Source organism: Chiloscyllium punctatum, chromosome 31 (genome assembly GCF_047496795.1).
Source record: "Chiloscyllium punctatum isolate Juve2018m chromosome 31, sChiPun1.3, whole genome shotgun sequence".
Classification (NCBI taxonomy): domain Eukaryota; kingdom Metazoa; phylum Chordata; class Chondrichthyes; order Orectolobiformes; family Hemiscylliidae; genus Chiloscyllium; species Chiloscyllium punctatum.
In genome coordinates, this window is record NC_092769.1 from 77,621,623 (window position 1) to 77,693,711 (window position 72,089).

A 72,089-nucleotide genomic window follows, 5' to 3' on the forward strand; every position below is an offset into this window, starting at 1 on the left:
CTCCCAGCACTGATATCTCACTCCCAGCACTGATATCCCACCCCTAGCACTGATATCCCACTCCCAGCACTGATATCCCACTCGCAGCACTGATATCCCACTCCCAGCACTGATATCCCACTCCCAGCACTGATATCTCACTCCCAGCACTGATATCCCACCCCCAGCACTGATATCCCACTCCCAGCACTGATATACCACCCCGAGCACTGATATCCCACACCCAGCACTGATATCCCACTCCCAGCACTGATATCCCACTCCCAGCACTGATATCTCACTCCCAGCACTGATATCCCACCCCTAGCACTGATATCCCACTCCCAGCACTGATATCCCACTCCCATCACTGATATCCCACTCCCAGCACTGATATCCCACTCCCAGCACTGATATCTCACTCCCAGCACTGATATCCCACCCCCAGCACTGATATCCCACTCCCAGCACTGATATCCCACTCCCAGCACTGATATCCCACTCCCAGCACTGATATCTCACTCCCAGCAGTGATATCTCACTCCCAGCACTGATATCTCACTCCCAGCTCTGATATCCCACTCCCAGCACTGATATCTCACTCCCAGCACTGATATCTCACTCCCAGCACTGATATCTCACTCCCAGCACTGATATCCCACTCCCAGCACTGATATCCCACTCCCAGCACTCATATCTCACTCCCAGCACTGATATCTCACTCCCAGCACTGATATCTCACTCGCAGTACTGATACCCCACCCCTAGCACTGATATCCCACTCCCAGCACTGATATCCCACTCCCAGCACTGATATCTCATCCCCAGCACTGATATCTCACTCCCAGCACTGATATCTCACTCCCAGCACTGATATCCCACTCCCAGCACTGATATCCCACTCCCAGCACTGATATGCAACCCCTAGCACTGATATCCCACTCCCAGCACTGATATCTCACCCCTAGCACTGATATCTCACTCCCAGCACTGACATCTCACTCCCAGCACTGATATCTCACCCCTAGCACTGATATCCCACTCCCAGCACTGATATCTCACTCCCAGCACTGATATCTCACTCCCAGCACTGATATCCCACCCCAGCACTGATATCTCACCCCCAGCACTGATATCTCACTCCCAGCACTGATATCTCACTCCCAGCACTGATATCTCACTCCCAGCACTGATATCCCACCCCCAGCACTGATATCACACTCCCAGCACTGATATCCCACACCCAGCACTGATATCTCACTCCCAGCACTGATATCTCACTCCCAGCACTGATATCACTCTCCTAGCACTGATATCCCACCCCCAGCACCGATTCCCCACCCAGAGGAGTGATATCTCACCCCCAGCACTGAAATCCCAACCCAGCACTGATCTACCACCCCAGCACCGATATCCCACCCAGAGGAGCGATATCTCATCCCCAGCACTGATATCCCACCCCCAGCACTGATATCTCACTCCCAGCACTGATATCTCATCCCCAGCACTGATATCTCATCCCCAGCACTGATATCCCATCCCAGCACCGATATCCCACCCAGAGGAGCGATATCTCATCCCCAGCACTGATATACCACCCCCAGCACTGATATCTCATCCCCAGCACTGATATCTCATCCCCAGCACTGATATCCCATCCCAGCACTGATATCTCACCCTGAGCACTGATATCTCACCCCTAGTACTGATATCTCACTCCCAGCATTGATTTCCCACCTGCAGCACTGATATCTAAATCACCAGCACTGATATCCCACACCAGCACTGATAACCCAACCCCAGCACTGATACCCCAAACCCAGCACTGATATCCCACTCCCAGCTATGATATCTCACCCCTAGCAGTGATATCCCACCCAGAGGAGTGATATCTCATCCCCAGCACTGATGTCCCAGCCCAGCACTGATATCTCATCCATAGCACTGATACCCCACCTCCAGCATGGATATCCCACCTCCAGCACTTAGATCCCACCCCCGTACTGATATCGCCAACCCCAGTATTGATATTCCCACCCCAGCACTGATATCTCACTCCCAGCAATGAAATCTCACCCATAGCAGTGATATCTCATCACCAGCACCGATGTCTCACTCCCAGCATTGATATCCCACCCAGAGGAGTTGATATCTCATCCCCAGCACTGATATCCCACCTCGAGCACTGATGTCCCAGCCCAGCACTGATATCTCATCCACAGCACTCATATCCCACTCCCAGCATGGATATCCCACCTCCAGCACTGGGATCCCAACCCAGTACTGATATCCCCACCCCCAGTACTGATATCCCCACCCCCAGTACTGATATCCCCACCCCCAGTACTGATATCCCACTCCCAGCACTGATATCCCACCCCCGCACTGACATCCCAACCCCGGCACCGATATCCCACCGTGGCACCGATATCCTGCCCCCAGCACTGATACCCCACTGCCAGCAGTGATACCTCACGCCCAGCACTGATATCCCACCCCAGCACTGATATCCCACCCCAGCACTGATATCTCACTCCCAGTACAGATATCACATCCCCAACACTGATATCTCACTCCCAGCAGTGATATCTCACTCCCAGCACTGATATCTCATCCCCAGCACTGATATCTCACTCCCAGCACTGATATCCCAACACCAGCCCTGATATCCCACCCCCAGCACTGATATCCCAACACCAGCCCTGATATCCCACCCCCAGCCCTGATATCCCACACCCAGCACTGCAAACTCATCCCAAGCACAGATTTCCCAACCCCAGCACTGATATCTCACTCCCAGCACTAATAGCCCACTGCCAGCATGACATCTGACCCCTAACAGTGATATCTCATCCCCAGCACTGATATCACACTCCCAGCACTGATATCCCACCCACAGCATCGATATCCCACCCAGAGGAGTGATATCCCACTCCCAGCACTGATATCCCACCCCAAGCACTGATATCTCACTCCCAGCACTGATATCCCACTCCCAGCACTGATATCCCACTCCCAGCACTGATATCCCACTCCCAGCACTGATATCTCACTCCCAGCACTGATATCCCACCCCTAGCACTGATATCCCACTCCCAGCACTGATATCCCACTCCCAGCACTAATATCCCACTCCCAGCACTGATATCCCACTCCCAGCACTGATATCCCACCCCAAGCACTGATATCTCACTCCCAGCACTGATATCCCACTCCCAGCACTGATATGCCACCCCTAGCACTGATATCCCACTCCCAGCACTGATATCTCACCCCTAGCACTGATATCTCACTCCCAGCACTGACATCTCACTCCCAGCACTGATATCTCACCCCTAGCACTGATATCCCACTCCCAGCACTGATATCTCACTCCCAGCACTGATATCTCACTCCCAGCACTGATATCCCACCCCTAGCACTGATATCTCACTCCCAGCACTGATATCTCACTCCCAGCACTGATATCTCACTCCCAGTACTGATATCCCACCCCTAGCACTGATATCCCACTCCCAGCACTGATATCCCACTCCCAGCACTGATATCTCACTCCCAGTACTGATATCTCACTCCCAGCACTGATATCTCACTCCCAGTACTGATACCCCACCCCGAGCACTGATATCCCACTCCCAGCACTGATATCCCACTCCCAGCACTGATATCTCATCCCCAGCACTGATATCTCACTCCCAGCACTGATATCTCACTCCCAGCACTGATATCCCACTCCCAGCACTGATATCCCACTCCCAGCACTGATATGCAACCCCTAGCACTGATATCCCACTCCCGGCACTGATATCTCACCCCTAGCACTGATATCTCACTCCCAGCACTGACATCTCACTCCCAGCACTGATATCTCACCCCTAGCACTGATATCCCACTCCCAGCACTGATATCTCACCCCTAGCACTGATATCCCACTCCCAGCACTGATATCTCACTCCCAGCACTGATATCTCACCCCTAGCACTGATACCCCACCCCTAGCACTGATATCTCACTCCCAGCACTGATATCTCACTCCCAGCACTGATATCCCACCCCTAGCACTGATATCTCACTCCCAGCACTGATATCTCACTCCCAGCACTGATATCTCACTCCCAGTGCTGATATCCCACCCCTAGCACTGATATCCCACTCCCAGCACTGATATCCCACTCCTAGCACTGATATCTCACTCCCAGCACTGATATCCCACTCCCAGCACTGATATCCCATTCCCAGCACTGATATCCCACTCCCAGCACTGATATCTCACTCCCACTACTGATATCCCACCCCTAGCACTGATAACCCACTCCCAGCACTGATATCCCACTCCCAGCACTGATATCCCACTCCCAGCACTGATATCCCACTCCCAGCACTGATATCTCACTCCCAGCACTGATATCTCACTCCCAGCACTGATATCCCACTCCCAGCACTGATATCCCACCCCTAGCACTGATATCCCACACCCAGCACTGATATCCCACTCCCAGCACTGATATCCCACTCCCAGCACTGATATCTCACTCCCAGCACTGATATCCCACCCCTAGCACTGATATCCCACTCCCAGCACTGATATCCCACTCGCAGCACTGATATCCCACTCCCAGCACTGATATCCCACTCCCAGCACTGATATCTCACTCCCAGCACTGATATCCCACCCCCAGCACTGATATCCCACTCCCAGCACTGATATACCACCCCGAGCACTGATATCCCACACCCAGCACTGATATCCCACTCCCAGCACTGATATCCCACTCCCAGCACTGATATCTCACTCCCAGCACTGATATCCCACCCCTAGCACTGATATCCCACTCCCAGCACTGATATCCCACTCCCATCACTGATATCCCACTCCCAGCACTGATATCCCACTCCCAGCACTGATATCTCACTCCCAGCACTGATATCCCACCCCCAGCACTGATATCCCACTCCCAGCACTGATATCCCACTCCCAGCACTGATATCCCACTCCCAGCACTGATATCTCACTCCCAGCAGTGATATCTCACTCCCAGCACTGATATCTCACTCCCAGCTCTGATATCCCACTCCCAGCACTGATATCTCACTCCCAGCACTGATATCTCACTCCCAGCACTGATATCTCACTCCCAGCACTGATATCCCACTCCCAGCACTGATATCCCACTCCCAGCACTCATATCTCACTCCCAGCACTGATATCTCACTCCCAGCACTGATATCTCACTCGCAGTACTGATACCCCACCCCTAGCACTGATATCCCACTCCCAGCACTGATATCCCACTCCCAGCACTGATATCTCATCCCCAGCACTGATATCTCACTCCCAGCACTGATATCTCACTCCCAGCACTGATATCCCACTCCCAGCACTGATATCCCACTCCCAGCACTGATATGCAACCCCTAGCACTGATATCCCACTCCCAGCACTGATATCTCACCCCTAGCACTGATATCTCACTCCCAGCACTGACATCTCACTCCCAGCACTGATATCTCACCCCTAGCACTGATATCCCACTCCCAGCACTGATATCTCACTCCCAGCACTGATATCTCACTCCCAGCACTGATATCCCACCCCAGCACTGATATCTCACCCCCAGCACTGATATCTCACTCCCAGCACTGATATCTCACTCCCAGCACTGATATCTCACTCCCAGCACTGATATCCCACCCCCAGCACTGATATCACACTCCCAGCACTGATATCCCACACCCAGCACTGATATCTCACTCCCAGCACTGATATCTCACTCCCAGCACTGATATCACTCTCCTAGCACTGATATCCCACCCCCAGCACCGATTCCCCACCCAGAGGAGTGATATCTCACCCCCAGCACTGAAATCCCAACCCAGCACTGATCTACCACCCCAGCACCGATATCCCACCCAGAGGAGCGATATCTCATCCCCAGCACTGATATCCCACCCCCAGCACTGATATCTCACTCCCAGCACTGATATCTCATCCCCAGCACTGATATCTCATCCCCAGCACTGATATCCCATCCCAGCACCGATATCCCACCCAGAGGAGCGATATCTCATCCCCAGCACTGATATACCACCCCCAGCACTGATATCTCATCCCCAGCACTGATATCTCATCCCCAGCACTGATATCCCATCCCAGCACTGATATCTCACCCTGAGCACTGATATCTCACCCCTAGTACTGATATCTCACTCCCAGCATTGATTTCCCACCTGCAGCACTGATATCTAAATCACCAGCACTGATATCCCACACCAGCACTGATAACCCAACCCCAGCACTGATACCCCAAACCCAGCACTGATATCCCACTCCCAGCTATGATATCTCACCCCTAGCAGTGATATCCCACCCAGAGGAGTGATATCTCATCCCCAGCACTGATGTCCCAGCCCAGCACTGATATCTCATCCATAGCACTGATACCCCACCCCCAGCATGGATATCCCACCTCCAGCACTTAGATCCCACCCCCGTACTGATATCGCCAACCCCAGTATTGATATTCCCACCCCAGCACTGATATCTCACTCCCAGCAATGAAATCTCACCCATAGCAGTGATATCTCATCACCAGCACCGATGTCTCACTCCCAGCATTGATATCCCACCCAGAGGAGTTGATATCTCATCCCCAGCACTGATATCCCACCTCGAGCACTGATGTCCCAGCCCAGCACTGATATCTCATCCACAGCACTCATATCCCACTCCCAGCATGGATATCCCACCTCCAGCACTGGGATCCCAACCCAGTACTGATATCCCCACCCCAGTACTGATATCCCCACCCCCAGTACTGATATCCCCACCCCCAGTACTGATATCCCACTCCCAGCACTGATATCCCACCCCCGCACTGACATCCCAACCCCGGCACCGATATCCCACCGTGGCACCGATATCCTGCCCCCAGCACTGATACCCCACTGCCAGCAGTGATACCTCACGCCCAGCACTGATATCCCACCCCAGCACTGATATCCCACCCCAGCACTGATATCTCACTCCCAGTACAGATATCACATCCCCAACACTGATATCTCACTCCCAGCAGTGATATCTCACTCCCAGCACTGATATCTCATCCCCAGCACTGATATCTCACTCCCAGCACTGATATCCCAACACCAGCCCTGATATCCCACCCCCAGCACTGATATCCCAACACCAGCCCTGATATCCCACCCCCAGCCCTGATATCCCACCCCCAGCCCTGATATCCCACACCCAGCACTGCAAACTCATCCCAAGCACAGATTTCCCAACCCCAGCACTGATATCTCACTCCCAGCACTAATAGCCCACTGCCAGCATGACATCTGACCCCTAACAGTGATATCTCATCCCCAGCACTGATATCACACTCCCAGCACTGATATCCCACCCACAGCATCGATATCCCACCCAGAGGAGTGATATCCCACTCCCAGCACTGATATCCCACCCCAAGCACTGATATCTCACTCCCAGCACTGATATCCCACTCCCAGCACTGATATCCCACTCCCAGCACTGATATCCCACTCCCAGCACTGATATCTCACTCCCAGCACTGATATCCCACCCCTAGCACTGATATCCCACTCCCAGCACTGATATCCCACTCCCAGCACTGATATCCCACTCCCAGCACTGATATCCCACCCCAAGCACTGATATCTCACTCCCAGCACTGATATCCCACTCCCAGCACTGATATCCCACTCCCAGCACTGATATCCCACTCCCAGCACTGATATCTCACTCCCAGCACTGATATCCCACCCCTAGCACTGATATCCCACTCCCAGCACTGATATCCCTCTCCCAGCACTGATATCCCACTCCCAGCACTGATATCCCACTCCCAGCACTGATATCTCACTCCCAGCACTGATATCTCACTCCCAGCACTGTTATCCCACTCCCAGCACTGATATCCCACCCCGAGCACTGATATCCCACACCCAGCACTGATATCCCACTCCCAGCACGGATATCCCACTCCCAGCACTGATATCTCACTCCCAGCACTGATATCCCACCCCTAGCACTGATATCACACTCCCAGCACTGATATCCCACTCACAGCACTGATATCACACTCCCAGCACTGATATCCACTCCCAGCACTGATATCTCACTCCCAGCACTGATATCCCACCCCTAGCACTGATATCCCACTCCCAGCACTGATATCTCACTCCCAGCACTGATATCCCACTCCCAGCATTGATATCCCACTCCCAGCACTGATATCCCACTCCCAGCACTGATATCCCACTCCCAGCACTGATATCCCACTCCCAGCACTGATATCCCTCTCCCAGCACTGATATCTCACTCCCAGCACTGATATCTCACTCCCAGCACTGATATCCCACTCCCAGCACTGATATCCCACCCCGAGCACTGATATCCCACACCCAGCACTGATATCCCACTCCCAGCACTGATATCCCTCTCCCAGCACTGATATCTCACTCCCAGCACTGATATCCCACCCCTAGCACTGATATCACACTCCCAGCACTGATATCCCACTCCCAGCACTGATATCACACTCCCAGCACTGATATCCACTCCCAGCACTGATATCTCACTCCCAGCACTGATATCCCACCCCTAGCACTGATATCCCACTCCCAGCACTGATATCTCATCCCCAGCACTGATATCCCACTCCCAGCACTGATATCCCACTCCCAGCACTGATACCTCACTCCCACCACTGATACCTCACTCCCAGCACTGATACCTCACTCCCAGCACTGATATCTCACTCCCAGCACTGATATCCCACTCCCAGCACTGATATCCCACTCCCAGCACTGATATCTCACTCCCAGCACGGATATCTCACTCCCAGCACTGATATCACACTCCCAGCACTGATATCTCACTCCCAGCACTGATATCCCACTCCCAGTACTGATATCCCACCCCTAGCACTGATAACTCACTCCCAGCACTGATATCTCATCCCCAGCACTGATATCTCACTCCCAGCACTGATATCTCACTCCCAGCACTGATATCCCACCCCTAGCACTGATATCTCACTCCCAGCACTGATATCTCACTCCCAGCACTGATATCTCACTCCCAGCACTGATATCCCACTCCTAGCATTGATATCCCACTCCCAGCACTAATATCCCACTCCCAGCACTGATATCTCATCCCCAGCACTGATATCTCACTCCCAGCACTGATATCTCATTCCCAGCACTGATATCTCACTCCCAGTACTGATATCCCACCCCTAGCACTGATATCTCACTCCCAGCACTGATATCTCACTCCCAGCACTGATATCTCACTCCCAGCACTGATATCCCACTCCTAGCATTGATATCCCACTCCCAGCACTAATATCCCACTCCCAGCACTGATATCTCATCCCCAGCACTGATATCTCACTCCCAGCACTGATATCTCATTCCCAGCACTGATATCTCACTCCCAGTACTGATATCCCACCCCTAGCACTGATATCCCACTCCCAGCACTGATATCCCACTCCCAGCACTGATATCTCATCCCCAGCAGTGATATCTCACTCCCAGCACTGATATCCCACTCCCAGCACTGATATCCCACTCCCAGCACTGATATCCCACCCCTAGCACTGATATCCCACTCCCAGCACTGATATTTCATTCCCAGCACTGATATCTCACTCACAGCACTGATATCTCACCCCTAGCACTGATATCCCACTCCCAGCACTGATATCCCACTCCCAGCACTGATATCTCACTCCCAGCACTGATATCTCACTCCCACCCCTGATATCTCACTCCCAGCACTGATATCTCACTCCCAGCACTGATATCCCACCCACAGCATCGATATCCCACCCAGAGGAGTGATATCCCACTCCCAGCACTGATATCTCACTCCCAGCACTGATATCTCACTCCCACCCCTGATATCTCACTCCCAGCACTGATATCACACTCCCAGCACTGATATCCCACCCACAGCATCGATATCCCACCCAGAGGAGTGATATCCCACTCCCAGCACTGATATCCCACCACAAGCACTGATATCTCACTCCCAGCATTGATATCCCACTCCCAGCACTGATATCCCACTCCCAGCACTGATATCCCACTCCCAGCACTGAAATCTCACTCCCAGCACTGATATCCCACCCCTAGCACTGATATCCCACTCCCAGCACTGATATCCCACTCCCAGCACTGATATCCCACTCCCAGCACTGATATCCCACTCCCAGCACTGATATCCCACCCCAAGCACTGATATCTCACTCCCAGCACTGATATCCCACTCCCAGCACTGATATCCCACTCCCAGCACTGATATCCCACTCCCAGCACTGATATCTCACTCGCAGCACTGATATCCCACCCCTAGCACTGATAGCCCACTCCCAGCAGTGATATCCCTCTCCCAGCACTGATATCCCACTCCCAGCACTGATATCCCACTCCCAGCACTGATATCTCACTCCCAGCACTGATATCTCACTCCCAGCACTGTTATCCCACTCCCAGCACTGATATCCCACCCCGAGCACTGATATCCCACACCCAGCACTGATATCCCACTCCCAGCACGGATATCCCACTCCCAGCACTGATATCTCACTCCCAGCACTGATATCCCACCCCTAGCACTGATATCACACTCCCAGCACTGATATCCCACTCCCAGCACTGATATCACACTCCCAGCACTGATATCCACTCCCAGCACTGATATCTCACTCCCAGCACTGATATCCCACCCCTAGCACTGATATCCCACTCCCAGCACTGATATCTCACTCCCAGCACTGATATCCCACTCCCAGCATTGATATCCCACTCCCAGCACTGATATCCCACTCCCAGCACTGATATCCAACTCCCAGCACTGATATCCCACTCCCAGCACTGATATCCCACTCCCAGCACTGATATCTCACTCCCAGCACTGATATCTCACTCCCAGCACTGATATCCCACTCCCAGCACTGATATCCCACCCCGAGCACTGATATCCCACACCCAGCACTGATATCCCACTCCCAGCACTGATATCCCTCTCCCAGCACTGATATCTCACTCCCAGCACTGATATCCCACCCCTAGCACTGATATCACACTCCCAGCACTGATATCCCACTCCCAGCACTGATATCACACTCCCAGCACTGATATCCACCCCCAGCACTGATATCTCACTCCCAGCACTGATATCCCACCCCTAGCACTGATATCCCACTCCCAGCACTGATATCTCACTCCCAGCACTGATATCCCACTCCCAGCACTGATATCCCACTCCCAGCACTGATACCTCACTCCCACCACTGATACCTCACTCCCAGCACTGATACCTCACTCCCAGCACTGATATCTCACTCCCAGCACTGATATCCCACTCCCAGCACTGATATCCCACTCCCAGCACTGATATCCCACTCCCAGCACTGATATCTCACTCCCAGCACGGATATCTCACTCCCAGCACTGATATCTCACTCCCAGCACTGATATCTCACTCCCAGCACTGATATCCCACTCCCAGTACTGATATCCCACCCCTAGCACTGATAACTCACTCCCAGCACTGATATCTCACTCCCAGCACTGATATCTCACTCCCAGCACTGATATCTCACTCCCAGCACTGATATCCCACCCCTAGCACTGATATCTCACTCCCAGCACGGATATCTCATTCCCAGCACTGATATCTCACTCCCAGTACTGATATCCCACCCCTAGCACTGATATCTCACTCCCAGCACTGATATCTCACTCCCAGCACTGATATCTCACTCCCAGCACTGATATCCCACTCCTAGCATTGATATCCCACTCCCAGCACTAATATCCCACTCCCAGCACTGATATCTCATCCCCAGCACTGATATCTCACTCCCAGCACTGATATCTCATTCCCAGCACTGATATCTCACTCCCAGTACTGATATCCCACCCCTAGCACTGATATCCCACTCCCAGCACTGATATCCCACTCCCAGCACTGATATCTCATCCCCAGCAGTGATATCTCACTCCCAGCACTGATATCCCACTCCCAGCACTGATATCCCACTCCCAGCACTGATATCCCACCCCTAGCACTGATATCCCACTCCCAGCACTGATATTTCATTCCCAGCACTGATATCTCACTCACAGCACTGATATCTCACCCCTAGCACTGATATCCCACTCCCAGCACTGATATCCCACTCCCAGCACTGATATCTCACTCCCAGCACTGATATCTCACTCCCACCCCTGATATCTCACTCCCAGCACTGATATCTCACTCCCAGCACTGATATCCCACCCACAGCATCGATATCCCACCCAGAGGAGTGATATCCCACTCCCAGCACTGATATCTCACTCCCAGCACTGATATCTCACTCCCACCCCTGATATCTCACTCCCAGCACTGATATCACACTCCCAGCACTGATATCCCACCCACAGCATCGATATCCCACCCAGAGGAGTGATATCCCACTCCCAGCACTGATATCCCACCACAAGCACTGATATCTCACTCCCAGCATTGATATCCCACTCCCAGCACTGATATCCCACTCCCAGCACTGATATCCCACTCCCAGCACTGAAATCTCACTCCCAGCACTGATATCCCACCCCTAGCACTGATATCCCACTCCCAGCACTGATATCCCACTCCCAGCACTGATATCCCACTCCCAGCACTGATATCCCACTCCCAGCACTGATATCCCACCCCAAGCACTGATATCTCACTCCCAGCACTGATATCCCACTCCCAGCACTGATATCCCACTCCCAGCACTGATATCCCACTCCCAGCACTGATATCTCACTCGCAGCACTGATATCCCACCCCTAGCACTGATAGCCCACTCCCAGCAGTGATATCCCTCTCCCAGCACTGATATCCCACTCCCAGCACTGATATCCCACTCCCAGCACTGATATCTCACTCCCAGCACTGATATCTCACTCCCAGCACTGTTATCCCACTCCCAGCACTGATATCCCACCCCGAGCACTGATATCCCACACCCAGCACTGATATCCCACTCCCAGCACGGATATCCCACTCCCAGCACTGATATCTCACTCCCAGCACTGATATCCCACCCCTAGCACTGATATCACACTCCCAGCACTGATATCCCACTCCCAGCACTGATATCACACTCCCAGCACTGATATCCACTCCCAGCACTGATATCTCACTCCCAGCACTGATATCCCACCCCTAGCACTGATATCCCACTCCCAGCACTGATATCTCACTCCCAGCACTGATATCCCACTCCCAGCATTGATATCCCACTCCCAGCACTGATATCCCACTCCCAGCACTGATATCCAACTCCCAGCACTGATATCCCACTCCCAGCACTGATATCCCACTCCCAGCACTGATATCTCACTCCCAGCACTGATATCTCACTCCCAGCACTGATATCCCACTCCCAGCACTGATATCCCACCCCGAGCACTGATATCCCACACCCAGCACTGATATCCCACTCCCAGCACTGATATCCCTCTCCCAGCACTGATATCTCACTCCCAGCACTGATATCCCACCCCTAGCACTGATATCACACTCCCAGCACTGATATCCCACTCCCAGCACTGATATCACACTCCCAGCACTGATATCCACCCCCAGCACTGATATCTCACTCCCAGCACTGATATCCCACCCCTAGCACTGATATCCCACTCCCAGCACTGATATCTCACTCCCAGCACTGATATCCCACTCCCAGCACTGATATCCCACTCCCAGCACTGATACCTCACTCCCACCACTGATACCTCACTCCCAGCACTGATACCTCACTCCCAGCACTGATATCTCACTCCCAGCACTGATATCCCACTCCCAGCACTGATATCCCACTCCCAGCACTGATATCCCACTCCCAGCACTGATATCTCACTCCCAGCACGGATATCTCACTCCCAGCACTGATATCTCACTCCCAGCACTGATATCTCACTCCCAGCACTGATATCCCACTCCCAGTACTGATATCCCACCCCTAGCACTGATAACTCACTCCCAGCACTGATATCTCACTCCCAGCACTGATATCTCACTCCCAGCACTGATATCTCACTCCCAGCACTGATATCCCACCCCTAGCACTGATATCTCACTCCCAGCACGGATATCTCACTCCCAGCACTGATATCTCACTCCCAGCACTGATATCCCACCCCTAGCATTGATATCCCACTCCCAGCACTAATATCCCACTCCCAGCACTGATATCTCATCCCCAGCACTGATATCTCACTCCCAGCACTGATATCTCACTCCCAGCACTGATATCTCACTCCCAGTACTGATATCCCAACCCTAGCACTGATATCCCACTCCCAGCACTGATATCCCACTCCCAGCACTGATATCTCATCCCCAGCAGTGATATCTCACTCCCAGCACTGATATCCCACTCCCAGCACTGATATCCCACTCCCAGCACTGATATCCCACCCCTAGCACTGATATCCCACTCCCAGCACTGATATCTCATTCCCAGCACTGATATCTCACTCACAGCACTGATATCCCACCCCTAGCACTGATATCCCACTCCCAGCACTGATATCTCACTCCCAGCACTGATATCCCACTCCCAGCACTGATATCCCACTCCCAGCACTGATACCTCACTCCCACCACTGATACCTCACTCCCAGCACTGATACCTCACTCCCAGCACTGATATCTCACTCCCAGCACTGATATCCCACTCCCAGCACTGATATCCCACTCCCAGCACTGATATCTCACTCCCAGCACGGATATCTCACTCCCAGCACTGATATCTCACTCCCAGCACTGATATCTCACTCCCAGCACTGATATCCCACTCCCAGTACTGATATCCCACCCCTAGCACTGATAACTCACTCCCAGCACTGATATCTCACTCCCAGCACTGATATCTCACTCCCAGCACTGATATCTCACTCCCAGCACTGATATCCCACCCCTAGCACTGATATCTCACTCCCAGCACGGATATCTCACTCCCAGCACTGATATCTCACTCCCAGCACTGATATCCCACCCCTAGCATTGATATCCCACTCCCAGCACTAATATCCCACTCCCAGCACTGATATCTCATCCCCAGCACTGATATCTCACTCCCAGCACTGATATCTCACTCCCAGCACTGATATCTCACTCCCAGTACTGATATCCCACCCCTAGCACTGATATCCCACTCCCAGCACTGATATCCCACTCCCAGCACTGATATCTCATCCCCAGCAGTGATATCTCACTCCCAGCACTGATATCCCACTCCCAGCACTGATATCCCACTCCCAGCACTGATATCCCACCCCTAGCACTGATATCCCACTCCCAGCACTGATATCTCATCCCCAGCACTGATATCTCACTCACAGCACTGATATCTCACCCCTAGCACTGATATCCCACTCCCAGCACTGATATCCCACTCCCAGCACTGATATCTCACTCCCAGCACTGATATCTCACTCCCACCTCTGATATCTCACTCCCAGCACTGATATCTCACTCCCAGCACTGATATCTCACTCCCAGCACTGATATCTCACTTCCAGCACTGATATCTCACTCCCAGCACTGATATCCCACTCCCAGCACTGATATCTCACTCCCAGCACTGTTATCCCACCCCTAGCACTGATAAACCACCCCAAGCACTGATATCTCACTCCCAGCACTGATATCTCACTCCCAGCACTGATATCTCACTCCCAGTACTGATACCCCACCCCTAGCACTGATATCCCACCCCCCAGCACTGATATCTCACTCCCACCCCTGATATCTCACTCCCAGCACTGATATCTCACTCCCAGCACTGATATCTCACTTCCAGCACTGATATCTCACTCCCAGCACTGATATCCCACTCCCAGCACTGATATCTCACTCCCAGCACTGTTATCCCACCCCTAGCACTGATAAACCACCCCTAGCACTGATATCTCACTCCCAGCACTGATATCTCACTCCCAGCACTGATATCTCACTCCCAGTACTGATATCCCACCCCTAGCACTGATATCCCACTCCCAGCAGTGATATCCCACTCCCAGCACTGATATCCCACTCCCAGCACTGATATCTCATCCCCAGCACTGATATCTCACTCCCAGCACTAATATCTCACTCCCAGTACTGATATCCCACCCCTAGCACTGATATCCCACTCCCAGCACTGATATCCCACTCCCAGCACTGATATGCCACCCCTAGCACTGATATCCCACTCCCAGCACTGATATCTCACCCCTAGCACTGATATCTCACTCCCAGCACTGACATCTCACTCCCAGCACTGATATCTCACCCCTAGCACTGATATCCCACTCCCAGCACTGATATCTCACTCCCAGCACTGATATCTCACTCCCAGCACTGATATCTCACTCCCAGCACTGATATCTCACTCTCAGCACTGATATCCCACCCCTAGCACTGATATCTCACTCCCAGCACTGATATCTCACTCCCAGCACCAATATCTCACTCCCAGTACTGATATCCCACCCCTAGCACTGATATCCCACTCCCAGCACTGATATCCCACTCCCAGCACTGATATCTCACTCCCAGCACTGATATCTCACTCCCAGCACTGATATCTCACTCCCAGTACTGATACCCCACCCCTAGCACTGATATCCCACTCCCAGCACTGATATCCCACTCCCAGCACTGATATCTCATCCCCAGCACTGATATCTCACTCCCAGCACTGATATCTCACTCCCAGCACTGATATCCCACTCCCAGCACTGATATCCCACTCCCAGCACTGATATGCAACCCCTAGCACTGATATCCCACTCCCAGCACTGATATCTCACCCCTAGCACTGATATGTCACTCCCAGCACTGACATCTCACTCCCAGCACTGACATCTCACCCCTAGCACTGATATCCCACTCCCAGCACTGATATCTCACTCCCAGCACTGATATCTCACTCCCAGCACTGATATCCCACCCCTAGCACTGATATCTCACTCCCAGCACTGATATCTCACTCCCAGCACTGATATCCCACCCCCAGCACTGATATCCCACTCCCACCCCTGATATCTCACTCCCAGCACTGATATCTCACTTCCAGCACTGAAATCTCACTCCCAGCACTGATAACTCACTCCCAGCACTGATATCTCACTCCCAGCACTGTTATCCCACCCCTACCACTGATAAACCACCCCTAGCACTGATAACTCACCCCTAGCACTGATACCCCACCCCTAGCACTGATATCTCACTCCCAGCACTGATATCTCACTCCCAGCACTGATATCTCACTCCCAGTGCTGATATCCCACCCCTAGCACTGATATCCCACTCCCAGCACTGATATCCCACTCCCAGCACTGATATCCCACTCCCAGCACTGATATCTCATCCCCAGCACTGATATCTCACTCCCAGCACTAATATCTCACTCCCAGTACTGATATCCCACCCCTAGCACTGATATCCCACTCCCAGCACTGATATCCCACTACCAGCACTGATATGCCACCCCTAGCACTGATATCCCACTCCCAGCACTGATATCTCACCCCTAGCACTGATATCTCACTCCCAGCACTGACATCTCACTCCCAGCACTGATATCTCACCCCTAGCACTGATATCCCACTCCCAGCACTGATATCTCACTCCCAGCACTGATATCTCACTCCCACCCCTGATATCCCACCCCTAGCACTGATATCTCACTCCCAGCACTGATATCTCACTCCCAGCACTGATATCTCACTCCCAGTACTGATATCCCACCCCTAGCACTGATATCCCACTCCCAGCACTGATATCCCACTCCCAGCACTGATATCTCACTCCCAGCACTGATATCTCACTCCCAGCACTGATATCTCACTCCCAGTACTGATACCCCACCCCGAGCACTGATATCCCACTCCCAGCACTGATATCCCACTCCCAGCACTGATATCTCATCCCCAGCACTGATATCTCACTCCCAGCACTGATATCTCACTCCCAGCACTGATATCCCACTCCCAGCACTGACATCCCACTCCCAGCACTGATATGCAACCCCTAGCACTGATATCCCACTCCCGGCACTGATATCTCATTCCCAGCACTGATATCTCACTCCCAGTACTGATATCCCACCCCTAGCACTGATATCCCACTCCCAGCACTGATATCTCACTCCCAGCACTGATATCTCACTCCCAGTACTGATATCCCACCCCTAGCACTGATATCCCACTCCCAGCACTGATATCCCACTCCCAGCACTGATATCTCACTCCCAGCACTGATATCTCACTCCCAGCACTGATATCTCACTCCCAGCACTGATATCCCACCCCTAGCACTGATATCTCACTCCCAGCACTGACATCTCACTCCCAGCACTGATATCTCACCCCTAGCACTGATATCCCACTCCCAGCACTGATATCTCACCCCTAGCACTGATATCCCACTCCCAGCACTGATATCTCACTCCCAGCACTGATAACTCACCCCTAGCACTGATACCCCACCCCTAGCACTGATATCTCACTCCCAGCACTGATATCTCACTCCCAGCACTGATATCCCTCTCCCAGCACTGATATCCCAATCCCTAGCACTGATATCTCACTCCCAGCACTGATATCTCACTCCCAGCACTGATATCTCACTCCCAGTGCTGATATCCCACCCCTAGCACTGATATCCCACTCCCAGCACTGATATCCCACTCCTAGCACTGATATCTCACTCCCAGCACTGATATCCCACTCCCAGCACTGATATCCCATTCCCAGCACTGATATCCCACTCCCAGCACTGATATCTCACTCCCACCACTGATATCCCACCCCTAGCACTGATAACCCACTCCCAGCACTGATATCCCACTCCCAGCACTGATATCCCACTCCCAGCACTGATATCCCACTCCCAGCACTGATATCTCACTCCCAGCACTGATATCTCACTCCCAGCACTGATATCCCACTCCCAGCACTGTTATCCCACTCCCAGCACTGATATCTCACTCCCAGCACTGATATCCCACCCCTAGCACTGATATCCCACTCCCAGCACTGATATCCCACTCCCAGCACTGATATCCCACTCCCAGCACTGATATCCCACTCCCAGCACTGATATCTCACTCCCAGCACTGATATCCCACCCCCAGCACTGATATCCCACTCCCAGCACTGATATCCCACCCCGAGCACTGATATCCCACACCCAGCACTGATATCCCACTCCCAGCACAGATATCCCACTCCCAGCACTGATATCTCACTCCCAGCACTGATATCCCACCCCTAGCACTGATATCCCACTCCCAGCACTGATATCCCACTCCCATCACTGATATCCCACTCCCAGCACTGATATCCCACTCCCAGCACTGATATCTCACTCCCAGCACTGATATCCCACCCTCAGCACTGATATCCCACTCCCAGCACTGATATCCCACTCCCAGCACTGATATCTCACTCCCAACAGTGATATCTCACTCCCAGCACTGATATCTCACTCCCAGCTCTGATATCCCACTCCCAGCACTGATATCTCACTCCCAGCACTGATATCCCACTCCCAGCACTGATATCCCACTCCCAGCACTCATATCTCACTCCCAGCACTGATATCTCACTCCCAGCACTGATATCTCACTCCCAGTACTGATACCCCACCCCTAGCACTGATATCCCACTCCCAGCACTGATATCCCACTCCCAGCACTGATATCTCATCCCCAGCACTGATATCTCACTCCCAGCACTGATATCTCACTCCCAGCACTGATATCCCACTCCCAGCACTGATATCCCACTCCCAGCACTGATATGCAACCCCTAGCACTGATATCCCACTCCCAGCACTGATATCTCACCCCTAGCACTGATATCTCACTCCCAGCACTGACATCTCACTCCCAGCACTGATATCTCACCCCTAGCACTGATATCCCACTCCCAGCACTGATATCTCACTCCCAGCACTGATATCTCACTCCCAGCACTGATATCCGACCCCTAGCACTGATATCTCACTCCCAGCACTGATATCTCACTCCCAGCACTGATATCTCACTCCCAGTACTGATATCCCACCCCTAGCACTGATATCCCACTCCCAGCACTGATATCCCACTCCCAGCACTGATATCTCACTCCCAGCACTGATATCCCACCCCTAGCACTGATATCCCACTCCCAGCACTGATATCCCACTCCCAGCACTGATATCCCACTCCCAGCACTGATATCCCACTACCTGCGCTGATATCTCACTCCCAGCACTGATATCTCACTCCCAGCACTGATATCCCACTCCCAGCACTGATATCCCACCCCTAGCACTGATATCCCACACCCAGCACTGATATCCCACTCCCAGCACTGATATCCCACTCCCAGCACTGATATCTCACTCCCAGCACTGATATCCCACCCCTAGCACTGATATCCCACTCCCAGCACTGATATCCCACTCCCAGCACTGATATCCCACTCCCAGCACTGATATCTCACTCCCAGCACTGATATCCCACCCCCAGCACTGATATCCCACTCCCAGCACTGATATCCCACTCCCAGCACAGATATCTCACTCCCAGCAGTGATATCTCACTCCCAGCACTGATATCTCACTCCCAGCTCTGATATCCCACTCCCAGCACTGATATCTCACTCCCAGCACTGATATCTCACTCCCAGCACTGATATCTCACTCCCAGCACTGATATCTCACTCCCAGCACTGATATCCCACTCCCAGTACTGATATCCCACCCCTAGCACGGATATCTCACTCCCAGCACTGATATCTCATCCCCAGCACTGATATCTCACTCCCAGCACTGATATCCCACCCCTAGCACTGATATCTCACTCCCAGCACTGATATCTCACTCCCAGCACTGATATCCGACCCCTAGCACTGATATCTCACTCCCAGCACTGATATCCCACCCCCAGCACTGATATCCCACTCCCAGCACTGATATCCCACTCCCAGCACTGATATTTCACTCCCAGCAGTGATATCTCACTCCCAGCACTGATATCTCACTCCCAGCTCTGATATCCCACTCCCAGCACTGATATCTCACTCCCAGCACTGATATCTCACTCCCAGCACTGATATCCCACTCCCAGCACTGATATGCAACCCCTAGCACTGATATCCCACTCCCAGCACTGATATCTCACCCCTAGCACTGATATGTCACTCCCAGCACTGACATCTCACTCCCAGCACTGACATCTCACCCCTAGCACTGATATCCCACTCCCAGCACTGATATCTCACTCCCAGCACTGATATCTCACTCCCAGCACTGATATCCCACCCCTAGCACTGATATCTCACTCCCAGCACTGATATCTCACTCCCAGCACTGATATCTCACTCCCAGTACTGATATCCCACCCCTAGCACTGATATCCCACGCCCAGCACTGATATCCCACTCCTAGCACTGATATCTCACTCCCAGCACTGATATCCCACTCCCAGCACTGATATCCCATTCCCAGCACTGATATCCCACTCCCAGCACTGATATCTCACTCCCAGCACTGATATCCCACCCCTAGCACTGATATCCCACTCCCAGCACTGATATCCCACTCCCAGCACTGATATCCCACTCCCAGCACTGATATCCCACTCCCAGCACTGATATCCCACTCCCAGCACTGATATCTCACTCCCAGCACTGATATCTCACTCCCAGCACGGATATCCCACTCCCAGCACTGATATCCAACCCCTAGCACTGATATCCCACACCCAGCACTGATATCCCACTCCCAGCACTGATATCCCACTCCCAGCACTGATATCTCACTCCCAGCACTGATATCTCACTCCCAGCACTGATATCCCACTCCCAGCACTGATATCTCACTCCCAGTACTGATACCCCACCCCTAGCACTGATATCTCACCCCCAGCACTGATATCCCACTCCCACCCCTGATATCTCACTCCCAGCACTGATATCTCACTTCCAGCACTGAAATCTCACTCCCAGCACTGATAACTCACTCCCAGCACTGATATCTCACTCCCAGCACTGTTATCCCACCCCTACGACTGATAAACCACCCCTAGCACTGATATCTCACTCCCAGCACTGATATCTCACTCCCAGTACTGATATCCCACTCCCAGCACTGATATCCCACTCCCAGCACTGATATCTCACTCCCAGCACTGATATCCCACCCCTAGCACTGATGTCTCACCCCGAGCACTGATATCTCACTCCCAGCACTGATATCCCACTCCCAGCGCTGATATCTCACTCCCAGCACTGATATCTCACTCCCAGCACTGATATCCCACTCCCAGCACTGATATCCCACCCCTAGCACTGATATCCCACACCCAGCACTGATATCCCACTCCCAGCACTGATATCCCACCCCTAGCACTGATATCTGACTCCCAGCACGGATATCTCACTCCCAGCACTGATATCTCTCTCCCAGTACTGATACACCACCCCTAGCACTGATATCTGACTCCCAGCACGGATATCTCACTCCCAGCACTGATATCTCTCTCCCAGTACTGATATCCCACCCCTAGCACTGATATCCCACTCCCAGCACTGATATCCCACTCCCAGCACTGATATCTCATCCACAGCACTGATATCTCACTCCCAGCACTGATATCTCACTCCCAGCACTGATATCTCATCCCCAGCACTGATATCTCACTCCCAGCACTGATATCCCACCCCTAGCACTGATATCTCACTCCCAGCACTGATATCTCACTCCCAGCACTGATATCCGACCCCTAGCACTGATATCTCACTCCCAGCACTGATATCCCACCCCCAGCACTGATATCCCACTCCCAGCACTGATATCCCACTCCCAGCACTGATATTTCACTCCCAGCAGTGATATCTCACTCCCAGCACTGATATCTCACTCCCAGCTCTGATATCCCACTCCCAGCACTGATATCTCACTCCCAGCACTGATATCTCACTCCCAGCACTGATATCTCACTCCCAGCACTGATATCCCACTCCCAGCACTGATATGCAACCCCTAGCACTGATATCCCACTCCCAGCACTGATATCTCACCCCTAGCACTGATATGTCACTCCCAGCACTGACATCTCACTCCCAGCACTGACATCTCACCCCTAGCACTGATATCCCACTCCCAGCACTGATATCTCACTCCCAGCACTGATATCTCACTCCCAGCACTGATATCCCACCCCTAGCACTGATATCTCACTCCCAGCACTGATATCTCACTCCCAGCACTGATATCTCACTCCCAGTACTGATATCCCACCCCTAGCACTGATATCCCACTCCCAGCACTGATATCCCACTCCTAGCACTGATATCTCACTCCCAGCACTGATATCCCACTCCCAGCACTGATATCCCATTCCCAGCACTGATATCCCACTCCCAGCACTGATATCTCACTCCCAGCACTGATATCCCACCCCTAGCACTGATATCCCACTCCCAGCACTGATATCCCACTCCCAGCACTGATATCCCACTCCCAGCACTGATATCCCACTCCCAGCACTGATATCCCACTCCCAGCACTGATATCTCACTCCCAGCACTGATATCTCACTCCCAGCACGGATATCCCACTCCCAGCACTGATATCCAACCCCTAGCACTGATATCCCACACCCAGCACTGATATCCCACTCCCAGCACTGATATCCCACTCCCAGCACTGATATCTCACTCCCAGCACTGATATCTCACTCCCAGCACTGATATCCCACTCCCAGCACTGATATCTCACTCCCAGTACTGATACCCCACCCCTAGCACTGATATCTCACCCCCAGCACTGATATCCCACTCCCACCCCTGATATCTCACTCCCAGCACTGATATCTCACTTCCAGCACTGAAATCTCACTCCCAGCACTGATAACTCACTCCCAGCACTGATATCTCACTCCCAGCACTGTTATCCCACCCCTACGACTGATAAACCACCCCTAGCACTGATATCTCACTCCCAGCACTGATATCTCACTCCCAGTACTGATATCCCACTCCCAGCACTGATATCCCACTCCCAGCACTGATATCTCACTCCCAGCACTGATATCCCACCCCTAGCACTGATGTCTCACCCCGAGCACTGATATCTCACTCCCAGCACTGATATCCCACTCCCAGCGCTGATATCTCACTCCCAGCACTGATATCTCACTCCCAGCACTGATATCCCACTCCCAGCACTGATATCCCACCCCTAGCACTGATATCCCACACCCAGCACTGATATCCCACTCCCAGCACTGATATCCCACCCCTAGCACTGATATCTGACTCCCAGCACGGATATCTCACTCCCAGCACTGATATCTCTCTCCCAGTACTGATACCCCACCCCTAGCACTGATATCTGACTCCCAGCACGGATATCTCACTCCCAGCACTGATATCTCTCTCCCAGTACTGATATCCCACCCCTAGCACTGATATCCCACTCCCAGCACTGATATCCCACTCCCAGCACTGATATCTCATCCACAGCACTGATATCTCACTCCCAGCACTGATATCTCACTCCCAGCACTGATATCTCACTCCCAGCACTGATATCTCACTCCCAGTACTGATATCCCACCCCTAGCACTGATATCCCACTCCCAGCACTGATATCCCACTCCCAGCACTGGTATCTCATCCCCAGCACTGATATCTCACTCCCAGCACTGATATCCCACTCCCAGCACTGATATCCCACTCCCAGCACTGATATCCCACCCCTAGCACTGATATCCCACTCCCAGCACTGATATCTCATTCCCAGCACTGATATCTCACTCCCAGCACTGATATCTCACCCCTAGCACTGATATCCCACTCCCAGCACTGATATCCCACTCCCAGCACTGATATCCCACCCCCAGCACTGATATCTCACTCCCAGCACTGATATCTCACTCCCACCCCTGATATCTCACTCCCAGCACTGATATCTCACTCCCAGCACTGATATCTCACTCCCAGCACTGATATCGCACTCCCAGCACTGATATCCCACTCCCAGCACTGATATCCCACCCCTAGCACTGATATCTCACTCCCAGCACTGATATCTCACTCCCAGCACTGATATCTCACTCCCAGTACTGATATCCCACCCCTAGCACTGATATCCCACTCCCAGCACTGATATCCCACTCCCAGCACTGATATCTCATCCCCAGCACTGATATCTCACTCCCAGCACTGATATCCCACTCCCAGCACTGATATCCCACTCCCAGCACTGATATCCCACCCCTAGCACTGATATACCACTCCCAGCACTGATATCTCACCCCTAGCACTGATATCCCACTCCCAGCACTGATATCCCACTCCCAGCACTGATATCCCACCCCCAGCACTGATATCTCACTCCCAGCACTGATATCTCACTCCCACCCCTGATATCTCACTCCCAGCACTGATATCTCACTCCCAGCACTGATATCTCACTCCCAGCACTGATATCTCACTCCCAGCACTGATATCTCACTCCCAGCACTGATATCTCACTCCCAGCACTGATATCCCACCCCTAGCACTGATATCTCACTCCCAGCACTGATATCTCACTCCCAGCACTGATATCTCACTCCCAGTACTGATACCCCACCCCTAGCACTGATATCCCACTCCCAGCACTGATATCCCACTCCCAGCACTGATATCTCATCCCCAGCACTGATATCTCACTCCCAGCACTGATATCTCACTCCCAGCACTGATATCTCACTCCCAGTACTGATATCCCACCCCTAGCACTGATATCCCACTCCCAGCACTGATATCCCACTCCCAGCACTGATATGCCACCCCTAGCACTGATTTCCCACTACCAGCACTGATATCTCACCCCTGGCACTGACATCTCACTCCCAGCACTGATATCCCACCCCTAGCACTGATATCTCACTCCCAGCACGGATATCTCACTCCCAGTACTGATATCTCACTCCCAGCACTGATATCTCACTCCCACCCCTGATATCTCACTCCCAGCACTGATATCTCACTCCCAGCACTGATATCTCACTCCCAGCACTGATATCTCACTCCCAGCACTGATATCTCACTCCCAGTACTGATATCCCACCCCTAGCACTGATATCTCACTCCCAGCACTGATATCCCACTCCCAGCACTGATATGCCACCCCTAGCACTGATTTCCCACTACCAGCACTGATATCTCACCCCTGGCACTGACATCTCACTCCCAGCACTGATATCCCACCCCTAGCACTGATATCTCACTCCCAGCACTGATATCCCACTCCCAGCACTGATATCTCACTCCCAGCACTGATATCTCACTCCCACCCCTGATACCTCACTCCCAGCACTGATATCTCACTCCCAGCACTGATATCTCACTCCCAGCACTGATATCTCACTCCCAGCACTGATATCCCACCCCTAGCACTGATATCTCACTCCCAGCACTGATATCTCACTCCCAGCACTGATATCTCACTCCCAGTACTGATATCCCACCCCTAGCACTGATATCCCACTCCCAGCACTGATATCCCACTCCCAGCACTGATATCTCATCCCCAGCACTGATATCTCACTCCCAGCACTGATATCCCACTCCCAGCACTGATATCCCACTCCCAGCACTGATATCCCACCCCTAGCACTGATATACCACTCCCAGCACTGATATCTCATTCCCAGCACTGATATCTCACTCCCAGCACTGATATCTCACCCCTAGCACTGATATCCCACTCCCAGCACTGATATCCCACTCCCAGCACTGATATCCCACCCCCAGCACTGATATCTCACTCCCACCCCTGATATCTCACTCCCAGCACTGATATCTCACTCCCAGCACTGATATCTCACTCCCAGCACTGATATCTCACTCCCAGCACTGATATCTCACTCCCAGCACTGATATCTCACTCCCAGCACTGATATCCCACCCCTAGCACTGATATCTCACTCCCAGCACTGATATCTCACTCCCAGCACTGATATCTCACTCCCAGTACTGATACCCCACCCCTAGCACTGATATCCCACTCCCAGCACTGATATCCCACTCCCAGCACTGATATCTCATCCCCAGCACTGATATCTCACTCCCAGCACTGATATCTTACTCCCAGCACTGATATCTCACTCCCAGTACTGATATCCCACCCCTAGCACTGATATCCCACTCCCAGCACTGATATCCCACTCCCAGCACTGATATGCCACCCCTAGCACTGATTTCCCACTACCAGCACTGATATCTCACCCCTGGCACTGATATCTCACTCCCAGCACTGACATCTCACTCCCAGCACTGATATCCCACCCCTAGCACTGATATCTCACTCCCAGCACGGATATCTCACTCCCAGTACTGATATCCCACCCCTAGCACTGATATCCCACTCCCAGCACTGATATCCCACTCCCATCACTGATATCCCACTCCCAGCACTGATATCTCATCCCCAGCACTGATATCTCATCCCCAGCACTGATATCCCACCCCTAGCACTGATATCCCACTCCCAGCACTGATATCCCACTCCCAGCACTGATATCCCACTCCCAGCACTGATATCCCACTCCCAGCACTGATATCTCACTCCCAGCACTGATATCTCACTCCCAGCACGGATATCCCACTCCCAGCACTGATATACAACCCCTAGCACTGATATCCCACACCCAGCACTGATATCCCACTCCCAGCACTGATATCCCACTCCCAGCACTGATATCTCACTCCCAGCACTGATATCTCACTCCCAGCACTGATATCCCACTCCCAGCACTGATATCTCACTCCCAGTACTGATACCCCACCCCTAGCACTGATATCTCACCCCCAGCACTGATATCCCACTCCCACCCCTGATATCTCACTCCCAGCACTGATATCTCACTTCCAGCACTGAAATCTCACTCCCAGCACTGATAACTCACTCCCAGCACTGATATCTCACTCCCAGCACTGTTATCCCACCCCTACGACTGATAAACCACCCCTAGCACTGATATCTCACTCCCAGCACTGATATCTCACTCCCAGTACTGATATCCCACTCCCAGCACTGATATCCCACTCCCAGCACTGATATCTCACTCCCAGCACTGATATCCCACCCCTAGCACTGATGTCTCACCCCGAGCACTGATATCTCACTCCCAGCACTGATATCCCACTCCCAGCGCTGATATCTCACTCCCAGCACTGATATCTCACTCCCAGCACTGATATCCCACTCCCAGCACTGATATCCCACCCCTAGCACTGATATCCCACACCCAGCACTGATATCCCACTCCCAGCACTGATATCCCACCCCTAGCACTGATATCTGACTCCCAGCACGGATATGTCACTCCCAGCACTGATAACTCTCTCCCAGTACTGATACCCCACCCCTAGCACTGATATCTGACTCCCAGCACGGATATCTCACTCCCAGCACTGATATCTCTCTCCCAGTACTGATATCCCACCCCTAGCACTGATATCCCACTCCCAGCACTGATATCCCACTCCCAGCACTGATATCTCATCCACAGCACTGATATCTCACTCCCAGCACTGATATCTCACTCCCAGCACTGATATCTCACTCCCAGCACTGATATCTCACTCCCAGTACTGATATCCCACCCCTAGCACTGATATCCCACTCCCAGCACTGATATCCCACTCCCAGCACTGATATCTCATCCCCAGCACTGATATCTCACTCCCAGCACTGATATCCCACTCCCAGCACTGATATCCCACTCCCAGCACTGATATCCCACCCCTAGCACTGATATCCCACTCCCAGCACTGATATCTCATTCCCAGCACTGATATCTCACTCCCAGCACTGATATCTCACCCCTAACACTGATATCCCACTCCCAGCACTGATATCCCACTCCCAGCACTGATATCCCACCCCCAGCACTGATATCTCACTCCCAGCACTGATATCTCACTCCCACCCCTGATATCTCACTCCCAGCACTGATATCTCACTCCCAGCACTGATATCTCACTCCCAGCACTGATATCTCACTCCCAGCACTGATATCCCACTCCCAGCACTGATATCCCACCCCTAGCACTGATATCTCACTCCCAGCACTGATATCTCACTCCCAGCACTGATATCTCACTCCCAGCACTGATATCTCACTCCCAGTACCGATATCCCACCCCTAGCACTGATATCCCACTCCCAGCACTGATATCCCACTCCCAGCACTGATATCTCATCCCCAGCACTGATATCTCACTCCCAGCACTGATATCCCACTCCCAGCACTGATATCCCACTCCCAGCACTGATATCCCACCCCTAGCACTGATATACCACTCCCAGCACTGATATCTCATTCCCAGCACTGATATCTCACTCCCAGCACTGATATCTCACCCCTAGCACTGATATCCCACTCCCAGCACTGATATCCCACTCCCAGCACTGATATCCCACCCCCAGCACTGATATCTCACTCCCAGCACTGATATCTCACTCCCACCCCTGATATCTCACTCCCAGCACTGATATCTCACTCCCAGCACTGATATCTCACTCCCAGCACTGATATCCCACTCCCAGCACTGATATCTCACTCCCAGCACTGATATCTCACTCCCAGCACTGATATCCCACCCCTAGCACTGATATCTCACTCCCAGCACTGATATCTCACTCCCAGCACTGATATCTCACTCCCAGTACTGATACCCCACCCCTAGCACTGATATCCCACTCCCAGCACTGATATCCCACTCCCAGCACTGATATCTCATCCCCAGCACTGATATCTCACTCCCAGCACTGATATCTCACTCCCAGCACTGATATCTCACTCCCAGTACTGATATCCCACCCCTAGCACTGATATCCCACTCCCAGCACTGATATCCCACTCCCAGCACTGATATGCCACCCCTAGCACTGATTTCCCACTACCAGCACTGATATCTCACCCCTGGCACTGATATCTCACTCCCAGCACTGACATCTCACTCCCAGCACTGATATCCCACCCCTAGCACTGATATCTCACTCCCAGCACGGATATCTCACTCCCAGTACTGATATCCCACCCCTAGCACTGATATCCCACTCCCAGCACTGATATCCCACTCCCGGCACTGATATCCCACTCCCAGCACTGTTATGCCACCCCTAGCACTGATATCCCACTCCCAGCACTGATATCTCACCCCTAGCACTGATATCTCACTCCCAGCACTGACATCTCACTCCCAGTACTGATATCTCACCCCTAGCACTGATATCCCACTCCCAGCACTGATATCCCACTCCCAGCACTGATATCCCACTCCCAGCACTGATATCCCACTCCCAGCACTGATATCCCACCCCCAGCACTGATATCTCACTCCCAGCACTGATATCCCACCCCCAGCACTGATATCTCACTCCCAGCACGGATATCTCACTCCCAGCACTGATATCTCACTCCCAGCACTGATATCTCACTCCCAGCACTGATATCTCACTTCCAGCACTGATATCTCACTTCCAGCACTGATATCTCACTCCCAGCACTGATATCTCACTCCCAGCACTGGTATCCCACTCCCAGTACTGATAACTCACTCCCAGCACTGATATCTCACTCCCAGCACTGATATCTCACTCCCAGCACTGATATCTCACTCCCAGTACTGATATCCCACCCCTAGCACTGATATCCCACTCCCAGCACTGATATCCCACTCCCAGCACTGATATCCCACTCCCAGCACTGATATCCCACTCCCAGCACTGATATCTCACTCCCAGCACTGATATCCCACTCCCAGCACTGATATCCCACCCATAGCACTGATATCCCACACCCAGCACTGATATCCCACTCCCAGCACTGATATCCCACTCCCAGCACTGATATCTCACTCCCAGCACTGATATCCCACCCCTAGCACTGATATCCCACTCCCAGCACTGATATCCCACTCCCAGCACTGATATCCCACTCCCAGCACTGATATCCCACTCCCAGCACTGATATCTCACTCCCAGCACTGATATCCCACCCCCAGCACTGATATCCCACACCCAGCACTGATATCCCACTCCCAGCACTGATATCTCACTCCCAGCAGTGATATCTCACTCCCAGCACTGATATCTCACTCCCAGCTCTGATATCCCACTCCCAGCACTGATATCTCAATCCCAGCACTGATATCTCACTCCCAGCACTGATATCTCACTCCCAGCACTGATATCTCACTCCCAGCACTGATATCCCACTCCCAGTACTGATATCCCACCCCTAGCACGGATATCTCACTCCCAGCACTGATATCTCATCCCCAGCACTGATATCTCACTCCCAGCACTGATATCCCAACCCTAGCACTGATATCTCACTCCCAGCACTGATATCTCACTCCCAGCACTGATATCCGACCCCTAGCACTGATATCTCACTCCCAGCACTGATATCCCACCCCCAGCACTGATATCCCACTCCCAGCACTGATATCCCACTCCCAGCACTGATATTTCACTCCCAGCAGTGATATCTCACTCCCAGCACTGATATCTCACTCCCAGCTCTGATATCCCACTCCCAGCACTGATATCTCACTCCCAGCACTGATATCTCACTCCCAGCACTGATATCTCACTCCCAGCACTGATATCCCACTCCCAGCACTGATATGCAACCCCTAGCACTGATATCCCACTCCCAGCACTGATATCTCACCCCTAGCACTGATATGTCACTCCCAGCACTGACATCTCACTCCCAGCACTGACATCTCACCCCTAGCACTGATATCCCACTCCCAGCACTGATATCTCACTCCCAGCACTGATATCTCACTCCCAGCACTGATATCCCACCCCTAGCACTGATATCTCACTCCCAGCACTGATATCTCACTCCCAGCACTGATATCTCACTCCCAGTACTGATATCCCACCCCTAGCACTGATATCTCACTCCCAGCACTGATATCTCACTCCCAGCACTGATATCTCACTCCCAGCACTGATACCCCACCCCTAGCACTGATATCCCACTCCCAGCACTGATATCCCACTCCCAGCACTGATATCTCATCCCCAGCACTGATATCTCACTCCCAGCACTGATATCTCACTCCCAGCACTGCTATCTCACTCCCAGTACTGATATCCCACCCCTAGCACTGATATCCCACTCCCAGCACTGATATCCCACTCCCAGCACTGATATGCCACCCCTAGCACTGATTTCCCACTACCAGCACTGATATCTCACCCCTAGCACTGATATCTCACTCCCAGCACTGACATCTCACTCCCAGCACTGATATCCCACCCCTAGCACTGATATCTCACTCCCAGCACGGATATTTCACTCCCAGTACTGATATCCCACCCCTAGCACTGATATCCCACTCCCAGCACTGATATCCCACGCCCATCACTGATATCCCACTCCCAGCACTGATATCTCATCCGCAGCACTGATATCTCATCCCCAGCACTGATATCTCACTCCCAGCACTGATATCTCACTCCCAGCACTGATATCTCACTCCCAGTACTGATATCCCACCCCGAGGACTGATATCCCACTCCCAGCACTGATATCCCACTCCCGGCACTGATATCCCACTCCCAGCACTGTTATGCCACCCCTAGCACTGATATCCCACTCCCAGCACTGATATCTCACCCCTAGCACTGATATCTCACTCCCAGCACTGACATCTCACTCCCAGTACTGATATCTCACCCCTAGCACTGATATCCCACTCCCAGCACTGATATCCCACTCCCAGCACTGATATCCCACCCCCAGCACTGATATCTCACTCCCAGCACTGATATCCCACCCCCAGCACTGATATCTCTCTCCCAGCACTGATATCTCACTCCCAGCACTGATATCTCACTCCCAGCACTGATATCTCACTCCCAGCACTGATATCTCACTTCCAGCACTGATATCTCACTCCCAGCACTGGTATCCCACTCCCAGTACTGGTATCCCACTCCCAGCACTGATAACTCACTCCCAGCACTGATATCTCACTCCCAGCACTGATATCTCACTCCCAGCACTGATATCTCACTCCCAGTACTGATATCCCACCCCTAGCACTGATATCCCACTCCCAGCACTGATATCCCACTCCCAGCACTGATATCTCACTCCCAGCACTGATATCCCACCCCTAGCACTGATATCCCACTCCCAGCACTGATATCCCACTCCCAGCACTGATATCTCACTCCCAGCGCTGATATCCCACTCCCAGCGCTGATATCCCACTCCCAGCGCTGATATCTCACTCCCAGCACTGATATCTCACTCCCAGCACTGATATCCCACTCCCAGCACTGATATCCCACCCCTAGCACTGATATCCCACACCCAGCACTGATATCCCACTCCCAGCACTGATATCCCACTCCCAGCACTAATATCCCACTCCCAGCACTGATATCTCACTCCCAGCACTGATATCCCACCCCTAGCACTGATATCCCACTCCCAGCACTGATATCCCACTCCCAGCACTGATATCCCACTCCCAGCACTGATATCCCACTCCCAGCACTGATATCTCACTCCCAGCACTGATATCCCACCCCCAGCACTGATATCCCACTCCCAGCACTGATATCCCACTCCCAGCACTGATATCTCACTCCCAGCAGTGATATCTCACTCCCAGCACTGATATCTCACTCCCAGCTCTGATATCCCACTCCCAGCACTGATATCTCACTCCCAGCACTGATATCTCACTCCCAGCACTGATATCTCACTCCCAGCACTGATATCCCACTCCCAGTACTGAAATCCCACCCCTAGCACGGATATCTCACTCCCAGCACTGATATCTCATCCCCAGCACTGATATCTCACTCCCAGCACTGATATCCCACCCCTAGCACTGATATCTCACTCCCAGCACTGATATCTCACTCCCAGCACTGATATCCGACCCCTAGCACTGATATCTCACTCCCAGCACTGATATCCCATCCCCAGCACTGATATCCCACTCCCAGCACTGATATCCCACTCCCAGCACTGATATTTCACTCCCAGCAGTGATATCTCACTCCCAGCACTGATATCTCACTCCCAGCTCTGATATCCCACTCCCAGCACTGATATCTCACTCCCAGCACTGATATCTCACTCCCAGCACTGATATCTCACTCCCAGCACTGATATCCCACTCCCAGCACTGATATGCAACCCCTAGCACTGATATCCCACTCCCAGCACTGATATGCAACCCCTAGCACTGATATGTCACTCCCAGCACTGACATCTCACTCCCAGCACTGACATCTCACCCCTAGCACTGATATCCCACTCCCAGCACTGATATCTCACTCCCAGCACTGATATCTCACTCCCAGCACTGATATCCCACCCCTAGCACTGATATCTCACTCCCAGCACTGATATCTCACTCCCAGCACTGATATCTCACTCCCAGTACTGATATCCCACCCCTAGCACTGATATCCCACTCCCAGCACTGATATCCCACTCCTAGCACTGATATCCCACTCCCAGCACTGATATGCAACCCCTAGCACTGATATGTCACTCCCAGCACTGACATCTCACTCCCAGCACTGACATCTCACCCCTAGCACTGATATCCCACTCCCAGCACTGATATCCCACTCCCAGCACTGATATCCCACTCCCAGCACTGATATCCCACCCCTAGCACTGATATACCACTCCCAGCACTGATATCTCATTCCCAGCACTGATATCTCACTCCCAGCACTAATATCACACCCCTAGCACTGATATCCCACTCCCAGCACTGATATCCCACTCCCAGCACTGATATCCCACTCCCAGCACTGATATCTCACTCCCACCCCTGATATCTCACTCCCAGCACTGATATCTCACTCCCAGCACTGATATCTCACTCCCAGCACTGATATCTCACTCCCAGGACTGATATCCCACTCCCAGCACTGATATCTCACTCCCAGCACTGATATCTCACTCCCAGCACTGATATCCCACCCCTAGCACTGATATCTCACTCCCAGCACTGATATCTCACTCCCAGCACTGATATCTCACTCCCAGTACTGATACCCCACCACTAGCACTGATATCCCACTCCCAGCACTGATATCCCACTCCCAGCACTGATATCTCATCCCCAGCACTGATATCTCACTCCCAGCACTGATATCTCACTCCCAGCACTGATATCTCACTCCCAGTACTGATATCCCACCCCTAGCACTGATATCCCACTCCCAGCACTGATATCCCACTCCCAGCACTGATATCCCACCCCTAGCACTGATATCTCACTCCCAGCACGGATATCTCACTCCCAGTACTGATATCCCACCCCTAGCACTGATATCCCACTCCCAGCACTGATATCCCACTCCCATCACTGATATCCCACTCCCAGCACTGATATCTCATCCCCAGCACTGATATCTCATCCCCAGCACTGATATCTCACTCCCAGCACTGATATCTCACTCCCAGCACTGATATCTCACTCCCAGTACTGATATCCCACCCCGAGCACTGATATCCCACTCCCAGCACTGATATCCCACTCCCGGCACTGATATCCCACTCCCAGCACTGCTATGCCACCCCTAGCACTGATATCCCACTCCCAGCACTGATATCTCACCCCTAGCACTGATATCTCACTCCCAGCACTGACATCTCACTCCCAGTACTGATATCTCACCCCTAGCACTGATATCCCACTCCCAGCACTGATATCCCACTCCCAGCACTGATATCCCACTCCCAGCACTGATATCCCACCCCCAGCACTGATATCTCACTCCCAGCACTGATATCCCACCCCCAGCACTGATATCTCACTCCCAGCACTGATATCTCACTCCCAGCACTGATATCTCACTCCCAGCACTGATATCTCACTCCCAGCACTGATATCTCACTTCCAGCACTGATATCTCACTTCCAGCACTGATATCTCACTCCCAGCACTGATATCTCACTCCCAGCACTGGTATCCCACTCCCAGTACTGATAACTCACTCCCAGCACTGATATCTCACTCCCAGCACTGATATCTCACTCCCAGCACTGATATCTCACTCCCAGTACTGATATCCCACCCCTAGCACTGATATCCCACTCCCAGCACTGATATCCCACTCCCAGCACTGATATCTCACTCCCAGCACTGATATCCCACCCCTAGCACTGATATCCCACTCCCAGCACTGATATCCCACTCCCAGCACTGATATCCCACTCCCAGCACTGATATCCCACTCCCAGCGCTGATATCTCACTCCCAGCACTGATATCTCACTCCCAGCACTGATATCCCACTCCCAGCACTGATATCCCACCCCTAGCACTGATATCCCACACCCAGCACTGATATCCCACTCCCAGCACTGATATCCCACTCCCAGCACTGATATCTCACTCCCAGCACTGATATCCCACCCCTAGCACTGATATCCCACTCCCAGCACTGATATCCCACTCCCAGCACTGATATCCCACTCCCAGCACTGATATCTCACTCCCAGCACTGATATCCCACCCCCAGCACTGATATCCCACTCCCAGCACTGATATCCCACTCCCAGCACTGATATCTCACTCCCAGCAGTGATATCTCACTCCCAGCACTGATATCTCACTCCCAGCTCTGATATCCCACTCCCAGCACTGATATCTCAATCCCAGCACTGATATCTCACTCCTAGCACTGATATCTCACTCCCAGCACTGATATCTCACTCCCAGCACTGATATCCCACTCCCAGTACTGATATCCCACCCCTAGCACGGATATCTCACTCCCAGCACTGATATCTCATCCCCAGCACTGATATCTCACTCCCAGCACTGATATCCCAACCCTAGCACTGATATCTCACTGCCAGCACTGATATCTCACTCCCAGCACTGATATCCAACCCCTAGCACTGATATCCCACTCCCAGCACTGATATCCCACTCCCAGCACTGATATCCCACTCCCAGCACTGATATCCCACTCCCAGCACTGATATCTCACTCCCAGCACTGATATCCCACCCCCAGCACTGATATCCCACTCCCAGCACTGATATCCCACTCCCAGCACTGATATCTCACTCCCAGCAGTGATATCTCACTCCCAGCACTGATATCTCACTCCCAGCTCTGATATCCCACTCCCAGCACTGATATCTCACTCCCAGCACTGATATCTCACTCCCAGCACTGATATCTCACTCCCAGCACTGATATCCCACTCCCAGTACTGAAATCCCACCCCTAGCACGGATATCTCACTCCCAGCACTGATATCTCATCCCCAGCACTGATATCTCACTCCCAGCACTGATATCCCACCCCTAGCACTGATATCTCACTCCCAGCACTGATATCTCACTCCCAGCACTGATATCCGACCCCTAGCACTGATATCTCACTCCCAGCACTGATATCCCATCCCCAGCACTGATATCCCACTCCCAGCACTGATATCCCACTCCCAGCACTGATATTTCACTCCCAGCAGTGATATCTCACTCCCAGCACTGATATCTCACTCCCAGCTCTGATATCCCACTCCCAGCACTGATATCTCACTCCCAGCACTGATATCTCACTCCCAGCACTGATATCTCACTCCCAGCACTGATATCCCACTCCCAGCACTGATATGCAACCCCTAGCACTGATATCCCACTCCCAGCACTGATATCTCACCCCTAGCACTGATATGTCACTCCCAGCACTGACATCTCACTCCCAGCACTGACATCTCACCCCTAGCACTGATATCCCACTCCCAGCACTGATATCTCACTCCCAGCACTGATATCTCACTCCCAGCACTGATATCCCACCCCTAGCACTGATATCTCACTCCCAGCACTGATATCTCACTCCCAGCACTGATATCTCACTCCCAGTACTGATATCCCACCCCTAGCACTGATATCCCACTCCCAGCACTGATATCCCACTCCTAGCACTGATATCCCACTCCCAGCACTGATATGCAACCCCTAGCACTGATATGTCACTCCCAGCACTGACATCTCACTCCCAGCACTGACATCTCACCCCTAGCACTGATATCCCACTCCCAGCACTGATATCCCACTCCCAGCACTGATATCCCACTCCCAGCACTGATATCCCACCCCTAGCACTGATATACCACTCCCAGCACTGATATCTCATTCCCAGCACTGATATCTCACTCCCAGCACTAATATCACACCCCTAGCACTGATATCCCACTCCCAGCACTGATATCCCACTCCCAGCACTGATATCCCACTCCCAGCACTGATATCTCACTCCCACCCCTGATATCTCACTCCCAGCACTGATATCTCACTCCCAGCACTGATATCTCACTCCCAGCACTGATATCTCACTCCCAGGACTGATATCCCACTCCCAGCACTGATATCTCACTCCCAGCACTGATATCTCACTCCCAGCACTGATATCCCACCCCTAGCACTGATATCTCACTCCCAGCACTGATATCTCACTCCCAGCACTGATATCTCACTCCCAGTACTGATACCCCACCACTAGCACTGATATCCCACTCCCAGCACTGATATCCCACTCCCAGCACTGATATCTCATCCCCAGCACTGATATCTCACTCCCAGCACTGATATCTCACTCCCAGCACTGATATCTCACTCCCATTACTGATATCCCACCCCTAGCACTGATATCCCACTCCCAGCACTGATATCCCACTCCCAGCACTGATATCCCACCCCTAGCACTGATATCTCACTCCCAGCACGGATATCTCACTCCCAGTACTGATATCCCACCCCTAGCACTGATATCCCACTCCCAGCACTGATATCCCACTCCCATCACTGATATCCCACTCCCAGCACTGATATCTCATCCCCAGCACTGATATCTCATCCCCAGCACTGATATCTCACTCCCAGCACTGATATCTCACTCCCAGCACTGATATCTCACTCCCAGTACTGATATCCCACCCCGAGCACTGATATCCCACTCCCAGCACTGATATCCCACTCCCGGCACTGATATCCCACTCCCAGCACTGCTATGCCACCCCTAGCACTGATATCCCACTCCCAGCACTGATATCTCACCCCTAGCACTGATATCTCACTCCCAGCACTGACATCTCACTCCCAGTACTGATATCTCACCCCTAGCACTGATATCCCACTCCCAGCACTGATATCCCACTCCCAGCACTGATATCCCACTCCCAGCACTGATATCCCACCCCCAGCACTGATATCTCACTCCCAGCACTGATATCCCACCCCCAGCACTGATATCTCACTCCCAGCACTGATATCTCACTCCCAGCACTGATATCTCACTCCCAGCACTGATATCTCACTCCCAGCACTGATATCTCACTTCCAGCACTGATATCTCACTTCCAGCACTGATATCTCACTCCCAGCACTGATATCTCACTCCCAGCACTGGTATCCCACTCCCAGTACTGATAACTCACTCCCAGCACTGATATCTCACTCCCAGCACTGATATCTCACTCCCAGCACTGATATCTCACTCCCAGTACTGATATCCCACCCCTAGCACTGATATCCCACTCCCAGCACTGATATCCCACTCCCAGCACTGATATCTCACTCCCAGCACTGATATCCCACCCCTAGCACTGATATCCCACTCCCAGCACTGATATCCCACTCCCAGCACTGATATCCCACTCCCAGCACTGATATCCCACTCCCAGCGCTGATATCTCACTCCCAGCACTGATATCTCACTCCCAGCACTGATATCCCACTCCCAGCACTGATATCCCACCCCTAGCACTGATATCCCACACCCAGCACTGATATCCCACTCCCAGCACTGATATCCCACTCCCAGCACTGATATCTCACTCCCAGCACTGATATCCCACCCCTAGCACTGATATCCCACTCCCAGCACTGATATCCCACTCCCAGCACTGATATCCCACTCCCAGCACTGATATCTCACTCCCAGCACTGATATCCCACCCCCAGCACTGATATCCCACTCCCAGCACTGATATCCCACTCCCAGCACTGATATCTCACTCCCAGCAGTGATATCTCACTCCCAGCACTGATATCTCACTCCCAGCTCTGATATCCCACTCCCAGCACTGATATCTCAATCCCAGCACTGATATCTCACTCCTAGCACTGATATCTCACTCCCAGCACTGATATCTCACTCCCAGCACTGATATCCCACTCCCAGTACTGATATCCCACCCCTAGCACGGATATCTCACTCCCAGCACTGATATCTCATCCCCAGCACTGATATCTCACTCCCAGCACTGATATCCCAACCCTAGCACTGATATCTCACTGCCAGCACTGATATCTCACTCCCAGCACTGATATCCAACCCCTAGCACTGATATCTCACTCCCAGCACTGATATCCCACCCCCAGCACTGATATCCCACTCCCAGCACTGATATCCCACTCCCAGCACTGATATTTCACTCCCAGCAGTGATGTCTCACTCCCAGCACTGATATCTCACTCCCAGCTCTGATATCCCACTCCCAGCACTGATATCTCACTCCCAGCACTGATATCTCACTCCCAGCACTGATATCTCACTCCCAGCACTGATATCCCACTCCCAGCACTGATATGCAACCCCTAGCACTGATATCCCACTCCCAGCACTGATATCTCACCCCTAGCACTGATATGTCACTCCCAGCACTGACATCTCACTCCCAGCACTGACATCTCACCCCTAGCACTGATATCCCACTCCCAGCACTGATATCTCACTCCCAGCACTGATATCTCACTCCCAGCACTGATATCCCACCCCTAGCACTGATATCTCACTCCCAGCACTGATATCTCACTCCCAGCACTGATATCTCACTCCCAGTACTGATATCCCACCCCTAGCACTGATATCTCACTCCCAGCACTGATATCCCACTCCCAGCACTGATATCTCACTCCCAGTACTGATACCCCACCCCTAGCACTGATATCCCACTCCCAGCACTGATATCCCACTCCCAGCACTGATATCTCACTCCCAGTACTGATATCCCACCCCTAGCACTGATATCCCACTCCCAGCACTGATATCCCACTCCCAGCACTGATATGCCACCCCTAGCACTGATTTCCCACTACCAGCACTGATATCTCACCCCTAGCACTGATATCTCACTCCCAGCACTGACATCTCACTCCCAGTACTGATATCTCACCCCTAGCACTGATATCCCACTCCCAGCACTGATATCCCACTCCCAGCACTGATATCCCACCCCCAGCACTGATATCTCACTCCCAGCACTAATATCCCACCCCCAGCACTGATATCTCACTCCCAGCACTGATATCTCACTCCCAGCACTGATATCTCACTCCCAGCACTGATATCTCACTCCCAGCACTGATATCTCACTTCCAGCACTGATATCTCACTTCCAGCACTGATATCTCACTCCCAGCACTGGTATCTCACTCCCAGTACTGGTATCCCACTCCCAGCACTGATAACTCACTCCCAGCACTGATATCTCACTCCCAGCACTGATATCTCACTCCCAGCACTGATATCTCACTCCCAGTACTGATATCCCACCCCTAGCACTGATATCCCACTCCCAGCACTGATATCCCACTCCCAGCACTGATATCTCACTCCCAGCACTGATATCCCACCCCTAGCACTGATATCCCACCCCTAGCACTGATATCCCACTCCCAGCACTGATATCCCACTCCCAGCACTGATATCCCACTCCCAGCGCTGATATCCCACTCCCAGCGCTGATATCTCACTCCCAGCACTGATATCTCACTCCCAGCACTGATATCCCACTCCCAGCACTGATATCCCACCCCTAGCACTGATATCCCACACCCAGCACTGATATCCAACTCCCAGCACTGATATCCCACTCCCAGCACTAATATCCCACTCCCAGCACTGATATCTCACTCCCAGCACTGATATCCCAACCCTAGCACTGATATCCCACTCCCAGCACTGATATCCCACTCCCAGCACTGATATCCCACTCCCAGCACTGATATCCCACTCCCAGCACTGATATCTCACTCCCAGCACTGATATCCCACCCCCAGCACTGATATCCCACTCCCAGCACTGATATCCCACTCCCAGCACTGATATCTCACTCCCAGCAGTGATATCTCACTCCCAGCACTGATATCTCACTCCCAGCTCTGATATCCCACTCCCAGCACTGATATCTCACTCCCAGCACTGATATCTCACTCCCAGCACTGATATCTCACTCCCAGCACTGATATCTCACTCCCAGCACTGATATCCCACTCCCAGTACTGATATCCCACCCCTAGCACTGATATCTCACTCCCAGCACTGATATCTCACTCCCAGCACTGATATCTCACTCCCAGTACTGATACCCCACCCCTAGCACTGATATCCCACTCCCAGCACTGATATCCCACTCCCAGCACTGATATCTCACTCCCAGCACTGATATCTCACTCCCAGTACTGATATCCCACCCCTAGCACTGATATCCCACTCCCAGCACTGATATCCCACTCCCAGCACTGATATGCCACCCCTAGCACTGATTTCCCACTACCAGCACTGATATCTCACCCCTAGCACTGATATCTCACTCCCAGCACTGACATCTCACTCCCAGTACTGATATCTCACCCCTAGCACTGATATCCCACTCCCAGCACTGATATCCCACTCCCAGCACTGATATCCCACCCCCAGCACTGATATCTCACTCCCAGCACTGATATCCCACCCCCAGCACTGATATCTCCCTCCCAGCACTGATATCTCACTCCCAGCACTGATATCTCACTCCCAGCACTGATATCTCACTCCCAGCACTGATATCTCACTTCCAGCACTGATATCTCACTTCCAGCACTGATATCTCACTCCCAGCACTGGTATCCCACTCCCAGTACTGGTATCCCACTCCCAGCACTGATAACTCACTCCCAGCACTGATATCTCACTCCCAGCACTGATATCTCACTCCCAGCACTGATATCTCACTCCCAGTACTGATATCCCACCCCTAGCACTGATATCCCACTCCCAGCACTGATATCCCACTCCCAGCACTGATATCTCACTCCCAGCACTGATATCCCACCCCTAGCACTGATATCCCACCCCTAGCACTGATATCCCACTCCCAGCACTGATATCCCACTCCCAGCACTGATATCCCACTCCCAGCGCTGATATCCCACTCCCAGCGCTGATATCTCACTCCCAGCACTGATATCTCACTCCCAGCACTGATATCCCACTCCCAGCACTGATATCCCACCCCTAGCACTGATATCCCACACCCAGCACTGATATCCAACTCCCAGCACTGATATCCCACTCCCAGCACTAATATCCCACTCCCAGCACTGATATCTCACTCCCAGCACTGATATCCCACCCCTAGCACTGATATCCCACTCCCAGCACTGATATCCCACTCCCAGCACTGATATCCCACTCCCAGCACTGATATCCCACTCCCAGCACTGATATCTCACTCCCAGCACTGATATCCCACCCCCAGCACTGATATCCCACTCCCAGCACTGATATCCCACTCCCAGCACTGATATCTCACTCCCAGCAGTGATATCTCACTCCCAGCACTGATATCTCACTCCCAGCTCTGATATCCCACTCCCAGCACTGATATCTCACTCCCAGCACTGATATCTCACTCCCAGCACTGATATCTCACTCCCAGCACTGATATCTCCACTCCCAGCACTGATATCCCACTCCCAGTACTGAAATCCCACCCCTTGCACGGATATCTCACTCCCAGCACTGATATCTCATCCCCAGCACTGATATCTCACTCCCAGCACTGATATCCCACCCCTAGCACTGATATCTCACTCCCAGCACTGATATCTCACTCCCAGCACTGATATCCGACCCCTAGCACTGATATCTCACTCCCAGCACTGATATCCCATCCCCAGCACTGATATCCCACTCCCAGCACTGATATCCCACTCCCAGCACTGATATTTCACTCCCAGCAGTGATATCTCACTCCCAGCACTGATATCTCACTCCCAGCTCTGATATCCCACTCCCAGCACTGATATCTCACTCCCAGCACTGATATCTCACTCCCAGCACTGATATCTCACTCCCAGCACTGATATCCCACTCCCAGCACTGATATGCAACCCCTAGCACTGATATCCCACTCCCAGCACTGATATGCAACCCCTAGCACTGATATGTCACTCCCAGCACTGCCATCTCACCCCTAGCACTGATATCCCACTCCCAGCACTGATATCTCACTCCCAGCACTGATATCTCACTCCCAGCACTGATATCCCACCCCTAGCACTGATATCTCACTCCCAGCACTGATATCTCACTCCCAGCACTGATATCTCACTCCCAGTACTGATATCCCACCCCTAGCACTGATATCCCACTCCCAGCACTGATATCCCACTCCTAGCACTGATATCTCACTCCCAGCACTGATATCCCACTCCCAGCACTGATACCCCATTCCCAGCACTGATATCCCACTCCCAGCACTGATATCTCACTCCCAGCACTGATATCCCACTCCCAGCACTGATATCTCACTCCCAGCACTGATATCCCACCCCCAGCACTGATATCCCACTCCCAGCACTGATATCCCACTCCCAGCACTGATATCTCACTCCCAGCACTGATATCCCACTCCCAGCACTGATATCCCATTCCCAGCACTGATATCCCACTCCCAGCACTGATATCCCACTCCCAGCACTGATATCCCACTCCCAGCACTGATATCTCACTCCCAGCACTGATATCCCACCCCCAGCACTGATATCCCACTCCCAGCACTGATATCCCACTCCCAGCACTGATATCTCACTCCCAGCAGTGATATCTCACTCCCAGCACTGATATCTCACTCCCAGCTCTGATATCCCACTCCCAGCACTGATATCTCACTCCCAGCACTGATATCTCACTCCCAGCACTGATATCTCACTCCCAGCACTGATATCTCACTCCCAGCACTGATATCCCACTCCCAGTACTGAAATCCCACCCCTAGCACGGATATCTCACTCCCAGCACTGATATCTCATCCCCAGCACTGATATCTCACTCCCAGCACTGATATCCCACCCCTAGCACTGATATCTCACTCCCAGCACTGATATCTCACTCCCAGCACTGATATCCGACCCCTAGCACTGATATCTCACTCCCAGCACTGATATCCCATCCCCAGCACTGATATCCCACTCCCAGCACTGATATCCCACTCCCAGCACTGATATTTCACTCCCAGCAGTGATATCTCACTCCCAGCACTGATATCTCACTCCCAGCTCTGATATCCCACTCCCAGCACTGATATCTCACTCCCAGCACTGATATCTCACTCCCAGCACTGATATCTCACTCCCAGCACTGATATCCCACTCCCAGCACTGATATGCAACCCCTAGCACTGATATCCCACTCCCAGCACTGATATGCAACCCCTAGCACTGATATGTCACTCCCAGCACTGCCATCTCACCCCTAGCACTGATATCCCACTCCCAGCACTGATATCTCACTCCCAGCACTGATATCTCACTCCCAGCACTGATATCCCACCCCTAGCACTGATATCTCACTCCCAGCACTGATATCTCACTCCCAGCACTGATATCTCACTCCCAGTACTGATATCCCACCCCTAGCACTGATATCCCACTCCCAGCACTGATATCCCACTCCTAGCACTGATATCTCACTCCCAGCACTGATATCCCACTCCCAGCACTGATATCCCATTCCCAGCACTGATATCCCACTCCCAGCACTGATATCTCACTCCCAGCACTGATATCCCACCCCTAGCACTGATATCCCACTCCCAGCACTGATATCCCACTCCCAGCACTGATATCCCACTCCCAGCACTGATATCCCACTCCCAGCACTGATATCTCACTCCCAGCACTGATATCTCACTCCCAGCACGGATATCCCACTCCCAGCACTGATATCCAACCCCTAGCACTGATATCCCACACCCAGCACTGATATCCCACTCCCAGCACTGATATCCCACTCCCAGCACTGATATCTCACTCCCAGCACTGATATCTCACTCCCAGCACTGATATCCCACTCCCAGCACTGATATCTCACTCCCAGCACTGATATCTCACTCCCAGCACTGATATCTCACTCCCAGTACTGATATCCCACCCCTAGCACTGATATCCCACTCCCAGCACTGATATCCCACTCCCAGCACTGATATCTCATCCCCAGCACTGATATCTCACTCCCAGCACTGATATCCCACTCCCAGCACTGATATCCCACTCCCAGCACTGATATCCCACCCCTAGCACTGATATACCACTCCCAGCACTGATATCTCATTCCCAGCACTGATATCTCACTCCCAGCACTGATATCTCACCCCTAGCACTGATATCCCACTCCCAGCACTGATATCCCACTCCCAGCACTGATATCCCACCCCCAGCACTGATATCTCACTCCCAGCACTGATATCTCACTCCCACCCCTGATATCTCACTCCCAGCACTGATATCTCACTCCCAGCACTGATATCTCACTCCCAGCACTGATATCCCACTCCCAGCACTGATATCTCACTCCCAGCACTGATATCTCACTCCCAGCACTGATATCCCACCCCTAGCACTGATATCTCACTCCCAGCACTGATATCTCACTCCCAGCACTGATATCTCACTCCCAGTACTGATACCCCACCCCTAGCACTGATATCCCACTCCCAGCACTGATATCCCACTCCCAGCACTGATATCTCATCCCCAGCACTGATATCTCACTCCCAGCACTGATATCTCACTCCCAGCACTGATATCTCACTCCCAGTACTGATATCCCACCCCTAGCACTGATATCCCACTCCCAGCACTGATATCCCACTCCCAGCACTGATATGCCACCCCTAGCACTGATTTCCCACTACCAGCACTGATATCTCACCCCTGGCACTGATATCTCACTCCCAGCACTGACATCTCACTCCCAGCACTGATATCCCACCCCTAGCACTGATATCTCACTCCCAGCACGGATATCTCACTCCCAGTACTGATATCCCACCCCTAGCACTGATATCCCACTCCCAGCACTGTTATCCCACTCCCATCACTGATATCCCACTCCCAGCACTGATATCTCATCCCCAGCACTGATATCTCATCCCCAGCACTGATATCTCACTCCCAGCACTGATATCTCACTCCCAGCACTGATATCTCACTCCCAGTACTGATATCCCACCCCGAGCACTGATATCCCACTCCCAGCACTGATATCCCACTCCCGGCACTGATATCCCATTCCCAGCACTGTTATGCCACCCCTAGCACTGATATCCCACTCCCAGCACTGATATCTCACCCCTAGCCCTGATATCTCACTCCCAGCACTGACATCTCACTCCCAGTACTGATATCTCACCCCTAGCACTGATATCCCACTCCCAGCACTGATATCCCACTCCCAGCACTGATATCCCACTCCCAGCACTGATATCCCACCCCCAGCACTGATATCTCACTCCCAGCACTGATATCCCACCCCCAGCACTGATATCTCACTCCCAGCACTGATATCTCACTCCCAGCACTGATATCTCACTCCCAGCACTGATATCTCACTCCCAGCACTGATATCTCACTCCCAGCACTGATATCTCACTCCCAGCACTGATATCTCACTTCCAGCACTGATATCTCACTTCCAGCACTGATATCTCACTCCCAGCACTGGTATCCCACTCCCAGTACTGATAACTCACTCCCAGCACTGATATCTCACTCCCAGCACTGATATCTCACTCCCAGCACTGATATCTCACTCCCAGTACTGATATCCCACCCCTAGCACTGATATCCCACTCCCAGCACTGATATCCCACTCCCAGCACTGATATCTCACTCCCAGCACTGATATCCCACCCCTAGCACTGATATCCCACTCCCAGCACTGATATCCCACTCCCAGCACTGATATCCCACTCCCAGCACTGATATCCCACTCCCAGCGCTGATATCTCACTCCCAGCACTGATATCTCACTCCCAGCACTGATATCCCACTCCCAGCACTGATATCCCACCCCTAGCACTGATATCCCACACCCAGCACTGATATCCCACTCCCAGCACTGATATCCCACTCCCAGCACTGATATCTCACTCCCAGCACTGATATCCCACCCCTAGCACTGATATCCCACTCCCAGCACTGATATCCCACTCCCAGCACTGATATCCCACTCCCAGCACTGATATCCCACTCCCAGCACGGATATCTCACTCCCAGCACTGATATCTCACTCCCAGCACTGATATCCCACTCCCAGCACTGATATCCCATTCCCAGCACTGATATCCCACTCCCAGCACTGATATCCCACTCCCAGCACTGATATCCCACTCCCAGCACTGATATCTCACTCCCAGCACTGATATCCCACCCCCAGCACTGATATCCCACTCCCAGCACTGATATCCCACTCCCAGCACTGATATCTCACTCCCAGCAGTGATATCTCACTCCCAGCACTGATATCTCACTCCCAGCTCTGATATCCCACTCCCAGCACTGATATCTCACTCCCAGCACTGATATCTCACTCCCAGCACTGATATCTCACTCCCAGCACTGATATCTCACTCCCAGCACTGATATCCCACTCCCAGTACTGAAATCCCACCCCTAGCACGGATATCTCACTCCCAGCACTGATATCTCATCCCCAGCACTGATATCTCACTCCCAGCACTGATATCCCACCCCTAGCACTGATATCTCACTCCCAGCACTGATATCTCACTCCCAGCACTGATATCCGACCCCTAGCACTGATATCTCACTCCCAGCACTGATATCCCATCCCCAGCACTGATATCCCACTCCCAGCACTGATATCCCACTCCCAGCACTGATATTTCACTCCCAGCAGTGATATCTCACTCCCAGCACTGATATCTCACTCCCAGCTCTGATATCCCACTCCCAGCACTGATATCTCACTCCCAGCACTGATATCTCACTCCCAGCACTGATATCTCACTCCCAGCACTGATATCCCACTCCCAGCACTGATATGCAACCCCTAGCACTGATATCCCACTCCCAGCACTGATATGCAACCCCTAGCACTGATATGTCACTCCCAGCACTGCCATCTCACCCCTAGCACTGATATCCCACTCCCAGCACTGATATCTCACTCCCAGCACTGATATCTCACTCCCAGCACTGATATCCCACCCCTAGCACTGATATCTCACTCCCAGCACTGATATCTCACTCCCAGCACTGATATCTCACTCCCAGTACTGATATCCCACCCCTAGCACTGATATCCCACTCCCAGCACTGATATCCCACTCCTAGCACTGATATCTCACTCCCAGCACTGATATCCCACTCCCAGCACTGATATCCCATTCCCAGCACTGATATCCCACTCCCAGCACTGATATCTCACTCCCAGCACTGATATCCCACCCCTAGCACTGATATCCCACTCCCAGCACTGATATCCCACTCCCAGCACTGATATCCCACTCCCAGCACTGATATCCCACTCCCAGCACTGATATCTCACTCCCAGCACTGATATCTCACTCCCAGCACGGATATCCCACTCCCAGCACTGATATCCAACCCCTAGCACTGATATCCCACACCCAGCACTGATATCCCACTCCCAGCACTGATATCCCACTCCCAGCACTGATATCTCACTCCCAGCACTGATATCTCACTCCCAGCACTGATATCCCACTCCCAGCACTGATATCTCACTCCCAGCACTGATATCTCACTCCCAGCACTGATATCTCACTCCCAGTACTGATATCCCACCCCTAGCACTGATATCCCACTCCCAGCACTGATATCCCACTCCCAGCACTGATATCTCATCCCCAGCACTGATATCTCACTCCCAGCACTGATATCCCACTCCCAGCACTGATATCCCACTCCCAGCACTGATATCCCACCCCTAGCACTGATATACCACTCCCAGCACTGATATCTCATTCCCAGCACTGATATCTCACTCCCAGCACTGATATCTCACCCCTAGCACTGATATCCCACTCCCAGCACTGATATCCCACTCCCAGCACTGATATCCCACCCCCAGCACTGATATCTCACTCCCAGCACTGATATCTCACTCCCACCCCTGATATCTCACTCCCAGCACTGATATCTCACTCCCAGCACTGATATCTCACTCCCAGCACTGATATCCCACTCCCAGCACTGATATCTCACTCCCAGCACTGATATCTCACTCCCAGCACTGATATCCCACCCCTAGCACTGATATCTCACTCCCAGCACTGATATCTCACTCCCAGCACTGATATCTCACTCCCAGTACTGATACCCCACCCCTAGCACTGATATCCCACTCCCAGCACTGATATCCCACTCCCAGCACTGATATCTCATCCCCAGCACTGATATCTCACTCCCAGCACTGATATCTCACTCCCAGCACTGATATCTCACTCCCAGTACTGATATCCCACCCCTAGCACTGATATCCCACTCCCAGCACTGATATCCCACTCCCAGCACTGATATGCCACCCCTAGCACTGATTTCCCACTACCAGCACTGATATCTCACCCCTGGCACTGATATCTCACTCCCAGCACTGACATCTCACTCCCAGCACTGATATCCCACCCCTAGCACTGATATCTCACTCCCAGCACGGATATCTCACTCCCAGTACTGATATCCCACCCCTAGCACTGATATCCCACTCCCAGCACTGTTATCCCACTCCCATCACTGATATCCCACTCCCAGCACTGATATCTCATCCCCAGCACTGATATCTCATCCCCAGCACTGATATCTCACTCCCAGCACTGATATCTCACTCCCAGCACTGATATCTCACTCCCAGTACTGATATCCCACCCCGAGCACTGATATCCCACTCCCAGCACTGATATCCCACTCCCGGCACTGATATCCCATTCCCAGCACTGTTATGCCACCCCTAGCACTGATATCCCACTCCCAGCACTGATATCTCACCCCTAGCCCTGATATCTCACTCCCAGCACTGACATCTCACTCCCAGTACTGATATCTCACCCCTAGCACTGATATCCCACTCCCAGCACTGATATCCCACTCCCAGCACTGATATCCCACTCCCAGCACTGATATCCCACCCCCAGCACTGATATCTCACTCCCAGCACTGATATCCCACCCCCAGCACTGATATCTCACTCCCAGCACTGATATCTCACTCCCAGCACTGATATCTCACTCCCAGCACTGATATCTCACTCCCAGCACTGATATCTCACTCCCAGCACTGATATCTCACTCCCAGCACTGATATCTCACTTCCAGCACTGATATCTCACTTCCAGCACTGATATCTCACTCCCAGCACTGGTATCCCACTCCCAGTACTGATAACTCACTCCCAGCACTGATATCTCACTCCCAGCACTGATATCTCACTCCCAGCACTGATATCTCACTCCCAGTACTGATATCCCACCCCTAGCACTGATATCCCACTCCCAGCACTGATATCCCACTCCCAGCACTGATATCTCACTCCCAGCACTGATATCCCACCCCTAGCACTGATATCCCACTCCCAGCACTGATATCCCACTCCCAGCACTGATATCCCACTCCCAGCACTGATATCCCACTCCCAGCGCTGATATCTCACTCCCAGCACTGATATCTCACTCCCAGCACTGATATCCCACTCCCAGCACTGATATCCCACCCCTAGCACTGATATCCCACACCCAGCACTGATATCCCACTCCCAGCACTGATATCCCACTCCCAGCACTGATATCTCACTCCCAGCACTGATATCCCACCCCTAGCACTGATATCCCACTCCCAGCACTGATATCCCACTCCCAGCACTGATATCCCACTCCCAGCACTGATATCCCACTCCCAGCACTGATATCTCACTCCCAGCACTGATATCCCACCCCCAGCACTGATATCCCACTCCCAGCACTGATATCTCACTCCCAGCACTGATATCTCACTCCCAGCAGTGATATCTCACTCCCAGCTCTGATATCCCACTCCCAGCACTGATATCTCAATCCCAGCACTAATATCTCACTCCCAGCACGGATATCTCACTCCCAGCACTGATATCTCACTCCCAGCACTGATATCCCACTCCCAGTACTGATATCCCACCCCTAGCACGGATATCTCACTCCCAGCACTGATATCTCATCCCCAGCACTGATATCTCACTCCCAGCACTGATATCCCAACCCTAGCACTGATATCTCACTCCCAGCACTGATATCTCACTCCCAGCACTGATATCTCACTCCCAGCACTGATATCTCACTCCCAGCACTGATATCCCACCCCCAGCACTGATATCCCACTCCCAGCACTGATATCCCACTCCCAGCACTGATATTTCACTCCCAGCAGTGATATCTCACTCCCAGCACTGATATCTCACTCCCAGCTCTGATATCCCACTCCCAGCACTGATATCTCACTCCCAGCACTGATATCTCACTCCCAGCACTGATATCCCACTCCCAGTACTGATATCCCACCCCTAGCACTGATATCTCACTCCCAGCACTGATATCTCACTCCCAGCACTGATATCTCACTCCCAGTACTGATACCCCACCCCTAGCACTGATATCCCACTCCCAGCACTGATATCCCACTCCCAGCACTGATATCTCACTCCCAGCACTGATATCTCACTCCCAGTACTGATATCCCACCCCTAGCACTGATATCCCACTCCCAGCACTGATATCCCACTCCCAGCACTGATATGCCACCCCTAGCACTGATTTCCCACTACCAGCACTGATATCTCACCCCTAGCACTGATATCTCACTCCCAGCACTGACATCTCACTCCCAGTACTGATATCTCACCCCTAGCACTGATATCCCACTCCCAGCACTGATATCCCACTCCCAGCACTGATATCCCACCCCCAGCACTGATATCTCACTCCCAGCACTGATATCCCACCCCCAGCACTGATATCTCCCTCCCAGCACTGATATCTCACTCCCAGCACTGATATCTCACTCCCAGCACTGATATCTCACTCCCAGCACTGATATCTCACTTCCAGCACTGATATCTCACTTCCAGCACTGATATCTCACTCCCAGCACTGGTATCCCACTCCCAGTACTGGTATCCCACTCCCAGCACTGATAACTCACTCCCAGCACTGATATCTCACTCCCAGCACTGATATCTCACTCCCAGCACTGATATCTCACTCCCAGTACTGATATCCCACCCCTAGCACTGATATCCCACTCCCAGCACTGATATCCCACTCCCAGCACTGATATCTCACTCCCAGCACTGATATCCCACCCCTAGCACTGATATCCCACCCCTAGCACTGATATCCCACTCCCAGCACTGATATCCCACTCCCAGCACTGATATCCCACTCCCAGCGCTGATATCCCACTCCCAGCGCTGATATCTCACTCCCAGCACTGATATCTCACTCCCAGCACTGATATCCCACTCCCAGCACTGATATCCCACCCCTAGCACTGATATCCCACACCCAGCACTGATATCCAACTCCCAGCACTGATATCCCACTCCCAGCACTAATATCCCACTCCCAGCACTGATATCTCACTCCCAGCACTGATATCCCACCCCTAGCACTGATATCCCACTCCCAGCACTGATATCCCACTCCCAGCACTGATATCCCACTCCCAGCACTGATATCCCACTCCCAGCACTGATATCTCACTCCCAGCACTGATATCCCACCCCCAGCACTGATATCCCACTCCCAGCACTGATATCCCACTCCCAGCACTGATATCTCACTCCCAGCAGTGATATCTCACTCCCAGCACTGATATCTCACTCCCAGCTCTGATATCCCACTCCCAGCACTGATATCTCACTCCCAGCACTGATATCTCACTCCCAGCACTGATATCTCACTCCCAGCACTGATATCTCACTCCCAGCACTGATATCCCACTCCCAGTACTGAAATCCCACCCCTAGCACGGATATCTCACTCCCAGCACTGATATCTCATCCCCAGCACTGATATCTCACTCCCAGCACTGATATCCCACCCCTAGCACTGATATCTCACTCCCAGCACTGATATCTCACTCCCAGCACTGATATCCGACCCCTAGCACTGATATCTCACTCCCAGCACTGATATCCCATCCCCAGCACTGATATCCCACTCCCAGCACTGATATCCCACTCCCAGCACTGATATTTCACTCCCAGCAGTGATATCTCACTCCCAGCACTGATATCTCACTCCCAGCTCTGATATCCCACTCCCAGCACTGATATCTCACTCCCAGCACTGATATCTCACTCCCAGCACTGATATCTCACTCCCAGCACTGATATCCCACTCCCAGCACTGATATGCAACCCCTAGCACTGATATCCCACTCCCAGCACTGATATGCAACCCCTAGCACTGATATGTCACTCCCAGCACTGCCATCTCACCCCTAGCACTGATATCCCACTCCCAGCACTGATATCTCACTCCCAGCACTGATATCTCACTCCCAGCACTGATATCCCACCCCTAGCACTGATATCTCACTCCCAGCACTGATATCTCACTCCCAGCACTGATATCTCACTCCCAGTACTGATATCCCACCCCTAGCACTGATATCCCACTCCCAGCACTGATATCCCACTCCTAGCACTGATATCTCACTCCCAGCACTGATATCCCACTCCCAGCACTGATACCCCATTCCCAGCACTGATATCCCACTCCCAGCACTGATATCTCACTCCCAGCACTGATATCCCACTCCCAGCACTGATATCTCACTCCCAGCAGTGATATCCCACCCCCAGCACTGATATCCCACTCCCAGCACTGATATCCCACTCCCAGCACTGATATCTCACTCCCAGCACTGATATCCCACTCCCAGCACTGATATCCCATTCCCAGCACTGATATCCCACTCCCAGCACTGATATCCCACTCCCAGCACTGATATCCCACTCCCAGCACTGATATCTCACTCCCAGCACTGATATCCCACCCCCAGCACTGATATCCCACTCCCAGCACTGATATCCCACTCCCAGCACTGATATCTCACTCCCAGCAGTGATATCTCACTCCCAGCACTGATATCTCACTCCCAGCTCTGATATCCCACTCCCAGCACTGATATCTCACTCCCAGCACTGATATCTCACTCCCAGCACTGATATCTCACTCCCAGCACTGATATCTCACTCCCAGCACTGATATCCCACTCCCAGTACTGAAATCCCACCCCTAGCACGGATATCTCACTCCCAGCACTGATATCTCATCCCCAGCACTGATATCTCACTCCCAGCACTGATATCCCACCCCTAGCACTGATATCTCACTCCCAGCACTGATATCTCACTCCCAGCACTGATATCCGACCCCTAGCACTGATATCTCACTCCCAGCACTGATATCCCATCCCCAGCACTGATATCCCACTCCCAGCACTGATATCCCACTCCCAGCACTGATATTTCACTCCCAGCAGTGATATCTCACTCCCAGCACTGATATCTCACTCCCAGCTCTGATATCCCACTCCCAGCACTGATATCTCACTCCCAGCACTGATATCTCACTCCCAGCACTGATATCTCACTCCCAGCACTGATATCCCACTCCCAGCACTGATATGCAACCCCTAGCACTGATATCCCACTCCCAGCACTGATATGCAACCCCTAGCACTGATATGTCACTCCCAGCACTGCCATCTCACCCCTAGCACTGATATCCCACTCCCAGCACTGATATCTCACTCCCAGCACTGATATCTCACTCCCAGCACTGATATCCCACCCCTAGCACTGATATCTCACTCCCAGCACTGATATCTCACTCCCAGCACTGATATCTCACTCCCAGTACTGATATCCCACCCCTAGCACTGATATCCCACTCCCAGCACTGATATCCCACTCCTAGCACTGATATCTCACTCCCAGCACTGATATCCCACTCCCAGCACTGATATCCCATTCCCAGCACTGATATCCCACTCCCAGCACTGATATCTCACTCCCAGCACTGATATCCCACCCCTAGCACTGATATCCCACTCCCAGCACTGATATCCCACTCCCAGCACTGATATCCCACTCCCAGCACTGATATCTCACTCCCAGCACTGATATCTCACTCCCAGCACTGATATCTCACTCCCAGCACGGATATCCCACTCCCAGCACTGATATCCAACCCCTAGCACTGATATCCCACACCCAGCACTGATATCCCACTCCCAGCACTGATATCCCACTCCCAGCACTGATATCTCACTCCCAGCACTGATATCTCACTCCCAGCACTGATATCCCACTCCCAGCACTGATATCTCACTCCCAGCACTGATATCTCACTCCCAGCACTGATATCTCACTCCCAGTACAGATATCCCACCCCTAGCACTGATATCCCACTCCCAGCACTGATATCCCACTCCCAGCACTGATATCTCATCCCCAGCACTGATATCTCACTCCCAGCACTGATATCCCACTCCCAGCACTGATATCCCACTCCCAGCACTGATATCCCACCCCTAGCACTGATATACCACTCCCAGCACTGATATCTCATTCCCAGCACTGATATCTCACTCCCAGCACTGATATCTCACCCCTAGCACTGATATCCCACTCCCAGCACTGATATCCCACTCCCAGCACTGATATCCCACCCCCAGCACTGATATCTCACTCCCAGCACTGATATCTCACTCCCACCCCTGATATCTCACTCCCAGCACTGATATCTCACTCCCAGCACTGATATCTCACTCCCAGCACTGATATCCCACTCCCAGCACTGATATCTCACTCCCAGCACTGATATCTCACTCCCAGCACTGATATCCCACCCCTAGCACTGATATCTCACTCCCAGCACTGATATCTCACTCCCAGCACTGATATCTCACTCCCAGTACTGATACCCCACCCCTAGCACTGATATCCCACTCCCAGCACTGATATCCCACTCCCAGCACTGATATCTCATCCCCAGCACTGATATCTCACTCCCAGCACTGATATCTCACTCCCAGCACTGATATCTCACTCCCAGTACTGATATCCCACCCCTAGCACTGATATCCCACTCCCAGCACTGATATCCCACTCCCAGCACTGATATGCCACCCCTAGCACTGATTTCCCACTACCAGCACTGATATCTCACCCCTGGCACTGATATCTCACTCCCAGCACTGACATCTCACTCCCAGCACTGATATCCCACCCCTAGCACTGATATCTCACTCCCAGCACGGATATCTCACTCCCAGTACTGATATCCCACCCCTAGCACTGATATCCCACTCCCAGCACTGTTATCCCACTCCCATCACTGATATCCCACTCCCAGCACTGATATCTCATCCCCAGCACTGATATCTCATCCCCAGCACTGATATCTCACTCCCAGCACTGATATCTCACTCCCAGCACTGATATCTCACTCCCAGTACTGATATCCCACCCCGAGCACTGATATCCCACTCCCAGCACTGATATCCCACTCCCGGCACTGATATCCCACTCCCAGCACTGTTATGCCACCCCTAGCACTGATATCCCACTCCCAGCACTGATATCTCACCCCTAGCACTGATATCTCACTCCCAGCACTGACATCTCACTCCCAGTACTGATATCTCACCCCTAGCACTGATATCCCACTCCCAGCACTGATATCCCACTCCCAGCACTGATATCCCACTCCCAGCACTGATATCCCACCCCCAGCACTGATATCTCACTCCCAGCACTGATATCCCACCCCCAGCACTGATATCTCACTCCCAGCACTGATATCTCACTCCCAGCACTGATATCTCACTCCCAGCACTGATATCTCACTCCCAGCACTGATATCTCACTCCCAGCACTGATATCTCACTCCCAGCACTGATATCTCACTTCCAGCACTGATATCTCACTTCCAGCACTGATATCTCACTCCCAGCACTGGTATCCCACTCCCAGTACTGATAACTCACTCCCAGCACTGATATCTCACTCCCAGCACTGATATCTCACTCCCAGCACTGATATCTCACTCCCAGTACTGATATCCCACCCCTAGCACTGATATCCCACTCCCAGCACTGATATCCCACTCCCAGCACTGATATCTCACTCCCAGCACTGATATCCCACCCCTAGCACTGATATCCCACTCCCAGCACTGATATCCCACTCCCAGCACTGATATCCCACTCCCAGCACTGATATCCCACTCCCAGCGCTGATATCTCACTCCCAGCACTGATATCTCACTCCCAGCACTGATATCCCACTCCCAGCACTGATATCCCACCCCTAGCACTGATATCCCACACCCAGCACTGATATCCCACTCCCAGCACTGATATCCCACTCCCAGCACTGATATCTCACTCCCAGCACTGATATCCCACCCCTAGCACTGATATCCCACTCCCAGCACTGATATCCCACTCCCAGCACTGATATCCCACTCCCAGCACTGATATCCCACTCCCAGCACTGATATCTCACTCCCAGCACTGATATCCCACCCCCAGCACTGATATCCCACTCCCAGCACTGATATCCCACTCCCAGCACTGATATCTCACTCCCAGCAGTGATATCTCACTCCCAGCACTGATATCTCACTCCCAGCTCTGATATCCCACTCCCAGCACTGATATCTCAATCCCAGCACTAATATCTCACTCCCAGCACGGATATCTCACTCCCAGCACTGATATCTCACTCCCAGCACTGATATCCCACTCCCAGTACTGATATCCCACCCCTAGCACGGATATCTCACTCCCAGCACTGATATCTCATCCCCAGCACTGATATCTCACTCCCAGCACTGATATCCCAACCCTAGCACTGATATCTCACTCCCAGCACTGATATCTCACTCCCAGCACTGATATCCGACCCCTAGCACTGATATCTCACTCCCAGCACTGATATCCCACCCCCAGCACTGATATCCCACTCCCAGCACTGATATCCCACTCCCAGCACTGATATTTCACTCCCAGCAGTGATATCTCACTCCCAGCACTGATATCTCACTCCCAGCTCTGATATCCCACTCCCAGCACTGATATCTCACTCCCAGCACTGATATCTCACTCCCAGCACTGATATCTCACTCCCAGCACTGATATCCCACTCCCAGCACTGATATGCAACCCCTAGCACTGATATCCCACTCCCAGCACTGATATCTCACCCCTAGCACTGATATGTCACTCCCAGCACTGACATCTCACTCCCAGCACTGACATCTCACCCCTAGCACTGATATCCCACTCCCAGCACTGATATCTCACTCCCAGCACTGATATCTCACTCCCAGCACTGATATCCCACCCCTAGCACTGATATCTCACTCCCAGCACTGATATCTCACTCCCAGCACTGATATCTCACTCCCAGTACTGATATCCCACCCCTAGCACTGATATCTCACTCCCAGCACTGATATCTCACTCCCAGCACTGATATCTCACTCCCAGTACTGATACCCCACCCCTAGCACTGATATCCCACTCCCAGCACTGATATCCCACTCCCAGCACTGATATCTCATCCCCAGCACTGATATCTCACTCCCAGCACTGATATCTCACTCCCAGCACTGATATCTCACTCCCAGTACTGATATCCCACCCCTAGCACTGATATCCCACTCCCAGCACTGATATCCCACTCCCAGCACTGATATGCCACCCCTAGCTCTGATTTCCCACTACCAGCACTGATATCTCACCCCTGGCACTGATATCTCACTCCCAGCACTGACATCTCACTCCCAGCACTGATATCCCACCCCTAGCACTGATATCTCACTCCCAGCACGGATATCTCACTCCCAGTACTGATATCCCACCCCTAGCACTGATATCCCACTCCCAGCACTGATATCCCACTCCCATCACTGATATCCCACTCCCAGCACTGATATCTCATCCCCAGCACTGATATCTCATCCCCAGCACTGATATCTCACTCCCAGCACTGATATCTCACTCCCAGCACTGATATCTCACTCCCAGTACTGATATCCCACCCCGAGCACTGATATCCCACTCCCAGCACTGATATCCCACTCCCGGCACTGATATCCCACTCCCAGCACTGTTATGCCACCCCTAGCACTGATATCCCACTCCCAGCACTGATATCTCACCCCTAGCACTGATATCTCACTCCCAGCACTGACATCTCACTCCCAGTACTGATATCTCACCCCTAGCACTGATATCCCACTCCCAGCACTGATATCCCACTCCCAGCACTGATATCCCACCCCCAGCACTGATATCTCACTCCCAGCACTGATATCCCACCCCCAGCACTGATATCTCACTCCCAGCACTGATATCTCACTCCCAGCACTGATATCTCACTCCCAGCACTGATATCTCACTTCCAGCACTGATATCTCACTTCCAGCACTGATATCTCACTCCCAGCACTGGTATCCCACTCCCAGTACTGGTATCCCACTCCCAGCACTGATAACTCACTCCCAGCACTGATATCTCACTCCCAGCACTGATATCTCACTCCCAGCACTGATATCTCACTCCCAGTACTGATATCCCACCCCTAGCACTGATATCCCACTCCCAGCACTGATATCCCACTCCCAGCACTGATATCTCACTCCCAGCACTGATATCCCACCCCTAGCACTGATATCCCACTCCCAGCACTGATATCCCACTCCCAGCACTGATATCCCACACCCAGCGCTGATATCCCACTCCCAGCGCTGATATCTCACTCCCAGCACTGATATCTCACTCCCAGCACTGATATCCCACTCCCAGCACTGATATCCCACCCCTAGCACTGATATCCCACACCCAGCACTGATATCCCACTCCCAGCACTGATATCCCACTCCCAGCATTAATATCCCACTCCCAGCACTGATATCTCACTCCCAGCACTGATATCCCACCCCTAGCACTGATATCCCACTCCCAGCACTGATATCCCACTCCCAGCACTGATATCCCACTCCCAGCACTGATATCTCACTCCCAGCACTGATATCCCACCCCCAGCACTGATATCCCACTCCCAGCACTGATATCCCACTCCCAGCACTGATATCTCACTCCCAGCAGTGATATCTCACTCCCAGCACTGATATCTCACTCCCAGCTCTGATATCCCACTCCCAGCACTGATATCTCACTCCCAGCACTGATATCTCACTCCCAGCACTGATATCTCACTCCCAGCACTGATATCTCACTCCCAGCACTGATATCCCACTCCCAATACTGAAATCCCACCCCTAGTACGGATATCTCACTCCCAGCACTGATATCTCATCCCCAGCACTGATATCTCACTCCCAGCACTGATATCCCACCCCTAGCACTGATATCTCACTCCCAGCACTGATATCTCACTCCCAGCACTGATATCCGACCCCTAGCACTGATATCTCACTCCCAGCACTGATATCCCACCCCTAGCACTGATATCTCACTCCCAGCACTGATATCTCACTCCCAGCACTGATATCTCACTCCCAGCACTGATATCTCACTCCCAGCACTGATATCTCACTCCCAGCACTGATATCCCACTCCCAGCACTGATATGCAACCCCTAGCACTGATATCACACTCCCAGCACTGATATGCAACCCCTAGCACTGATATGTCACTCCCAGCACTGACATCTCACTCCCAGCACTGACATCTCACCCCTAGCACTGATATCCCACTCCCAGCACTGATATCTCACTCCCAGCACTGATATCTCACTCCCAGCACTGATATCCCACCCCTAGCACTGATATCTCACTCCCAGCACTGATATCTCACTCCCAGCACTGATATCTCACTCCCAGTACTGATATCCCACCCCTAGCACTGATATCCCACTCCCAGCACTGATATCCCACTCCTAGCACTGATATCTCACTCCCAGCACTGATATCCCACTCCCAGCACTGATATCCCATTCCCAGCACTGATATCCCACTCCCAGCACTGATATCTCACTCCCAGCACTGATATCCCACCCCTAGCACTGATATCCCACTCCCAGCACTGATATCCCACTCCCAGCACTGATATCCCACTCCCAGCACTGATATCCCACTCCCAGCACTGATATCCCACTCCCAGCACTGATATCTCACTCCCAGCACTGATATCTCACTCCCAGCACGGATATCCCACTCCCAGCACTGATATCCAACCCCTAGCACTGATATCCCACACCCAGCACTGATATCCCACTCCCAGCACTGATATCCCACTCCCAGCACTGATATCTCACTCCCAGCACTGATATCTCACTCCCAGCACTGATATCCCACTCCCAGCACTGATATCTCACTCCCAGCACTGATATCTCACTCCCAGCACTGATATCTCACTCCCAGTACTGATATCCCACCCCTAGCACTGATATCCCACTCCCAGCACTGATATCCCACTCCCATCACTGATATCCCACTCCCAGCACTGATATCTCATCCCCAGCACTGATATCTCATCCCCAGCACTGATATCTCACTCCCAGCACTGATATCTCACTCCCAGCACTGATATCTCACTCCCAGTACTGATATCCCACCCCTAGCACTGATATCCCACTCCCAGCACTGATATCCCACTCCCAGCACTGATATGCCACCCCTAGCTCTGATTTCCCACTACCAGCACTGATATCTCACCCCTGGCACTGATATCTCACTCCCAGCACTGACATCTCACTCCCAGCACTGATATCCCACCCCTAGCACTGATATCTCACTCCCAGCACGGATATCTCACTCCCAGTACTGATATCCCACCCCTAGCACTGATATCCCACTCCCAGCACTGATATCCCACTCCCATCACTGATATCCCACTCCCAGCACTGATATCTCATCCCCAGCACTGATATCTCATCCCCAGCACTGATATCTCACTCCCAGCACTGATATCTCACTCCCAGCACTGATATCTCACTCCCAGTACTGATATCCCACCCCGAGCACTGATATCCCACTCCCAGCACTGATATCCCACTCCCGGCACTGATATCCCACTCCCAGCACTGTTATGCCACCCCTAGCACTGATATCCCACTCCCAGCACTGATATCTCACCCCTAGCACTGATATCTCACTCCCAGCACTGACATCTCACTCCCAGTACTGATATCTCACCCCTAGCACTGATATCCCACTCCCAGCACTGATATCCCACTCCCAGCACTGATATCCCACCCCCAGCACTGATATCTCACTCCCAGCACTGATATCCCACCCCCAGCACTGATATCTCACTCCCAGCACTGATATCTCACTCCCAGCACTGATATCTCACTCCCAGCACTGATATCTCACTTCCAGCACTGATATCTCACTTCCAGCACTGATATCTCACTCCCAGCACTGGTATCCCACTCCCAGTACTGGTATCCCACTCCCAGCACTGATAACTCACTCCCAGCACTGATATCTCACTCCCAGCACTGATATCTCACTCCCAGCACTGATATCTCACTCCCAGTACTGATATCCCACCCCTAGCACTGATATCCCACTCCCAGCACTGATATCCCACTCCCAGCACTGATATCTCACTCCCAGCACTGATATCCCACCCCTAGCACTGATATCCCACTCCCAGCACTGATATCCCACTCCCAGCACTGATATCCCACACCCAGCGCTGATATCCCACTCCCAGCGCTGATATCTCACTCCCAGCACTGATATCTCACTCCCAGCACTGATATCCCACTCCCAGCACTGATATCCCACCCCTAGCACTGATATCCCACACCCAGCACTGATATCCCACTCCCAGCACTGATATCCCACTCCCAGCATTAATATCCCACTCCCAGCACTGATATCTCACTCCCAGCACTGATATCCCACCCCTAGCACTGATATCCCACTCCCAGCACTGATATCCCACTCCCAGCACTGATATCCCACTCCCAGCACTGATATCTCACTCCCAGCACTGATATCCCACCCCCAGCACTGATATCCCACTCCCAGCACTGATATCCCACTCCCAGCACTGATATCTCACTCCCAGCAGTGATATCTCACTCCCAGCACTGATATCTCACTCCCAGCTCTGATATCCCACTCCCAGCACTGATATCTCACTCCCAGCACTGATATCTCACTCCCAGCACTGATATCTCACTCCCAGCACTGATATCTCACTCCCAGCACTGATATCCCACTCCCAATACTGAAATCCCACCCCTAGTACGGATATCTCACTCCCAGCACTGATATCTCATCCCCAGCACTGATATCTCACTCCCAGCACTGATATCCCACCCCTAGCACTGATATCTCACTCCCAGCACTGATATCTCACTCCCAGCACTGATATCCGACCCCTAGCACTGATATCTCACTCCCAGCACTGATATCCCACCCCTAGCACTGATATCTCACTCCCAGCACTGATATCTCACTCCCAGCACTGATATCTCACTCCCAGCACTGATATCTCACTCCCAGCACTGATATCTCACTCCCAGCACTGATATCCCACTCCCAGCACTGATATGCAACCCCTAGCACTGATATCACACTCCCAGCACTGATATGCAACCCCTAGCACTGATATGTCACTCCCAGCACTGACATCTCACTCCCAGCACTGACATCTCACCCCTAGCACTGATATCCCACTCCCAGCACTGATATCTCACTCCCAGCACTGATATCTCACTCCCAGCACTGATATCCCACCCCTAGCACTGATATCTCACTCCCAGCACTGATATCTCACTCCCAGCACTGATATCTCACTCCCAGTACTGATATCCCACCCCTAGCACTGATATCCCACTCCCAGCACTGATATCCCACTCCTAGCACTGATATCTCACTCCCAGCACTGATATCCCACTCCCAGCACTGATATCCCATTCCCAGCACTGATATCCCACTCCCAGCACTGATATCTCACTCCCAGCACTGATATCCCACCCCTAGCACTGATATCCCACTCCCAGCACTGATATCCCACTCCCAGCACTGATATCCCACTCCCAGCACTGATATCCCACTCCCAGCACTGATATCCCACTCCCAGCACTGATATCTCACTCCCAGCACTGATATCTCACTCCCAGCACGGATATCCCACTCCCAGCACTGATATCCAACCCCTAGCACTGATATCCCACACCCAGCACTGATATCCCACTCCCAGCACTGATATCCCACTCCCAGCACTGATATCTCACTCCCAGCACTGATATCTCACTCCCAGCACTGATATCCCACTCCCAGCACTGATATCTCACTCCCAGCACTGATATCTCACTCCCAGCACTGATATCTCACTCCCAGTACTGATATCCCACCCCTAGCACTGATATCCCACTCCCAGCACTGATATCCCACTCCCAGCACTGACATCTCACTCCCAGCACTGATATCTCACCCCTAGCACTGATATCCCACTCCCAGCACTGATATCTCACTCCCAGCACTGATATCTCACTCCCAGCACTGATATCCGACCCCTAGCACTGATATCTCACTCCCAGCACTGATATCTCACTCCCAGCACTGATATCTCACTCCCAGTACTGATATCCCACCCCTAGCACTGATATCCCACTCCCAGCACTGATATCCCACTCCCAGCACTGATATCTCACTCCCAGCACTGATATCCCACCCCTAGCACTGATATCCCACTCCCAGCACTGATATCCCACTCCCAGCACTGATATCCCACTCCCAGCACTGATATCCCACTACCTGCGCTGATATCTCACTCCCAGCACTGATATCTCACTCCCAGCACTGATATCCCACTCCCAGCACTGATATCCCACCGCTAGCACTGATATCCCACACCCAGCACTGATATCCCACTCCCAGCACTGATATCCCACTCCCAGCACTGATATCTCACTCCCAGCACTGATATCCCACCCCTAGCACTGATATCCCACTCCCAGCACTGACATCCCACTCCCAGCACTGATATCCCACTCCCAGCACTGATATCCCACTCCCAGCACTGATATCTCACTCCCAGCACTGATATCCCACCCCCAGCACTGATATCCCACTCCCAGCACTGATATCCCACTCCCAGCACTGATATCTCACTCCCAGCAGTGATATCTCACTCCCAGCACTGATATCTCACTCCCAGCTCTGATATCCCACTCCCAGCACTGATATCTCACTCCCAGCACTGATATCTCACTCCCAGCACTGATATCTCACTCCCAGCACTGATATCTCACTCCCAGCACTGATATCCCACTCCCAGTACTGATATCCCACCCCTAGCACGGATATCTCACTCCCAGCACTGATATCTCATCCCCAGCACTGATATCTCACTCCCAGCACTGATATCCCACCCCTAGCACTGATATCTCACTCCCAGCACTGATATCTCACTCCCAGCACTGATATCCGACACCTAGCACTGATATCTCACTCCCAGCACTGATATCCCACCCCCAGCACTGATATCCCACTCCCAGCACTGATATCCCACTCCCAGCACTGATATCTCACTCCCAGAACTGATATCTCACTCCCACCCCTGATATCTCACTCCCAGCACTGATATCTCACTCCCAGCACTGATATCCCACCCCTAGCACTGATATCTCACCCCTAGCACTGATATGTCACTCCCAGCACTGACATCTCACTCCCAGCACTGACATCTCACCCCTAGCACTGATATCCCACTCCCAGCACTGATATCTCACTCCCAGCACTGATATCTCACTCCCAGCACTGATATCCCACCCCTAGCACTGATATCTCACTCCCAGCACTGATATCTCACTCCCAGCACTGATATCTCACTCCCAGTACTGATATCCCACCCCTAGCACTGATATCCCACTCCCAGCACTGATATCCCACTCCTAGCACTGATATCTCACTCCCAGCACTGATATCTCACTCCCAGCACTGATATCCCATTCCCAGCACTGATATCCCACTCCCAGCACTGATATCTCACTCCCAGCACTGATATCCCACCCCTAGCACTGATATCCCACTCCCAGCACTGATATCCCACTCCCAGCACTGATATCCCACTCCCAGCACTGATATCCCACTCCCAGCACTGATATCCCACTCCCAGCACTGATATCTCACTCCCAGCACTGATATCTCACTCCCAGCACGGATATCCCACTCCCAGCACTGATATCCAACCCCTAGCACTGATATCCCACACCCAGCACTGATATCCCACTCCCAGCACTGATATCCCACTCCCAGCACTGATATCTCACTCCCAGCACTGATATCTCACTCCCAGCACTGATATCCCACTCCCAGCACTGATATCTCACTCCCAGTACTGATACCCCACCCCTAGCACTGATATCTCACCCCCAGCACTGATATCCCACTCCCACCCCTGATATCTCACTCCCAGCACTGATATCTCACTTCCAGCACTGATATCTCACTCCCAGCACTGATAACTCACTCCCAGCACTGATATCTCACTCCCAGCACTGTTATCCCACCCCTACGACTGATAAACCACCCCTAGCACTGATATCTCACTCCCAGCACTGATATCTCACTCCCAGTACTGATATCCCACTCCCAGCACTGATATCCCACTCCCAGCACTGATATCTCACTCCCAGCACTGATATCCCACCCCTAGCACTGATGTCTCACCCCAAGCACTGATATCTCACTCCCAGCACTGATATCCCACTCCCAGCGCTGATATCTCACTCCCAGCACTGATATCTCACTCCCAGCACTGATATCCCACTCCCAGCACTGATATCCCACCCCTAGCACTGATATCCCACACCCAGCACTGATATCCCACTCCCAGCACTGATATCCCACCCCTAGCACTGATATCTGACTCCCAGCACGGATATCTCACTCCCAGCACTGATATCTCTCTCCCAGTACTGATACCCCACCCCTAGCACTGATATCTGACTCCCAGCACGGATATCTCAATCCCAGCACTGATATCTCTCTCCCAGTACTGATATCCCACCCCTAGCACTGATATCCCACTCCCAGCACTGATATCCCACTCCCAGCACTGATATCTCATCCAAAGCACTGATATCTCACTCCCAGCTCTGATATCTCACTCCCAGCACTGATATCTCACTCCCAGCACTGATATCTCACTCCCAGTACTGATATCCCACCCCTAGCACTGATATCCCACTCCCAGCACTGATATCCCACTCCCAGCACTGATATCTCATCCCCAGCACTGATATCTCACTCCCAGCACTGATATCCCACTCCCAGCACTGATATCCCACTCCCAGCACTGATATCCCACCCCTAGCACTGATATCCCACTCCCAGCACTGATATCTCATTCCCAGCACTGATATCTCACTCCCAGCACTGATATCTCACCCCTAGCACTGATATCCCACTCCCAGCACTGATATCCCACTCCCAGCACTGATATCCCACCCCCAGCACTGATATCTCACTCCCAGCACTGATATCTCACTCCCACCCCTGATATCTCACTCCCAGCACTGATATCTCACTCCCAGCACTGATATCTCACTCCCAGCACTGATATCTCACTCCCAGCACTGATATCCCACTCCCAGCACTGATATCCCACCCCTAGCACTGATATCTCACTCCCAGCACTGATATCTCACTCCCAGCACTGATATCTCACTCCCAGCACTGATATCTCACTCCCAGTACTGATATCCCACCCCTAGCACTGATATCCCACTCCCAGCACTGATATCCCACTCCCAGCACTGATATCTCATCCCCAGCACTGATATCTCACTCCCAGCACTGATATCCCACTCCCAGCACTGATATCCCACTCCCAGCACTGATATCCCACCCCTAGCACTGATATACCACTCCCAGCACTGATATCTCATTCCCAGCACTGATATCTCACTCCCAGCACTGATATCTCACCCCTAGCACTGATATCCCACTCCCAGCACTGATATCCCACTCCCAGCACTGATATCCCACCCCCAGCACTGATATCTCACTCCCAGCACTGATATCTCACTCCCACCCCTGATATCTCACTCCCAGCACTGATATCTCACTCCCAGCACTGATATCTCACTCCCAGCACTGATATCTCACTCCCAGCACTGATATCTCACTCCCAGCACTGATATCCCACCCCTAGCACTGATATCTCACTCCCAGCACTGATATCTCACTCCCAGCACTGATATCTCACTCCCAGTACTGATACCCCACCCCTAGCACTGATATCCCACTCCCAGCACTGATATCCCACTCCCAGCACTGATATCTCATCCCCAGCACTGATATCTCACTCCCAGCACTGATATCTCACTCCCAGCACTGATATCTCACTCCCAGTACTGATATCCCACCCCTAGCACTGATATCCCACTCCCAGCACTGATATCCCACTCCCAGCACTGATATGCCACCCCTAGCACTGATTTCCCACTACCAGCACTGATATCTCACCCCTGGCACTGACATCTCACTCCCAGCACTGATATCCCACCCCTAGCACTGATATCTCACTCCCAGCACGGATATCTCACTCCCAGTACTGATATCCCACCCCTAGCACTGATATCCCACTCCCAGCACTGATATCCCACTCCCATCACTGATATCCCACTCCCAGCACTGATATCTCATCCCCAGCACTGATATCTCATCCCCAGCACTGATATCCCACCCCTAGCACTGATATCCCACTCCCAGCACTGATATCCCACTCCCAGCACTGATATCCCACTCCCAGCACTGATATCCCACTCCCAGCACTGATATCCCACCCCCAGCACTGATATCTCACTCCCAGCACTGATATCTCACTCCCACCCCTGATATCTCACTCCCAGCACTGATATCTCACTCCCAGCACTGATATCCCACTCCCAGCACTGATATCCCACCCCTAGCACTGATATCTCACTCCCAGCACTGATATCTCACTCCCAGCACTGATATCTCACTCCCAGCACTGATATCTCACTCCCAGTACTGATATCCCACCCCTAGCACTGATATCCCACTCCCAGCACTGATATCCCACTCCCAGCACTGATATCTCATCCCCAGCACTGATATCTCACTCCCAGCACTGATATCCCACTCCCAGCACTGATATCCCACTCCCAGCACTGATATCCCACCCCTAGCACTGATATACCACTCCCAGCACTGATATCTCATTCCCAGCACTGATATCTCACTCCCAGCACTGATATCTCACCCCTAGCACTGATATCCCACTCCCAGCACTGATATCCCACTCCCAGCACTGATATCCCACCCCCAGCACTGATATCTCACTCCCAGCACTGATATCTCACTCCCACCCCTGATATCTCACTCCCAGCACTGATATCTCACTCCCAGCACTGATATCTCACTCCCAGCACTGATATCTCACTCCCAGCACTGATATCTCACTCCCAGCACTGATATCTCACTCCCAGCACTGATATCCCACCCCTAGCACTGATATCTCACTCCCAGCACTGATATCTCACTCCCAGCACTGATATCTCACTCCCAGTACTGATACCCCACCCCTAGCACTGATATCCCACTCCCAGCACTGATATCCCACTCCCAGCACTGATATCTCATCCCCAGCACTGATATCTCACTCCCAGCACTGATATCTTACTCCCAGCACTGATATCTCACTCCCAGTACTGATATCCCACCCCTAGCACTGATATCCCACTCCCAGCACTGATATCCCACTCCCAGCACTGATATGCCACCCCTAGCACTGATTTCCCACTACCAGCACTGATATCTCACCCCTGGCACTGATATCTCACTCCCAGCACTGACATCTCACTCCCAGCACTGATATCCCACCCCTAGCACTGATATCTCACTCCCAGCACGGATATCTCACTCCCAGTACTGATATCCCACCCCTAGCACTGATATCCCACTCCCAGCACTGATATCCCACTCCCATCACTGATATCCCACTCCCAGCACTGATATCTCATCCCCAGCACTGATATCTCATCCCCAGCACTGATATCCCACCCCTAGCACTGATATCCCACTCCCAGCACTGATATCCCACTCCCAGCACTGATATCCCACTCCCAGCACTGATATCCCACTCCCAGCACTGATATCTCACTCCCAGCACTGATATCTCACTCCCAGCACGGATATCCCACTCCCAGCACTGATATCCAACCCCTAGCACTGATATCCCACACCCAGCACTGATATCCCACTCCCAGCACTGATATCCCACTCCCAGCACTGATATCTCACTCCCAGCACTGATATCTCACTCCCAGCACTGATATCCCACTCCCAGCACTGATATCTCACTCCCAGTACTGATACCCCACCCCTAGCACTGATATCTCACCCCCAGCACTGATATCCCACTCCCACCCCTGATATCTCACTCCCAGCACTGATATCTCACTTCCAGCACTGAAATCTCACTCCCAGCACTGATAACTCACTCCCAGCACTGATATCTCACTCCCAGCACTGTTATCCCACCCCTACGACTGATAAACCACCCCTAGCACTGATATCTCACTCCCAGCACTGATATCTCACTCCCAGTACTGATATCCCACTCCCAGCACTGATATCCCACTCCCAGCACTGATATCTCAATCCCAGCACTGATATCCCACCCCTAGCACTGATGTCTCACCCCGAGCACTGATATCTCACTCCCAGCACTGATATCCCACTCCCAGCGCTGATATCTCACTCCCAGCACTGATATCTCACTCCCAGCACTGATATCCCACTCCCAGCACTGATATCCCACCCCTAGCACTGATATCCCACACCCAGCACTGATATCCCACTCCCAGCACT